The sequence below is a fragment of the Diceros bicornis genome, chromosome 4, assembly GCF_020826845.1.
Source record: "Diceros bicornis minor isolate mBicDic1 chromosome 4, mDicBic1.mat.cur, whole genome shotgun sequence".
NCBI lineage: Eukaryota > Metazoa > Chordata > Mammalia > Perissodactyla > Rhinocerotidae > Diceros > Diceros bicornis.
Genome location: NC_080743.1, coordinates 43,014,746 through 43,083,458, shown reverse-complemented (window position 1 = coordinate 43,083,458; position 68,713 = coordinate 43,014,746). Strand labels below are relative to the sequence as shown.

General features: G+C 41.3%; 1 protein-coding gene across 2 annotated transcripts; it reads right to left on the bottom strand.

The window, feature by feature from the left end:
- Positions 1-17,923: 17,923 nt before the first annotated feature.
- Positions 17,924-56,153, bottom strand: AHCYL1 (adenosylhomocysteinase like 1). Of its 2 annotated transcripts, XM_058538738.1 has the most exons (17): positions 55,774-55,944; positions 32,539-32,650; positions 30,133-30,276; positions 29,018-29,118; positions 28,493-28,595; positions 26,966-27,060; positions 26,279-26,385; positions 25,335-25,451; positions 24,989-25,052; positions 24,090-24,178; positions 23,650-23,720; positions 23,177-23,271; positions 22,991-23,089; positions 22,487-22,555; positions 21,950-22,028; positions 20,462-20,582; positions 17,924-19,945 (listed from the first exon to the last, which is right to left on the bottom strand). In XM_058538738.1, the coding sequence occupies exons 1-17, from the start codon at positions 55,891-55,893 to the stop codon at positions 19,939-19,941; spliced, it is 1,593 nt and encodes a 530-aa protein (XP_058394721.1). In that variant the 5' UTR covers positions 55,894-55,944; the 3' UTR covers positions 17,924-19,938. The 2 variants fall into 2 exon arrangements, with proteins under 2 accessions (XP_058394721.1, XP_058394722.1); XM_058538739.1 differs by lacking the exon at positions 17,924-19,945 and having other exon boundaries at positions 20,458-20,582; positions 55,774-56,153.
- Between the last annotated feature and the right edge of the window lie 12,560 nt (positions 56,154-68,713).

Here is a 68,713-nt window from a genome sequence, read left to right as displayed (position 1 = left end):
AATAGTGCCTTGCATCAGGGTGGAGTTTTGGGTTGATATGATATTTTTATATTGTGTAAATAGATTCAACAGGATTTGCTGAAAGGCTGGAATCCTATCAGCAGGATGGAGAGGAATAAAGGATGAGTCCTAGATTTTTGGCTTGAGCAAGTGGGTGGGTGGTTGTATTACTTATTAAAATAAAGAAGTCTGGGAGAAAAAAAACAGGTTGAGGGAGAAGATCAAGATTTCTGTTTGGGACATGTCATATTTGAGATGCCCGTTAGACATCTTAGAGGTGATGTGTAATAATTACGCGTTACTGTGCTGTGAGATCCTTAAAGGCATTTTATTATCTTTGTCTCTCCAGAACTACATCTTGGCTGCTCCACACTCCCAGCTCAATTCTAGGAAAGTCGCTGTGGTGCAACTTTTGCATGATTTCTACCAAGGTCCCACCTAGTAGGTGCTTTAAAAGTCTTTTTTTGTAAAATAATGAATAAATCCAAAACCACCATGTTGCTACTTCCTCCTACCTAGCTTCCTGTTCTTTGCCTCTATTCCTTCTCAAATCTAGTCATACACTTTGTAAATTAGCATTTCATCCAAACTAGGCTGGGCCAAGCTGATAGGAAAAACTAAGGAATTTGCAGGAAAAGGACCAGTGCTGAGAGGCTTCTTAGATAAAATCAGCAAATCCCACACGACCCAACACACAAATGATGTTTAGTTTTAGTGACCACAGTTTGGACAAGTTCTAAGACTGACCTACCATAAGCTCTATCATCTGGGAAAAAAAAATTTAGACCTTTAAACACTGTACACTGCTTCAGCTACATTCAGAACAAGAAAGGTTTGGGTTCAGCAATTCCACTTGTAGTAATAAATCCTAAGAAAATAATCAAAGATTTAGACAAAGATATATGTATGATGATGTTCCAGGCAGTGGTATTTTCAATAGTGTAAAGTTGCGACCAACCTAATCTGAGAAATAGCCAATAAGAAAATGGCTAACTAAATAATGGGGTATGCATAAGATTGAATATAGAGAAGCCATTAATATTTGTGTTTAATATTAAGAATTTTTAGTGACATGGCAAAATGCTTATGATATAATTGAATGTACAATTGGTTCTGTGTGTGTGTGTGTGTGTGTGTGTGTGTCTATGTCTATGTGTAGAAAAGAGACTGGAAGGAAATATACCAGAAACTTAGTAGGTTTTATTTCTGGATGTTGGAAACATAGGTTATTTTCATTTCCTTCTTTATACTTTTCTGTGTTCTTGGAATTTTTATAATCAATGTGCTATTTTTATTAAGGTATAATTTATACTCAATAAACTGCACATGTTCAAAGTATACAATTTGATGTATTTTGACATATGTAAACACCATAAAATCATGACCACAATCAAAATAATGAACATATCCATCACCCCCAAAAGTTGCCTGTGCCCCTTGGTAATCCTCCCTTCTACTCATTACTGTGCCCCTCTCTCATTTCTAGTTAACCACTGATAAGCTTTCTGACACTTAGATTAGTTTGCATATTCTCCAATTTTACATAAACAGAATCATACAATATGTATTCTTTTTTGTCTGAATTCTTTCACTCAACGCAGTTATTTTGAAATTCATCCATCTTGTTACATGATATTAATAGTTCATAAATAGCATCCCATTGTTTATCCAGTCACCTGTTAACAGACATGTGGGTTGCTTCCAGTTGTTCTGGCTTGTTCAAACTTAATATTGAGAGGTAACAAGCCCTTTTTATAAAAACTGTCTGAGCCTGTGTGGAAACCTTTCCTGAATGAAATGCAGTGTCTCCAAGCTGTGACTAGCTCAAGAATTCTAAATAGGAGAGCTACTTATTTTATTTATTTATTTTTTTGTGAGGAAGATCAGCCCTGAGCTAACATCTGCCAATCCTACTCTTTTTGCTGAGGAAGACTGGCCCTGAGCTGACATCCGTGCCCATATTCCTCCACTTTATGTGGGACGCCGCCACAGCATGGCCTGACAAGCAGTGCGTCAGTGCATGCCCGGGATCTGAACCCAGGCCGCCAGCAGTGGAGCACGCGCACTTAACAGCTATGCCACTGGGCCGGCCCAGGAGAGCTACTTAAATTGGCATCACTTTTGAGTCCCAAAGAGTCCTCCCTTTACTCTGGCAAAAACTCCTTGAACTATACTCCATTTGGCTTCTGGTAGGAAAAAGGATTCCAAATGTGAAGGAGCTGAAGCACAGCTGGAGAACTCACTCTTCTCCATTTGCTAAGAAACTTGCAGAAAAGCACAGCCCCATAGAGGGTAGAAGTTGCAGAAACGCCTTCATGCAGTTCTTTTCCTTCTTTCCTCATCTGTAAAATGAGGATAATCCCACCTGTCTTATGAGGCTATGGATCAAATGAGCTAATTTATGTGAAATCATTTTGAAAACTGTAAAGCATTGTTTTTTCAAAAAAGAGAATTATTATTACCAAGAGGTGAAGCCTAAGGTGAGAAGGCCCTTCCTTCACCATGAGCAGTCATGGTTCAAGAGACTGGAAGTGAAATGTTATATTTGAGACATTGTAGCATTGCAAGGGCTCCACCGAGAACAGGGTGGTTGTTCCAGCGGGCTCTGTTGAAGGAAATTGGCACATACTGTGTTCTTATAGGATGTCAGGTACTGGGCAAGATGTTTCACATCCATCCATACCTGAGTGCGTGCTGGCAGACAAAGTGAGCCTGTTTCTGGCATTTTCCATCTTAGCCCTGGTCAAGATATTGCTAGTCACTGAAATGCTCAATATTAAAGTTATGACTCCTGGAGCATCTATGGGCAGATCTTCCCCTCTAGTTGTAGTGCCATGTGGAGTTCTCTCCATTAATGACTATGAGAAGAGGAAAAGATTAATAATATTTTAGGTAGGTGGTTAATAGGGCAAATATCATTAATCCTATCTTCCAAAGGAATCAGTCAGCTTAACTCTGTCCCAGGTCGGATTACTTTATAACCTCCTAGCCTTCTTACATATAGATTGGATTAGTCAAAAGAGGACCCAAATATACATCCAGTGGCTGATTTGACATCTCACGTGGAAGTCTAATGGGCGTTTCAAACTTAATATGCTACAGACAGAACTCTGTATTCTCCCTTTCTTGCGCCAAAATCTGCTCTTCTCCTGCTTTTCCTTAGGATCTAAATAAATGGTATTACCGACTACCCATTTTTCTCAAGGCAAAACCTAGGACACATCCTTGATTCCTCTCTTCTTCACCCCTCACATCTAGTTCACCAGTGACTCTCTCACCAAAACATATTCTGGAGCTCCCTATTCATGACCATTGCCACTCTAGTCTTCCCCACTTCCTCTCCTGGTACCCTATAACCAGTTCTCCTTGCAGCCAGGGTGAGGTTTTAGAACCACATATCAACTCATGTCACTCACTTGCTCTCAATCTTCCATGGCTTCCCACCTCACTTAGATTTAAATCCTAACTCTTTACCCTAACATATGAGACCCACATGGGTCCAGCAGGGATCTGCCTTCTTCTCCCACCTCATCTCCTACCACTCTCCTCCTTTAGCTTCATGACCCTCCATTCTCTCTCTCTAGCATGCCAAGTCTGCTGCTACCTTAAGACCCTTGTTCTGGCTGATTTTTTGGGAGAGGGGAACTTGGAATATTCTTTTTATATAGTAATAATAACAAGAGCAAATATTTATATGTGCTTGCTGTATGGCAGACACTATGCTAAGGACTTAAACTCGTTTAATCCTCACAACAACCCTATGGGATGGATACTGGTATTTCTCCTATTTTGCAGATGAAGAAATCAAGATATAGAGAGGTAAAGTATTTTCCCAAGGTCACATAGTGTTTTAGGTCAGGTTCCCCAGAAAGCAGGCTCTGAGGCAGAGATTTGCATTTAGTAGGTGTGTTGGGGACTGTTACTGATAATAACACCTGTAAGGAGCTGAGAGAAACAGAATTGGGTGGAAGGAGAAGTTGAACTGTGACACAGTTGCAACAGAGGCAACAGAGGTCTCAGTGGATGCTTCCGGGAACCTTAGAGCTGAGATGATCTTTCAAAAGCTGTCCCATATTGAAGGCCAAGGGTCTAGGCCTTTATACTCCTGCATGGATGAATCCTTGGATAGCAGACTGTCCTTGGGGAAGGGGTGTATCTTTGGGCAGGGTAGCTCTCTTTACCAAAGGCAATAACTTGAGAAGGACTTAGCTGTGAACTACTAGCAGCCAGCACTCCTGGCAGCAGAAGAATGAGAGCCCCAGTCCTGCTGGAGGAACTTCAGCAGTGCATCACAGTATCCATGACACATCATGCATTAGTTTCTATTTCTGTGTAGCAAATTACCCTAACACTTAGAGGATTAAAACAGCAAACATTATTATCTTATAGTTTCTATTGGGCAAGAATCTGGGGATGGCTTAGCAGGATGCCTCTAGCTCAAGGTTGTTAAAGAAAAAGTTATTCTGACACTTGTTAAGGTGGTAAGGAAGACTTTATTCAAGACTGTTGTGATAGATGTCAAACTATCACAATAGATGAGAGAAACTGTGCTCAACTCCAAATACAGCAAAGACAGCTTGGGATTTGTAGCCAACAAATGGAATGAGGGTGTCAATGGATGAAAAATTACTAAGAGGAGACATCAAAGGTAGAGGGATTCTTGCTAAACTGATTTGACAGGATTTTTTTTTTTTTAAAGATTTTATTTATTTATTTTTCCCCCAAAGCCCCAGCAGATAGTTGTATGTCATAGCCGCACATCCCTCCACTTGCTGTATGTGGGACGCAGCCCCAGCATGGCCGGAGGAGCGGTGTGTTGGCGCGCACCCGGGATCCGAACCCGGGCCGCCGGCAGCGGAGCACGCACACTTAACCGCTAAGCCACGGGGCCGGCCCTGATTTGACAGGATTCTTGCTGAACATAGGAGAGGGTGATCAGACATCAAGGATGGGGATGAGAAATATGATCAGATATCAAAGGTGATCAGATATCAAGGGTGAGGTGATTCTTGCGAAACTAACTTAGCAAGATTCTTGATACAATTGGGCTATGCAGGCCCAGCAAGGATGCTGGCCAAGGTCAAGGCCTGGTCAAAGAAAAGGGCTCAGAGGAACCTGATTAAAGTTTGGTCAAGTAGAGAGTCTTTGTCAAGGTCTCTCATGAGGTTACAGTCAAGCTGTTGACCAGGGCTGTGGTCTTATCCAAAGGCTTGAATTGGAAAGGGGAGGAGATGATGGGCCTTATTCAAATGATATGTAAGTGGTAAAATTGTAGGGGTCGTAGGAGAGGATTCTGAAAAGATGGCAGAGTAGGAAGCACCAGGAATCTGTCTCTCCACTTAGACAACAATTGCACTGGCAGAATCTGCCTGATGTAACTGTTTTGGAACTCTGGAGTCTGTTGAAGGCTTTCAACTTCCAAGAGAAGACTTGGATGGTAAATTATGGTTAATTTTGGTCAATTTCAGCTCCTAGCACAGTAGCAGCTACCCATACCCAGCCCCAGCCCTACGGCAGACAGCTATGCACCTAGCATGGAGCACTTTACACATAGCTTGCCAGGGTGGGCAAAAAGGACACTGTTCTCCAAAATTGGGGATCTATGCTCTGGTTGCTGATTGCTGCTTCTGATCACAGAGGTGCAGACAAAGAGGCAGCTATTGCTGTTGCACTGCCCCCCACTATTGCAAGCCCCTTGCCCTCTGGCCGAAGTGACTTCCAGGGTTTTAAATGGCTGGGGCCCTTTTCTCCCCTCTCTCATTTTTTGCTTTTTCCCCTTTTGGGAGCCAGACATTAAAGACTAGGACAGGGCTGGCCCCATGGCTTAGCGGTTAAGTGCGCGTGCTCCACTGCTGGTGGCCCGGGTTCGGATCCCGGGTGCGCGCCGACACACCACTTCTCCGGCCATGCTGAGGCTGTGTCCCACGTACAGCAGCTAGAAGGATGTGCAGCTGTGACATACAACTATCTACTGGGGCTTTGGGGGAAAAATAAATAAATAAAATTATAAAAATAAAATAAAATAAAGACTAGGACATTAAAAAATAACTGCACATATAGGGAAAATTGGAATGTGACCATGTATGCCTAGAGAAAGGCTCAGAAAATATCTGAGAAGACATTAATTTTACACCTCGCTTTGATCCTTGGCACAGAGATAGCCTACAACAATCAAAAAACTAATAACAATCAACAAAAACAATAACAAAACCCAGCAAACCCTGGGGTAAGGGGCAGAATCTAATTCTGAGACTTACCACGTTATTAGATTCAAATGTCCAGTGTTCAACAAAAAATCACAAGGCATACAAAGAAATAGAAAAGTATGGCCCATTCAAAGGAAAAAAAATTAGTCAACAGAAACTGTTGCTGAAAAAGACTTAATGGCAGATATGCTAGACAAAGAAAACGACTATCTTAAAGATGCTGAAAGAATTAAAGGAAGATGTGGACAAAGTCAGGAAAATGATGTGAGAACAAAATGGAAATATCAATAAAGCTAAAAAGAAAAAAATTTTGGAGCTGAAAAGCACAATAACTAAAATGAAATATTAGAGGGATTTAAAGGCAGATTTTTAGCAGATAGAAGAAAGAATCAGTGAACTTACAGATAGGACAATGGGAATTATTGAAGCTGAGGAACAGAAAGAGAAAAGATTGAAAAAAGTGAACAGAGCCTAAAAGACCTGTGGGACACCATCAAGAGGACCAACATAAGCATTGTGGGAGTCCCAGAAGGAGAGAGAGAGAAAAGGGACAGGTGGAATATTTGAAGAACTAATGGCTGAAAACTTCCCAAATTTGATGGAAGACATGAATATAAACATTCAGGAAGCTCAAAGAACTCCAAATAAGATGAACTCAAAGAGACCCATGCTGATACATATTATAATCAAACTTTCAAAAGACAAGGACAAAGAGAGAATCTTCAAAGCAGCAAGAGAGAAGCACATCATCACATACAAGGGATCCTCAGTAAGATTATCAGCAGATTTCTCATCACACACTTTGGAGGCCAGAAGACAGTGGACTGATATATTCAAAGTACTAAAAGAAAAAACTGTCAACCAAAATCTTATATCTTGAATCTTATATATGAGGCAAAACTGTCCTTCAAAAGTGAGGAAGAAATTAAGACATTCCCAGATAAACAAAAGTTGAAGGAGTTTGTGACCACTAGACCTGCCCTTCGAGAAATGCTCAAGGGAGTCCTGAAAGGTGAAACGAAAGGACACTAGACAGTAACTTAAGGCTGTATGGAGAAATAGAGATCTCAATAAAGGTAAATACATGGGAAATTATAAAAGTTAGTATTATTGTAACAATAGCTTATAACCGTACTTTTTGTTTTCTGTATAATTTAAGAGACTAATACATTTAAAGAACAAAACAATTGTTAGCGTAAAAACTAGTATACTGTAACTTTGGTTTGTAACTTCACATTTTGATTTCTACATAATTTAGGAGACTAATGCATTTAAAAGAATTATTAGTTTATGTTTTGGGGAACACACTGTATAAAGGTGATATTTTGTGACATCAAAAACCAAAAGGAGTGAGGACAGTGCTGTAAAGGAGCAGAGTTTTTTCATGCTTTTGAAGGTATAAATTCAAATTAGAATGTTATAACTTTAGAATGTTAAATGTAATCCCGTAGTAACCACAAAGAAAATAGCTATACAATATATGTGAAAGGAATTTAAACAGGTCACTACAAAAAAATCAACTGAACACAAAAGAAGACAATAATGCAGGAAATGAGGGACAAAAAAGCTATAGGGCATATAGAAAACAAATAGCACAATGACAGAAGTTCTTCCTTATAAGTAATTATTTTATTTATTTATTTATTTATTTATTTATTTATTTGCTGAGTAAGATTCACCTAGAGCTAACATCTGTGCCAATCTTCCTCTATTTGTATGTGCGTTGCCACCACAGCATGGCCCCTGACGCATGGTGTAGGTCCACACCCAAGAACCGAACCTGGGCCACCGAAGCAGAGTGCTCTGAACTTAAGCACTAGGCCATGGGGCCAGCCCCCACAAGTAATTATTTTAAATGTAAATGGATTAAACTCTCCAATCAAAAGACAGAGATTGGCAGAATGGATAAAAACACATGACCCAGTTATATGTTGTCTATAAGACACTCACTTGAGATCCAAAGACATAAACAGGTTGAAAGTGAAAGGGTAGAAAAAGATATTCCATGCAAATAGAAACCAAAAGAGAGCAGTGGTGGCCATGCTAATATCAGACAGAATAGATTTTAAATCCAAAAAGTTTAGAAGAGACAAAGAAGGACATTATATATTAATTAAAGGTTCAGTACAGCCAGAAGCTGTAATAATCATAACCATTTATACACCTAATGAAGACCATCAAAATATACAAAACAGGGGCTGGCCCAGTGGCACAAGCAGTTAAGTGCATGCGCTCCGCTGCGGCGGCCTGGGGTTCGCCGGTTCGGATCCTGGGTGTGCACCAATGCACCGCTTGTCAGACCATGCTGTGGCGGCGTCCCACATAAAGTGGAGGAAGATGGGCATGGATGTTAGCCCAGGGCCAGTCTTCCTTGGCAAAAAGAGGAGGATTCGCAGATGTTAGCTCAGGGCCGATCTTCCTCACACGCACAAAATATATATATATATACACAAAACAAAAACTGAATTGAAGGAAAAAATAGGCAGTTCTACATACTCCACTCACAATAATGGATAGAACAACCAGATAGAAGATAAGTAAGGAAATTGAGGACTTAACACAATAAACTAGCTAGGTCTAACAGACATACAGAATACTCTACTCAACAACAAAAGCATACATACATTCTTCTTAAGTGCATGTGAGACATTTTCTGGGATGGATCATATGTTAGGCCACAAATTAAGCCTCAATAGATTTAAAAAGATAGATATCATACAAAGTGTCTTCTACAACCACAGTGGAATGAAGTTAGAAATTAATAACAAAAGTAAAACTGGAAAATTCACAAACTATAAAAATTAAACAAATACACTTTTAAACAACGAATACATCAAAGAAGAAATCACAAGGTTAAATTAGAAAATACTGAGAGATGAATGAAAACGAAAAGACAACATACTAAAACTTATGGGATGAAGTGAAAGCAATGCTAAGGGGAAAATTTATAGCTATAAGCACTTATATTAAAAAAGAAGAAAGATCTCAAATCGACAATCTAACTTTACAACTTAAGGAATTAGAAAAAGAAGAACAAATTAAATCCAAATCTAGCAGAAGAAAAGAAATAGTAAAGATTAGAGTAGAGATAAGTAAAATAGAGAATAGAAAAACAATAGAGAAAAATCAATGAAATAAAAATTCTTCAAAAAAATCAACAAAATTGACAAAATTTTAGGTAGAAGGACTAAGGAAAAAAGAGAGAAGACTCAAATTACTAAAAATCAGAAATGAAAGTGGGGACATTACTATGGATTCTACAGAAATAAAAGGATTATAAGAGAGTACTATGAACAACTGTACACCAAAAAATTGGATAACCTACATGAAATGGACAAATTTCTAGAAAAACAAAATCTACCAAGATTAAATCATAAAGAAATAAAAAATCTGAGTAGAACTATAACTAGTAAGGAGATTGAATTGGTAATCAAAGATCTCCCAACAACAACAAAAAGCCCTTGAGCTGATCGCTCTACTGGTGAATTCTACCAAACATTTAAAGAAGACCAAATACCAATCTTTCTTAAACTTTTTCAAAAAAATTGAAAAGGAGGGAACACTTTCTAACCCATTCTGTGAGTCCAGCATAACCCTGATACCAAAGCCAGATAAAGACACTACAAGAAAAGAAAACTACAGACCAATATCCCTTATGAACATCAATGAAAAATCCTCAAAATACTAGCAAACAGAATTCAGTAGCATATTAAAAGGATTATACACCACAACTAAGTGGGATTTATTCCTGGAATGCAAGGATGGTTCAACATAAAAAAATCTATCAATGTAATATGCCAAAAGAAAATGAAGGGGAAAAAAACTTCACATGATCATCTCAATTGATGCAGAAAAAGCATCCGTCAAAATTCAACACCATTTCACAATAAAAACACTCAACAAAATAGGAATAGAAGGAAATTACCTTCACATAAACAGCCATATATGAAAACTCACAGCAAACATCATACTTAGTGGTGAAAGACTGAAATCTTTTCCTTTAAGATCAGAAACAAGGCAAGGATGTCAACTTTCACCATTTCTATTCAAAATAGTACTAGAAGTTCTAGCCAGAGCAATTAGTTAGACAAGAAAAAGACATAAAAGATATCCAAATTGGAAAGGAAGAAGTAAAATCATATCTGTTCGCAGTTGATATGATCTTATAAGTGGAAAACCCTAAAGATTCCACAAAAAGCTGTTAGAACTAATGAATGAATTCAGCAAAGTAGTAGGATACAAAGTCAACGCACAAAATCAGCTGCATTTCTATACACGAACAACGAACAATTTGAAAAGGAAATTACAAAAACAATTCCATGTTCAACAGCATCAAAAAGAATAAAACACTTAGGAATTAACTTAACCAAGGAGGTGAAAAACTTGTACAAAGAAAACTACAAAACATTGCTGAAGGAAATTAAAGAAGACACAAATAAATAGAAACACATCCCATGTTCATGGATTGGAATGTTATAATATTGCTAAAATGTCAGTATTACCTACAGTAATTTACAGATTCAATGCAATCCCTATAAAAATCCCAATGACATTTTTTTGCATAAATAGAAAAACCCATCCTAAAATTCATATGGAATCTCAAGGGATCCTGAATAGCCAAACAATTTTGAAAAAAAAACAAAAACAAAGGACTCACACTTTCTAATTTCAAAACTTAACTACAAAGCTACAGTAATCAAAACAGTGTGGTATTGGCATAAAGACAGATATATAAACCAATGGAATAGAATAGACAGCCTAGAAATAAGCCCTCACATGTTTGATCAAATGATTTTTGACAAGGGTGCCAAGACCATTCAATGGGGAAAGGTCAGTCTTTTTCACAAATGGTGCTGAGAAAACTGGATATCCACATGCAAAAGTATGAAGTTGGACCCTTACCTGACACCATATATAAAAATGAACTCAAAGTGGATCAAGGACCTAAACATAAGACCTAAAACAATAAAACTCTTAGAAGAAAATATTGAACAAAAGCTTCATGACATTCGATTTGGCAATGATTTCTTGGCTATGACACCAAAGGCACAGGTAACAAAAGAAAAAACAGACAAATTGGACCTCATGGAAATTTAAAAACTATGTGCATCAAAAGACACTATCCACAGAGTAAAAAGGCAACCCAAAGAATGGGATAAAATTTTTGCAAATCATATATCTGATAAGAGATTAATATCCAGAATACATAAAAGAACTCCTAAAACTCAATAACAAAAAACAGGGGCCAGCCTAGTGGCGTAGCGGTTAAGTTGGCACGCTCCGCTTTGGCGGCTCAGGATTTGCAGGTTCGGATCCTGGGCACAGACCAACGCATTGCTTGTCAAGCCATGCTGTGGCGGCATCCCATATAAAGTAGAGGAAGGTGGGCATGGATGTTAGCCCAGGGCCAATCTTCCTCAGCAAAAAGAGGAGGATTGGCAACAGATGTTAGCTCAGGGCTAATCTTCCTCTCTCTCTCACATGCACACACACACACACACACACATACACACACACACACACCAAAAAAAACAACAACTGAATTCAAAAACAGCCAAAGGACTTGAACAGACATTTCTCCAAAGAAGATATACAAATGGTCAGTACGTATATGAAAAGATGCTCAACATCACTAACCATTGGGGAAATGCGAATCAAAACTACAATGAGATGCCACCTCACACCCATTAGGATGGCTACTATCAAAAACCCAGAAAACAAAAAGTGTTGGTGAGAATATAGAGAAATTGGAACCCTTGTGCACTGCTGGTGGGAATGTAAAATGGTACAGCCACTGTGGAAAACAGTATGCGAGTTTCTCAAAAGATTAAAAGTAGAATTACCATATGACCCAACAATTCCACTCTAGGTATATACCCAAAAGATTGAAAGCAGGGTCTCAAAGAGATATTTGTTCACCGATATTCTTAGCAGATTTATTAACAATAGCTAAAATGTGGAGGCAACCCAAGTGTCCATCGATGGATGAATGGATAAGCAAAATGTGGTATATATGTACAATGGAATAGTAGTCAGCCTTAAAAAAGAGAAGTTCTGCAATATGCTACATGGATGAATCTTGAGGGCATTATGCTAAGTGAAATAGGCCAATCACAAAAAGACAAATACATATGATTCCACTTATATGAGATACTTAGAGTAGTCAAATTCTTAGAGACAGGAAGTGTAATGGTGGTTGCCGGGGGCGGGGGGAGGAATGAGGAGTTATTGTTTAATAAGCATAGAGTTTCAGTTTTACAAGATGAAACGAGTTATGAGGATAGTTGGTGGCCATGGTTGTAAAACAATGTGAATGTATTTACCGCCACTAAACTGTATACTTAAAAATGGTTAAGATGGTAAATTTTATGTCATGCAGCAGGTTCCCTGGGTTGTCAGGGCTTGCATTCAGGAAGCATTAGGAAAGTCATGGCAGCTGCATGCCCATGCCAAGTTTCTTCTGCTGAAAGAATCTTTGCTGAGAAATGAGAACCCTGGGGAAACTGCCTGAAAGCCTCAAGGGAAACCTCAAGGTGACTTAGGAGAAGGGCTACAGGGAACCAGAAAAGACTGAGGGTCAGACCCTAGCTCTACCTATCAACTGCACTATGACTCTAGAGAGGTATTTGACTTCTTCATGGCCCTGAGAGTCTGTTTCAGTAGGTTTGGGATGGGATCTAGAAATCTGTATTTTTAATCAGCCCCACATGTGACTCTGATACTAGAACCCTGGTTTGGAGCTATTTCCTAGAAGCGATATTGCCTCGCATCAAGCATGGACCCTGAAGCCAGCCTGTCTGGGTTAATTCCAGCTCCACCAACTTAGGAATTGGGTACTCTTGGGCAAGTTACTTTACCTCACTGTCTCAATTTCCTCATCTGTAAGATGGGGATAATAGTAGTACATACCTCATGGGGTTATTGTGAGGATCAAGTATGCTAATTGCGTAAAGCATTTAGAATGGAGCCAGTTACACAGCAAACACTATGTAAGTCTTCCTCTTATTGTTCCAGAGCTACAAACCTTTATCCACAACTCCAAAATTCAAAATATTCTAAAAATCAATATTTTCCCTGAAGTTTGGCACAAATCAATTTGGCGGCAAAACCTGATCTGAACTGATGGAAGGCTATTAATAGCCCTCGTTTATCCCTTATTCTGTGAATATTAATAAACTTAATTGAAGAAATATTAACACATTTGATTATAGAATGCTGCTCCACACCCAATAGGTATTACCTAATGTACTGCATATTCGTGTATTTCCTAAAAATCTGAAATATTCTCAATTTCAAAACACAGAGTTCTCAGAGAAGGGATTATGGACCTGTATTTTATTATCCTTTGTTGGCCAGAGACCCTGTTTGACAAGCAGACAATGTGAGAAAACTCACCAGCTGGTGGCTGCAGTAGAGAACCATGCACAGGACAGCAGGATGAGAACAGGCCCCAGGACCAGACACAAGTACAGTTCTAGCCCACAGTTCAGAACAAATCTTTTTAGAGGACATTTTAAAATGTCTTCAAGGGCTGCTGCGTGGGCAGAGAAGACATCACTGCAGATAAAAAAATTAATATTCAATTTATTAAATTTAAAATATTGTTTTTTAAAGTTCAGCTTATAGATCTTACTGTATTTATAAATCTAGCAAATGTCAATCACTTTTTTTTTTTTTTTGAGGAAGATTCTTGATAAGTGGTGTGTAGGTCGGCGACCAGGATCTGGGCCTGCAAACCCCGGGCCACCGAAGCTGAGCGTGCGAACTTAACTGCTGCGCCACCAGGCCGTCCCCAAATGTTAATCACTTTTAAGGGGACTTTGAATATCCAATTTATAAACTTAAACTTCTTTAAACATTTCCAAATGCATTTATACATTTATTATATTCAATTTCCTTTTCGGAGTACTTCAATTTTCTGGCAACCCAAATGCAAACAAAATAAAAACAGAATACTATTATTAAAAGTTCCAATAGCATATAGTTTCCAATACTACATATATTTACATATGATTGCAGCTTATAACTTTATTTATTTATTTTTCCCCCAAAGCCCCAGTAGATAGTTGTATGTCATAGCTGCATGTCCTTCTAGTTGCTGTATGTGGGACGCGGCCTCAGCATAGCCAGGAGAAGCAGTGAGTCGGTACGCGCCCGGGATCCGAACCCAGGCTGCCAGCAGCGGAGCACGAGAACTTAACTGCTAAGCCTTGGGGCCGGCCCCTACATATGATTGCAGCTTAAAATTGATTACTAAGTCTAAATTGATCAATTACACATTCTAAATTGGAATCACAAATTACCTTCCCAAGTAATTTTTAAATTGCTTTATCAGTTTGCTGAGATTTCCTAATCACAGAGTGAATCCTGGCCGGGATGCAGGTGGGTTTAGCATCTGCTACCTAGACTAGAATATTGTTTGATATCCTTCACTTGTTTTTTTTTTTTTTTGGTGAGTAAGATCAGCCCTGAGCTAACATCTGCCAGTCTTCCTCTTTTTTTGCTGAGGAAGACTGGCCCCAGACTAACATCTGTGCCCATCTTCCTTCACTTCATGTGGGATGCTGTCACAGCATGGCTTGACAGCGGTGTGTCGGTGCGCGCCTGGGATCCGAACCCAGGGCCGCTGCAGCGGAGCGTGCCCACTTAACCGCTGCGCCACCGGGCCGGCCCCTCCTTTACTTTCTAATGCTTTCGTTCTCTCTGTTTCTGCTAATAGAATGCAAACCAAATGCCTTCCAACACATCTTTGCCTTTATACCTAACACAACCTTTATGCCTGGGGTCAGCAAACTTTCTGTCAAGGGCCAGATAGTAAATATTTTGGACTTTGTGGGTCATTTGGTTGCAACTACTCAACTCTGCCATTGTAGCATGAAAGTAGCCATAGACATTACATAAGTGAATGAGTGTGGCTGTGTATAAAACTTCACTTATGGACACTGAAATTAGAATTTCATATAATTTTCATGTCACAAAATATTAGTCATGATTTTTTTCTAACCATTTAAAAACATAAAAACCATTTTTAGCTTGTGAGCTGTACAAACACAGGCAGTGGACTAGATTCAGCTCATGGGAGGGCTATAGTTTGCTGACCCCTGCTCTAACACAGTTTCACAACCAGTTAGCAGGTAAGTACTGATATCAATTCTTGTTTTACATTCTTCCAAAATTCACAAATTTCTCTGGAATTTCCCACATCACAAGTTATTTGGCAGGTAAGGCTTTGTCCAGGGAGCACTCTGAGTGGTTACACCACACTGCACTTCCACTCTCCACCTTCCTGTTGAACCATCCAGGTCTGTGTATTACTTTTGTTGGGATTTGTCAGTGAAATATTTGTTTTGTGTAAGCATGTAAAATATTGTTTTTCTACTGATTTCCTTTGCTAAACCAGAATGCTTTATCTTTATTATCTGGTCTAAGATGTTCCTAAACAAATAGATTTTTCTAATTTTCTCAATTGATGAAGCTAAAGTCTGATTTTTTTTTTTTTTGGTCTTGGAACTCTCCTTTGTCTTTAACTTTGCAATAATCAAACTTACAAAAAGGTAGCAAGTACATTATAATCTTTTCCTGACCATTGAGAGTCATTGACCTGATGACCCATCACTAATATTTTAGTGTTTATTTCCTACAACCAAGAACATTTTATATAACCACAGTTCAGCCATTAACATGAGGACATTAACACTAATGTTACTACCACCCTGTCCTCAGACTCCTTCCCAGTTTCACCAGTTATCCCAATAATATTCTTTATAGCAAAATGATCCATTTCAGTTCACGTAGTTGTATTAGTCTCTTCAGTTCTTTGGTCTTCCTTTGACTTGGGCGACATTGGCACTTTTGAAGACGTTAGGCCAGTTATTTTATAATATGTCTTTCAGTGTGGAATTATCTGATGTTTCCTTACGGTTACATTCAGGTTTTGTATCTTTGGCAGAAATGTCACAAAAGGGATGCTGTGACCTTCTCAATGCCTCCTAGTGGTGGATTTAGATTTCTCCCATTATTGATGTTCATTTGTTCACTTGATTAAGGTGTCTGCCAGGCTTCTCCTCTTTAAAACTACTCTTTTCCGCATTGTACTTCAGAAACATTTTATGGAGAGGTACTTTGAAACTATGTACATATCCCATTCCTCATTAAACCATTCATTCATTCATATCACATTATATTCAGTTTCCTATTTCATTCAATGGTTTAAAGCCATTATTTTGATGCTCATATTATGTCAGATTTGCTCACTGTAAGTCCCTTAAAGCTGGCTTCTGTGTCCTTTTGACATGGCCCCATCACTTTTTTGAGTCCTTCCTTGCTTTCTGGCTCATCTTGTACTTTTCCTGCCCAACCATGGAATCAGACATTTCTCTGAAGAGTCTTGGCTCATTTAAGTGGAGAACATAATGCCTGAATCTGGATGCTAGGTGTGTGTAGTGCATTGGGGGAAGAGACTGCTGCTCCAAGGCTCTCTTAATAGACAGAGCTAGGGAATGTTTGTGTACACACACACACTATATTTATGTTGAAAATCATGTATTCACACCAATACCTCCTATGTAAACCCAACACCAGAGTTCACTCTAGTCTTTCCCCTTTCCAATTTGTAACACCTTCTCCCAAAAGGAGAAAGTTGGCTTCCATTATCCTTAATATTTTTGGTTATTTGATCAAGTCCCCTGTTCCTACCCAATCTGCCATTGCCATCCCTCCCCTTTGTGGATGCCCACCCCATCCCACTTAGGATGACTCCCTGCACTGGGTCACATCCCTGGCTCCCACCCACACACACCAGGCTGCAAATCCATGCGGATGCCTAGCTTGCTCTGCTCTACCTAATGGCGGAATTGTGGGTAAAGGAAAAAGGGGAATTCTGAGTCTTGTTGGAATTTTATGTAAACTCCACAAAAGAAGAGCTCTTCTGATTTTTACTAATGTATCCGAAGTATCTAAAACAAGACGTTGGCACACAGTAGGCAATAAAAAAACTCTGAAGAATTGATTTTATGAAACTATAAGGTCAACAGTTCATTTAAATTCTTCATATTCAAATATTTAACTTCAAGATATTTTTCCCACCATATAACAAACAACTTTTTATAAACTGGAAAGTTATCTAATAGATTCACGAGACAGTACAGTTTAAATCTCTAATGAGGCAATATGAAGTTTATCTTAAATTTGGATTTATGTGCATGGATAAAGCCTCACATAATTAAAAACACTCATTTTACCAGCCTGCATAGAAATCATCAACATTGCTTGGGACCAACTTAACAAAACAGAAAAGGTGTTGCTTTCTAACAAGATTATCAATAGATACATTGTTACATTAGAAAGCATGGAGACAACTTCCGAGATGGATACAGGTGTGTGGGAGGGGACTGAAGCTTACATAACTTTGTAGGCATTCTTTAAGAGAAAGAATTAGGTACAGGGTCTTAGAAATGGATATGCGAGTGAGGAGCCCTAAAGCTTAAGCAGCAAGTCTGCTTCTCAAAGGAAGTTAGAGCGAAAGTGTGTTGGCACAGAGCAGGCATTTGAAACTTAAGATATTACTGAAGAACTTTGCATCCACCCTGGTCCTCTACATATGAGTTCCTCAGCAAACCTCTATTAGATACTGCTAACTGACCCATGACTTGTCTGACCCTAGAAAACAGGTTCTAATGAAGTTTTGCTGTTCAACCAAGAATAACACAGACTTCCAGTAAGGTCTTATCACTTTTATTGACTTTAATGATTATTGCTCATCTGCAAGAATTAATATTGCATTCATTAAAAATCATTCAATACAAAATAAACTTGTTCCTCCCAAGTTGCTCTCCACATGCTCCCTCTGATGCCAGACATTTTTCCAGAGTGTCCTTTGTTACATGGCTTGACAGAGACGGAGCCCTTACCTATTATTCCTATGGACACAGTAATAGAGAGGGAGCAGGGGGCAGGCCAGCGGGCAGCAGGACCTGGGCCCCTTCCCTCCAGCAGAGCTGATGTGATGGATACCACTATTGGCCAGGTTACCTCCCCTAAAGGATGTGGTGTTCTGATTGGCTGGTTAAATGCCCTGGGAAAAAGGGCTTGAACCATTAACCTCTACAGAGAAGAAAGCATGGTCACACTGGCAAGGAGTGGAAAGGGACTGGGTGGGGAGAAACAAGAGAGGAAAGGGAAAAAAGTTTTGGCAAGACCACTGTCCCCTGCTACGAAGTTGCAGGGTGAAAGCTTTCCTTTCTTATATTCCTGTTTTTCATGTCTGTCTCTCTGATCAATGGCAATAGAGAAATGAAAATTTCTAGTACCTAGCACTAATGCCTGACCCAACTTTGAAGGATCACAAGCTAGAACAAGTTGAGGATTTAGAATCCTGGATAATTATATACTTAAAGCTCATCTGAGCATGCAGAAATGCTGGTAAGCAGGGTGCATGGCATGGGAACACATCTCTCTGACCTTTGAGAGAGCCTCTCTGGGGATTCTTTCAGAGCACGAGCCAGGACACACTGATTCCTTTCTCTACGCACAAACTGCCCTTTAAGATCTTAGTTCATAAACTTTTTGTGACATGTGTCAATCAAAAGTGGTACCACTTCTGTAAAACTAATGTTATATGAGGCCTAAAGTCCCAGGCAAATTATACGGAGCTAGATTTCCCTCACCCTGGCCCAATTTATCCTTCCTCCTCCCTTTAAATATTTTAGGTTGCAGAAGCACAGCTGACCAGAAATTTGCTCTTAAAGGATAAATCCTAAAGAGAGAGCTCAGTGCTTTATACTGAGTAATGGCTCAAGAAATTCGCCTTCAGCACAAGCTGTATGGGGCAGAGCTGATAGAATTTGTTCTGGCCCCAGTTCATTAATGCTATAAACTATGGGCTAGAAACAGAGGGATTTATCAGAGTTTGGAACCAGCATTTCTCTAGACCCAACGCTGCACTCTTAGCTCCAAAGGTTCAAAAGAGAAACTGATAACTAGCCACCCAAGCAGTTCCTCAGTGTTAACACTAAACAGTTTTCTTACACTTTTTTTTTGTACAACAGAAATAAATGCTATGGGACAAATTCAACTTAATAGTGTGCAGTCTTGTTAACAACTTGAAAAATGAGAAGGTCCGGTGGGAGTGGAGGAAGGGCTGTACTAAATCCAAGTGGGCCTACTGGATCTTAACAAGCAACACTCACTAGTCCACATCTCTGAACCAGACATGCCACCTTTACACAGGAAACAGGGCTTGGAACACATGGGGAAATCAACATGCACCACCTACATCTAACCTACCTGGCTAGTAGGTACCATCCCTGCTCCTCTGAAGAAGTGAAAGAGCACTGATTTCAACAGCTAAGAAATGGGCTCTTTTTAAGGCAATTTAGACATTGCAGATTGTTCCACATAGAAGGTACCTTAGCATTTCCTATTAATAAGGTACCCAATTAAGACTAAAGTCCCCAGAAACAGTAAAGAAAGAATCACCTTTCTGGGTTGGGAGAGTAAAATCCTTCTTTAGTGACTAGGGTGAGGAACCTTGAATCTCAGTTTCACCTAAAGAGCCATGAAGCAAGTTCCTGTGTGGTCTGCAGAACTTGGATAATGAGATGAAAAAACAAGAATGAAATTATAGGAAAAAAAAATCAACAGGAAAGGAATAAGAAGAAAATTAAAGTTATCTTAAAAAATCTCTTTTAGAGTTGTGTGGTTCATGTGGACTGGTCCTTGGTAATATGGTCCATTAGTATCTGTAAAGAAAGAGATTAACTCATTAGCACTTGTGTCTTCCACATGAGAGTTCCAAGAGAAGAATCAGAAACAGAGCACACTGCCCAGGGTCTCCCCACGGCCCAGGCTGGGATCCCTGCAGCCATTCTCCAGAGATCATTCTTCCCTGTGCTTCCACAGGGTTTGTGACAATGCCATCTCTGGCTTTATCTCCTGTTCCCTGATAATGTAAGTGGTTTTCAACCTTGAATATACATTAGAATAATCTGGGGAGCTTTTACAAAATAGCCTGGGCCCCATTCCAGATCAAGTGTATCAGAATATCTAGGGTGAGGCCCAAGCTCCAAAATTTTAGAAAACCCTTACTTCTTCACATCTACTACTAGACACATAATTTCTCTGTCTACTCTGTTAGTTTAGAGCTGAGTTCTTGCCCTTTTCAAAATCAGGTATAACACTTTATTTAAGAAAGCAGGTTAGCCTGCTTGGTTTAATACTGGAGAAAAGGGCTTTTCAGGTGCTTTCCCCCAAGTTACCTGTAATAATTGGGTTTGAATGGCCCATTTTTGTTGAGTCCCAGATATTTTGCTTGGTCATCTGTCAGCTCTGTCAGGTGGGCATCAAATGATGGCAGGTGCAAGCTGGCAACGTACTCATCTAGGAAGAACAAAGTGGCAGGGGACCATTTCAAACATGCCTCTCAGGGTATAACCTCCCCTTATTTTCATCTGAAGCTTTCTGAGAAAGAGGACAAGAGATGGAATAACTTTGAAAGAATCTACGACTCAAAATATTTGCTTAATAAAAACGAAGGCCGGCCCGGTGGTGTAGCAGTTAAGTTGGTGCGTTTCGCTTCAGCGGTCCTGGGATCGCAGGTTCGGACCCCGGGCGTGGACCGATGCACCGCTTATCAAGCCATGCTATGGCAGCATCCCATAAAGTAGAGGAAGATGACACGGATGTTAGCCCAGGGCCAACCTTCCTCGGCCAAAAAAGAGGAGGACTGGCAACGGATGTTAGCTCAGGGCTCATCTTCCTCAAAAAAAACAAAAACAAAAAAAGACAAAAACCCACCCCAAAGTTGCCTTTCTTGCAGGGTTTTTCTCTCAGTACATCCAGAGTGCATTAAGAAAGCCATTTACCAGGGTGACAAAATGGGGTGGATTTGTACCTCCCATCCTTCTCTGGCAAAGCTAGCTTCAGCTCAGTGGCCGACATGCCATGCACTACTTTCATCTTCCTTAACTGGATTATAGTCAAGTTAAGAATCAAAGTGGATGCCAGTAAGCTTAAAAGAGCCCTGCGTCATTAACATTTATTTAGGATAAGATCCATAAAGGCCTCAAATCTTAGGATCATGGATTGCTAAGGCAGCTGGCACAAATCCATTACTTTTCCACAGATAAGCTTCCTGGGCTTTACCTTTATGAATATGATTTTTTTTAAATAAGCCAATCTGAGGTAAGCTGTTGGAAGGGATGAGAACAGAAAGATTTTTATCTTTAAGCAGACAGGGATTTAGATGGGAGATGGGCACCACTATTCAGAAAGGTAAACTAGAGATGATGTATTATGTCACATGAATACAGCACAGTTGTCTCCTGGAATGACAAGAGGTTGTTTGCATATCTACGCAGAGGATGGACAATAAAACTTGTATTTGTTTCTGTTTCTCTCCTTTTGGTCCCAGGCTGTACTCAGTGGTAGTAGGAAGTTTACTGAACTTCATAAGGCTACTTAGAATAAGAACATCTACCCTAAACCATCGTGCTAAGAACTTTTATTTACCCATTAGCTGTAACTCTTACTACAATTCCACAATGTATGCAGTATTGTTCTTACTTTACTGATAAAGAAACTGGGGGTCATGGAGATTAGACCTTGTCCTGAGTCCAAAAACCACTAAGTGCTAGAACAGGGATTAGAACTCTGACTCTAAATCCAATGGTTTTCATAATATTCATTTTACCAAACCATGCAACACTCTGGGGAATCAACATAAGTTTCTACTGTTTTTCACTCACCCATTTTCTTAGGAAGCAAGTATACATCTTGTTTGTATCGTCCCTCAGGCGCATTATAGAGTTCTATCAGTGCCAAAGCCTAAGTCAGGAAAAGAGGGTCAGAAAACGCAGAAACACTTTGTGACAGGGACATAAAAATAAAACCAGATTTAACAAGTTCTGGGGTCTTGGGGTAAGTACTGTAGTGATCTACCATAGTGATAGCACCCAGGACTTGGCCTGTAATAAACGCCAGCATACGTCATAAGAGGATTTGTTGGTGTTTTTGTTTAGTTCCAGATAAAAGAACAGACTAAATACAACTAAGCTGGAACACTATATTCTCAACTAAAACAGCCAACTTAAAGGGACACAAATACTGACTCTGTGTGACTAATGACTCTTTTCTATATTTGAGAAAGCCTAAATCTTGACAACTTGTGATCTGAAAAAAGAACAGGCTGATAAGAACATAGCAGGGCGCACTCTCATGGGAATCTGATCTTGGCCCAGTTCCACTAATCTTAATGCAGGGTAAGCAGGCATTCTGTCACATACCTGTGTTGTAGCTGTGATGGACAGAACGAAGGTGGGAACTGTGGAGCAGCTCAGATTCAGCAGACGACCCTAAAAAAGTAAAAGAGAGCCCTGGGATGAGCTGTGTTATCCCTGTCTCAGATCCCAATGTCATATAAGTCAAGCAAATGCAGACATAAACTTTATACCCCTCTAGGCTCAGTTGGTAGAGGAAGAACTACAGTTCCAGACTAGGACTCTAGGTCTATTTTATTTTCTGCAAGTCTATTTTACTTTCTGCAAGTCCATCTGAGTCTGACAAGCTGAAGAATCAGCTGTAGTCAGGAAACAGTATGTTACTTAGTAAAAATTACATATTTTTTGAGTGACTCTATTTTGGGGACCAGACCATTTGAGAAATATCTCTCTATCCAAAGACAGAGTTCAGGTGAACATAGGCCCAGTATTTTTTCCTGTCTCCCCTCTCCCCCACGGATCTAACTACATTGCTGGTGCTGCACTGCCAGAGCCCTTCTGTGTGTGTACCTCTGCCAGGAGGACGACACGTTTGCCATCTGGCCAGATGACATGGTCCACCTGAGAACGTACTCGCTCCCATGTCAGCTCTGGAGTGCGGAGGCTGGTCTGAAAGGAAGAGAGCACAGCTGACTATGGCTATAAGGAAAAGAAGAGAAAAAAGGCCTAGCAATAAATGAACGAGAGAAGCCTTACCACATCAATTTCTGTGTTGGAGTGGCCCATATTGCATACAATACAACTGTTTTTCATACGGTCCAAGTGCTCCCGCGTCACTACATTCTTATTTCCTAAAAGTAAAGGAGAGTGGCTGAAGAAAGAGCTGCAGAGGAACAAAGGTACCAACTGGCTTTCACTTAGAACATGGAAGAGAGGAGGTCTGCTGGCATTAAAGAGCACGTATACATTGTGAGAAAAGAAGTGTGCATTGTATAACGGCTCTTTAGGCTCAGTTAATTGGTTTTAAGATTGAGTAGTATAAAAAGCCAGCAGAGAAAATCGCTCTTTGTTCTGGAAAACATGTTAAGGTTCTGATAGATTACTCTAGTTCTGAGACTTTTACACTGAGCACAGGTCTCACCTGCTTTATATGAAAGTCAGTCAGACCACTTTCAAGATTTAGCCCCAGAGTTAACACTCCTCCACGTATACAAAACATTGACACTTACCTGTGCAAGTTATTACGACATCAACTTGCCGGATGACTTCATTTAGCTTTACCACCCTGAACCCATCCATGCTGGAAGAAAAGGAAGGAACACTATGAGCAAAGCAAGGAAGCAGTGGGACAGAAGCTGGTCACAAAATGAGACAAGTAAATTCCCTTTTAAAGTCAGATCCAATGCTACCTCACAGGGATGATAAGTGGGTAAGCTGTGCTAAACTATACACACTGGCCTCTTCAGACTCCCCGAGACTCCATCCAGGAAGGGAAAATGCCAAGAAGCTCTAGGAGTGCCCTGAGATTACAATGAGGGAATAGAGCAATCCTAGCCTTTTCCTCCTTTGAGAGATTTCTGCAAGGAATGGTTAATACAATCAATCATGAATGCTCAGAAACATAAAGTACCTGGAGTAAATCTAACAGTATTACTAGGCCTGTGCTTACCAGGCCTGCAGAGCACAGATGGGGTCGATTTCTGTGATGTAGACAATTGCTCCGAGGGCCTTGAGAGCAGCACAGCAGCCCTTTCCCACCTGCAGAGCATAAGAAAGAAGAGAGGTTGTCAGGTCCATGAAGGCCTGGGTATTGGGACTGGCAGGCTCTTTGGGAGATGGGAATTAACCTCCCTGAAATCACCCCTCATTTAGAGAGCCCTTGCAGGGATGCTCCAACCCAAGCAGAGCAGAAATAGATCCAGATCATGCTGTGACCCTTGGTCAGAGGGGTGACTTAGCAGACAATCTCTATTTCATAGCAAGGGCTGGGGCTTGGGATAGCAAAAGAGATCAAGGAAATACAAGTGTTACCATTAGGGAAACAAGACCAAGGAAGAGCAGCTATAACCTCTCGTTTCTTATTCCAGAAAACCTGATAACTCTCATTTGAGATGCTTCTAACTCAAGGACAGGCTAGCAACTCAGGAAATTCTGTGGGTCATTGTTGATGACAATAAAATCTCTTTCACCTATTTTAGTTTAGAGATAATCAACTACATGCCACTTTGAAATCCACCCTTCACTCCATAGAGCAAGTCACTTGTGGAGCTAAAATGCTACATATTCACTTGAATTAAGTCTCATAGAAGGTTATTGTTATAATTGGGGGGAAATAATGCCAACATTCCATTCCATAAGACAAAGTGATGAAATGTGAAAACGCAGTTCATTCTGTATGTCTCTATTCATAAATCTGAATAATGGACTTTTGCTATTATTTTGAGATACATTATCTAAAAGCATATTTTAAATCCTGCATCAGTGACTCTACACTGATGGCACAGTCTCCTTTGCTCAACATTTCTAATAAGTCTATGAAAAGACAGACACTGAGGCCCAGCTATTTACCTCACCATAGCCACACACCACCACTTGTTTCCCACCAAACATCACATCTGTGGTCCTCTTCAGGCTGTGGAAACAGACAATGGCTCAACTCAAACATTATTAGCTCAAACACAGTTCCTCATTAGCTCAAACACAGTCCCTCTGCACAAAATTACAAGTGTGAGGCAATGCTCCACAAGAGCTCCAGCCGGACGTTGGCTGCGCTCTGTATGAAATGGACCCCTCTAACCAACTTTGAAAGCCAAAGGAAGACCAGGGCATAAGACTGGAGTGATATCAGACTAACATTGCAACCCAACCCAAATCCACCCGCTACATGTTTCAATACCCACACATTTCAACCTACCCATCCAAAATGGATTCTCGGCAGCAGTACAAGTTATCAAACTTCTGTTTGGTAACAGAATCATTGACATTCATGGCTGGAACACAGAGCTTCCCAGCTTTGGAGAGCTGATACAACCTAAAGGAAGAAGAAGCCACAAAAACAAATAAAAACAAAGTTAACTGGTAAAACATACTACATGGCAAAATCTGCCTAATGCTCTTCAAGCTCCATGCTGCCCTCCCCAGTCTTATTTATTGCCCAAGGATATTAATAAACAAGATTATTTCCTTGTCACCCCTCCTCATTTCTTTTCATTTTCTCTCCATCCCCTTGCCCCGGCCCCCACCCCCTTTTTTGGAAGGAAAAAAACTTTTTCAATTGAAGAAATTTACTTCTCTTCCATAAAAGGGGATGTATTTCCTTAGACCAGTACTTTCTCAATCTTTAAAAAACCCCTGCCTACTTCTGATAAACCAAGATCATCAATGATTCTGACATGGTTCCCTAATTGTGTGTGAGCACATACAATGTGCCCCCAACTGAGAAACACTCTTTCAGATATCTTTTAGGTATTCCAACAAGCCAAGAATATTTTGCCCCCAGTTTTACTTTTTGTAGTGTATATAATGTATAGTTTTACAATAGGATTCTTTTTCATATTTCAAATATAAAATTATAATACAATATTGAATACAGTTTTTAAACTCACTCCCTACCTCCCAACACTGGTTGAGAATCTCAGTGGAATAAGTGGGAGAGGAAAATGTGTGAACTAGAACCTGAAATAACTTCCTTTTAGGGTCTCCTTGATTTTTGAAAAGTAAAAACTCAAAAGTTTTATCTAATGAAGATAACTCCCCTTTAGTTACTGCAAGTCTGAAACACAGCACTAGAGCCTAACAGAGACCGGAAGAATTTGCTGAGGCAAGGACACAAGGGGCAGCTACTCCAGAATCTGTTACCTGTGAACACCAGTCACGCTCTCTTCCACAATGCCTCGGATCTTCTTAAACACGTTTGGATACTTCTTATAAACCCAGTGGGTTAAGTCTCCCCCATCATCCAGGATCTACAGAACAGCCAGAAGACTTCTATGGGCATTCAGGCTGCTAGAGCTGGGGGGAACTTTGAGCCCACTTTCTGTACTAGTAAGAGAGCCCTGTATTTTGGAAGAGCACTCCTCAGAGCTCCTTAGAGCAGGTTTAGACAGTGGAAACACAGTCAACTTTGTTGGTGTAAGATGGTTAAAAAGATTCCTAAGTTTGTTCTAGGCTATAGCGAAGAGTATTAGGCTAATCACACGCTCATTTTTATTCCAGCGTCTTGAAATATATAGCCCCTTTGAATGCAAAAGTAAAGCTGGGGCAGGAAGGAAAGAATTCAGAATCCTACTCCAAAGAGGTACCACATCATTTCTTTCTATACCATTCTGCTATGTTTGAGCCACACATGTTCAGTTAGTCTTACCCTTCCCCCACCTTTCTGTTCAGTATTCAGACCCATTCTGAATAGGTATCAAGCTAAACACTTTGCAACAAAGTTAAGTGCATAAGACCAAACATCCAAAACATATTTAGGGAACCATGCTTTGAGGGTGAAAATGGAAACAAATCTATTGTCAAAAGTGTAGGATGAATATGCATTATTACCATGTTGGCCTGCCACCCATCCATGTTCACACAACGGTCAATACACCACCAGAAGTCATCTTCTGACTCGCCCTTCCAAGCAAACACCGCAACTCCTGTAGAGATGGAAAGAAATCAGCTGATTCCTCCTTTGGGGAGTGTCCTATACTAATATCACTTTCTGAAATCCACATGAAGAGAAAAAGGCTACAGAAACAATGTTGGAAATGAAACAACTTAGGATGGGCAAAAGTCAAAACAGCACCTTTAGCTCAGAAATTGGTTATGAATTTAAGGGATTTTTGTTTTTGCAAGTATTTTGGAACCTTAAAATGTTATTCTCTTTGGCCAGTTTTATACTTGGAACTCTATCCTAAGCAGGTAAATAAAGTGGGAATCAAAACAAAGTTATTCACTGGAACATTCTTTATATTAGTCAATAACTTGGAACAACCTAAATGTTCAACATCAGGAAAATAGGGAAGTAAAATCACATGGCCATATCACTGAGTATTATAAATAATGCTGTCCAAGTCTTCAGTGACACGAAAAACGACTTCTGAAATGTTATATTTAGGTTATAAAATCGTATACATACTGAGATTTACTTCATCTCTGTAAAAAAGTGAACAGAAAAAAAGAAAAATATGTCAGATATTATCTCTGTGTAGCAGAATTATGTTTCTTTGGGAACCTCCTAAATTTTCTGCAACAAACACCAGAAAAGAGGAAACAAGAAAAACAGAAGTGTTATGAAGTTGCTTTCTGAGGATCCTCGGAAGATGGGAGATTCTTAAAGAAACTTCATGGTGATTTTCTTCTGAACTTTTTTTTTTTTTTTGGCGAGGAAGATTACCCCTGATCTGTTGCCAATATCTGTTGCCAATCCTTCTCTTTTTGCTGAGGAAGGCTGGCCCTGGGCTAACATCTGTGCCCATCTTCCTCTACTTTATATGTGGGACGCCTGCCACAGCATGGCTTGATAAGTGGTGAGTAGGTCTGCGCCTAGGATCTGAACCTGCGAGCCCCAGGCCGCTGAAGCGGAGTGTGTGAACTTAACCACTACACCACCGGGCTGGCCCCTCTTCTGAACATTTTAATGACAAAAATTGTTTTACGTTTAATTGAACTTACAAGTAGTCCATATATTCCAATGCAATATTGAATATCAAATTATCTAATGAACTATCTACATAGAAGGCACTTCTTGTGTTCTCTCAAAAGTGATGGGACTTTTGGTGAAAGGAGACCAGCTGAGTGCATATTTACATAGCTCATATAATTTAATATTCTTCCTTATTCATTTAACATTAGAATTGGGCACTTCCTCATGTAAGTAGATTCTTTTCAAAGATCATTTTTATGACTATATAATATTCCATCATGGATCCAGACCTTAATTTTTTATCCATTTTTTCTTGTTCATGTTTTTATTATCCTCCAAATTTTACAGCCTCTAGACATCCATGACACTATTAATTTTGATACATAAAAATTATGTTTAGATAATGATTTTGAGGCAAAGTTGGTGAAAAAAGCTGAACTTACCAGCCTCAGCCAGTGCTGCAGCCACTTCATTCTGAGTGGAGTAGATGTTGCAAGCAGACCAGCGGCACTGAGCCCCCAGGGCACAGAGCGTCTCAATTAACACCTATATAGATGTACAGGAAGACAGGGTGAGGAAGAGGAGGGCCAGACAGCAGTGGCACATAAGAGAAGAATAACCAGTAACTCTGCAACAACAAGTGTTACACTGGGGAGTTACAAAAGGGTATAATCCAGATAGGTAGCACATTGGTCTCTAACTTCACCCCAAAGATATGTTCCTAAGTCTTAATAACATTTTTATAACAATTGTATTTTCGCAAATCTAGATCTCTCTAAGTCAGGTTTGTTAAAAGTAGGTTATACTTATATAAACAAAGTAGAAAACCCCATTATTGTGTTACAGGAAGGTGCCACCTAATAGTATTTGGAGGTTGGATAGATAGGGAAGGAAAAGCAAGTAAAAAAAAAAAAGTTTCTTTTTTCCCCTCATCAGATAGTCCCTCTCTTCTCTCCCAACAAACTCACCGCTGTCTGGGCTGTGATGTGTGTACAGCCCACTATTTTAGCACCAGCCAAGGGCTTCTCCCCCTGAGCACGTTTCCTGAGTGAAATCAGAGCAGACATGTCTGTGAAAGAACAGAGGATTTGAGCTAGGTCTGCACTAGCAATATCAATTCCGGCCCCAGCAACATCCAGGGCTGGTCTGGATCTGTTGAGAGATGGTGAGATAAGGTAGAAAAACTCTAAGCATATTTCTGCGATGACTGGCAGCTTCAACAGCAAAACAACAGTGGGGAGTTATCATATATTCACTTGAGATTTCTGTCTTCCTCTACTGTTTCAGCCTTATATGCAGAGGACTGAATGGAGAATGATGTAAATTCTTAAAACTGATCAAAATGAAGGGTGCATCTCCTCATTCATCTGGGAGGAGAGAGAAGTAGTTATGGCATTGGCTAATGGACTCCTATAGATAATCATCAGGCCAGGAAGAAGACTTGAACCTCAGCAGAAGCCACTTGCTTCTGTTTTTCTATGCTGGCTAACCCTATTCTGTCAGTTTGTTTGGTTTCTGTACTCCTTCCTAGTATAGAACATGCCTTCAATGTGAAAGCAACAAGAGTAAAGAGATCTAACAAGAGTGGAGTGGGGTGGAGAAACCAAGATTTAACTGACTGTCAGTCACTTTTACTCTTGCTCCAGCAGAGGGTGCTCAGGACCAAAGAACAAACGAGACCCTCAGTCACCACATCCTTAGCTGAAAACCCTCCCACATTTGCTGCTTCTGGGAAATCTGGGTCTCCGCAATTGGTAGCTATGGTAAGATCCCAGAGAACTAAACACCATGTAGTAGTGATCCAGGACTTGCTGACTCTGCAAGTAGATCTTTGAATATGGTGTCATGGGGGAGGAAAACGGAAACTACTCTGTGTAATTACCACGTGCTGAGAAGAGGAAGCAGGGTGAACAAGAATCCTGAAGCTCAAGCTCCATACAGAGGGATCTGTTTATACAAAAGTCCAGGATACTGGATGTTCCCATGAGACTTTCAAGTTGGCTTTTAAGTCTTAAGTTGTCTGTGGATCTTGATGACCAGCAAGTGGGCTGTTTCTGGTCCCCGACCCACTCCCTTTCTTTACCTTGCTCTGCAATCTCAATCTCCCGGCGTCCAAATTCCGCCTGCTTGATGTTCTTCACACAGAAATTGCTGCTGCCCTTCGAGTTGGTTTGCTGTTTCTCTCGGGGGGAAACCTCATCATCAGAGCTATCTGTGTAGGATGCAGCTAGAGCCAGGAAAGAAAGAAACGAGGACAGGAAAACCTCAATGGCCCCAACTCCACAGAGTGCAGTTCCCAAGGGACTCTCATTTAAGTTAAGCGAACACTCTTAATTGGAGCCACGTTTTACGTCACTCTCAGTTCTGCTCCTCCAAGGTCTAATAGGTAGTATAAATGAAACTCTTGTGGATCTTTCAGTGCCGTGGCCATTTTACCCACCCTGATGATACTCTGCCATTAGTGCCTGTGATAAGGAGCTACTGATCCCAATTCCACGCCACCTCTAGTGAATCCCAGATAATAGAGGTACTTGGTCCCAACCCGGACTGGAACCAGACACAGCAAAAATGGAAGAATAATTTAGGTTACGTAAGGAATGCTATTCTATCGATCACTGGTCTCAAACTTCAGTATCTATCAGAATCATGTGGAAGGTCTGTTAAAACACAGATGGCTAGGCTCCAGCACCAGCAATTCCCATTCAGTAGGTCTCAGACGGGACTCAAGAATTAGCACTTTTAACAAGTTCCTAGGTGTTGTTCATGCTATTGTTCACTTTGAGAATCACTAATATGCATGAAAGTGGTAAGACAATCTTACAAAGGATTTTATACTAGGTTGTGCTCAAGGAATATAGAGATTGAAAGAAATGACACAAAAGGTGAGCAGCTCTGGTTCTACTGCCAGCCCTGAGATCACTCAAGACATTCAACTTTAAAAAGCAGTTTCTCATAAAAGCTAACAATGTCCTTTTACATAGGTATGCAGGAGGATATACAACAATCGCTCCTTACCTCTCAAATCACTTCTTTCCTCTCTGAATCGAGTATTTCCCTGATCACTATCTCTGCCAGTGCATCAAGTCTCTCTTACTGACTTCTACATACAACTAGCTAACTCAAATACTTCTGTCTAGCTAATACAAATACTACTAAAAGTATCTATCCTACTAGGACAATTTAAGTATATCAATGAGCTTTAAAAATGCTCTAATAGGTTCCCATAATACATGGCCATCAACATCTTTGAAAACTTCATCAAACTTTCTTCACTCACTCCACCTTTCTTCCTCTTATAACTCAATCTTTCACAATTAATTCTTTCTTAGCAATAATTAGCCTGCTTGTCAGCCACCACCTTTTGTATCTGTCACTCTAAGACACCTTTTCATCTACAATAGCCATTATATTTGCAACATGCCCACAGTGAATCTGCATATTCATTTATTTCAGTATTTAACCCTGTACACCATCATTTGCTCCTGTCTGCCTATCTTGTCTATATTGGGTTGTCAGTGGAGGGCAGAGAATAAGTTTTTAAAATTTGTTTACTTGTTTGTTTTATTACATTCTTGTACTTCAAGCCCAGTCCTTAATGTTAATAATACAATGCAAACAATATTCTGGCAAAAGATAATGAATGACTTTTGGTACAAATCTCTTTGCTGACATTAACAGCAATCTATGACCTTGGGCAAGCCTCAATCTTTTAACAATGTTTCCTCAGTTGAATATTGGGGGGGGGTGGTTTAGATGGCCCTGTGTTCAGTGTTGTGTTCCTCCAGTACCCAAATCCTAAGATTCTATATCCTTTTCCACATAAATTTTCTAATATCCCCTCTAAAGTTGCAAAGGGCACAATTCAAATCAGAAAAAAGACTACTTATATAGGGTTAAGATAAGAGAGAACTAAAAAGAAACAGAGCTGGAGCCACATTATAGTAGTTTGAATCTTTCCCACTCCAGAGGTTAACAGCAGAGGGTACTTCAATATAAAGGGTAACCTAGTAAATGAAAGGAGCCAAAATACTAATTTTTATTGTTACAATTCAAACAGTCTTGGAGACAAGAAAGGAAAACACAGGTGGCAGGTGTATCCTATACAAAAAAATAAGAAATTATGCTTCCAAAGTACACCTCTTTTTCAAGGCCAGTTTTGTCAGCCAGCATACCATTGATTTTCTCCCTTTGGAATGTGGGCAGATAAACATGGGAATGGGAACCAACCCAGTACTACCAGTCGGGCACTGGCCACAGACCACACACAGAGACAGTCAGGGAAAGCAAGTCTCCAGATAACAAAAGCTTCCCCAGCTACAAGCCTGACAGAGAACATTCGCACTAATTATCAGCTTTCAGCACAAAGATGAGCAATCCTGACATGAGGTATTTTCAGATTCTACGTAAGTGAAGAGCACTGGATAGAGAAGTAGCTTAAGGCTCTGGAACAGGGAAGAGAGATCAGAGAGGGCATGAAGTTCACACTTACCTGAACTGTAGCTGTCAGTGGAAGACTGAGAGATGGAGCGAGACAAAGATCTTCGGCCAGTCTTGGTGGGGAATTTGGTGAACTCTTGCATGTCATCAGCAAACTGGATCTGCTATAAGAGGAAGACAAAAAGTTAAAAACTTACAACTAGGATTCTACGAAATGTTCCATTTTTAAGGCCATACATTATCTTCCCTAAAAGCTAATGTTATCATGTGGCTCCTACTAAGCCAGCAACTCTTCCACCAGAAATGACAGTGGGGAAAGGCTACTCTCTGACTCCTCCCAAAATTCCAATTACTGTCTCTTCCCAATTGTTTCAGCAGGAATTTTTTTTGGGGGGTGGGGGTGGGGAGGGCATAAGCTCCAACTTCTTTTATCCTTCTCACATTCCATAAAGTTTTCTTTTCTCTTATAACCTTGACACATTAAACCCTTTACCCTTCCTCCCACCTCTATCAAAAAACAGGCATAATCTCATAGTGCTCCTGCTTGTTTTTTCTTTTCTTCAGAATATTCTCTTGTAGCACAGTCTTATCCTGAAGTTAACAACGGTCTTGTTTTCTGAAAGAATTAGGAAGAGATGCCTTGAAATGGTGATGGGCATTGGGGTGTCAACAGTCCGAGTCCAATGATATAGCTATACTTCACAAAGCCAATGTAGCATCCCCAGAACCTTCTATATCCAGTAAAATACCAGAATATACCAATGAAAAAGAAATTAAAAGACACATACACACCACAGTAAATTCCAACTAATTAGGACTAATTTGAAGGAAGAAAATAATGACTTGGTAAACTCTGTATCCTAACTCCCTTAGGGCTGGCCCCGTGGCTTAGCAGTTAAGTGCACGCGCTCCGCTACTGGCAGCCCGGGTTCGGATACTGGGCACGCACCGACGCACCGCTTGTCCAGCCATGCTGAGGCCGCATCCCACATACAGCAACTAGAAGGATGTGCAACTATGACATACAACTATCTACTGGGGCTTTGGGGAAAAAAAAGGAGGAAGATTGGCAATAGATGTTAGCTCAGAGCAGGTCTTCCTCAGCAAAAAGAGGAGGATTAGCATGGATGTTAGCTCAGGGCTGATCTTCCTCACTCACTCACTCACTCAATCAATCAATCAATAAAAACTTCCCTAAATGAAATAAACCAGAACTAGGTAATTATTCGAAGAATACTTGGAAAACTAGCTTTAACAAATAGCAAGTAGCTTACAATTAATATTATTTATAGATAAATTAATGGGTGTTCCTAAAGTGTATGAAAATACTTTCTTCTATTAAATGATTTAAACTTTCTTCCTCACCTCCTATTTAAACTCTGATAAATCTTTTCTTTAAAATATAAAATAAACTTCAGCCTCCCGAAAAACAGAATAGTTTCAGAATCTGAATTGAGACAATCTGACCAAATCTGAAAAAGTTCCCATGGAGAATCCATTAAGCTAAGTCTTTAGCAAATATCTCTGGAAATGTAAGCTATTACAGATTAAAATCTTCTCTCCATAATGTTAGCAACATGGTTATAGCCATTCTGAAGCCAGGAACAGTAAACCGCCCCATTAGCTACAGCTGCAAAACGTTCCCCTCCTCTGTCACATGTACCTTCCAGCTAGGGTAGCATCAGCTGGCAGAATAAATGTGCAGCCTAGGCACAGGCACCAATATGAACAAATCAGTTACTGAGTCAGTAGGACTCCGTAGGTAATGAAGCAATAATCAAGGGAATACAGATTTGCGTTTTCACACCAGGAATGAAAGCAGAGAATAGCCAGGCAGTAATAGCCACAGATACGGCAGGCCCGAGAGAAAAACCTGAAGGTACTTCTATTTAAAACTCACCTTGGCTCAACATTTAATTGGGCAAGTTTTTTTCTTCAGGCTACTCTGTGAAGTAAGGAGGACGTCGAGTCCACAGCCTGTTTTATTAAGTCTGAGGACAGATACTAAAGTCATGGAAGGGAAAGAGATACATATCCTGGCATCTAGACAAGGACCTTGCACATAGAAACCATTCAATAATTATCTATAGAATGAGTAAACCTTTTAAATTTCATTCTTTGGTAAGATCAAATCAATCAAATTTCAGAAAGAAATAATAATAGACTCAAGCTAAACAACATCTACTGCACCAGAAGTTGATTAACAAATATCTTCGTACATCTCAAGCAGCATTTTTAGCTTAGGTGTTAAAACTTTAAATAGCTTAAATGTCAAAAGCACAACTGCCTTTCAAAAAAAACTCACTGAGGTGGCCACAGGTCAGCATCTGTCCTTCTAGATAGGATTTCCCACTGCATGTTCACATGACTTCCGCAGTCAGCAAAGCTAGTTTTACTTAAGAGATTAATCCAGGACCAAGGTAATGACTTTCAATCCAATATGTAGTTATTTTGGTGGCAGAAAAAATACACAGTCAAGAGACCATGGACGCCTTTTAACACTCTCCAGAGGCAGCCCTTTCAGCCTCCTTGCTCCTGGCATGAGCAGCCTATTCGGAAGCTGCTCTTCTCTCACGGCTGTTATGATTCCCTCCCTTGTTCATCTTTTTTCAAAAGGTTCTGGGTATATTCCCAGACACCATCTAGCCAGGAGTGGGGAGTTGGGGGAGGGAACTGCAATAACATTTGCAGTTTTTTAAATAAAAAATAGAGAGACAGCTCTGGCAAGATAGAAATGTGTTTCTTCAGCACCTTAGAACTGAATTAACAGCTATAATTCCACCTTGTATTAATATAGTTCGTTAGTAGCCTAAAGCTTAGCAAAATCTTTCCCATCTAAAAATATTAGACTGTGATGCAAGTAGCTTACTAATCAGTGCAGTGCCCCATCTCTCAAATAATGAATACGATCTATATTTGAAGCGGGCAAAATGCTAACTGAAACCATGACACGGACGGGTGGCTGTCTATTCTCGTTGCTTATAAATAAGGTGGTCCAGCTACACAAAGATGCATAATAACCTTGTCTTCTCTCCCACCTCTCAACTACATGCTGAAGAGAACCTATAGCACGACTGCTGCTGTGGAATGCAGCTGCTCTGCCAGGTTCCACCAGGCCTGCTCCTGCCACTGGCTGTCTTCACAGCTAGTAAGTAGCTCTGTCTTCCCCTTGGTGAAGTACCTCCTGGAGTGTTGCTCACCTTCACATTGTAAATAAAACACTGTCACCAAAAGCAATTTTTGGATATGACAAGTTTTCTCTCTAGTAAAATCATATTTCAATAACAGCCTTCTAATTGAGTTGGACTCACTGCATTTAAGCCAAATATGATCACTTAGGTAAAAATAAAATCCAAAGACTTCTGCAAAGTTGTTCTGTTTACATTACTTCCTATTATCATGATTTCTTCCAATCACTATTAAGTGTTAACTAGTATACTTGAGTGTTCTCCAAATGTAGATCTGTAAGGAATGCTAGGTCTAAATATGACGTAGGATGGGGAAGTGGGGGAGGAAAAAGGCGATAAGGTAGTTGAAGTTCAAAAAGTATCTGAAAATCCTAAGTTCTATGTTAAAGATTTTTTTGTGTTTGGATACTCACCACCCCACAAACGGCTTTACCTACAACGTGCACATCAGTGCTTGAACTAACATCATTCTTGAACTAACATCACATCTGAGAAAGGCTAGGAGGTCAGATTGACCCATTTTCCAAATAGCACATCCAAACACAGAAGTCTACTTGCTGTGCCTTAAAAACATTGAGTTAACTATTTCGGAGGACCTCTTCAAATAGCTTAGTGGGTACAAAGCTTGACTCTCTTCCATGTGATACGGAGAATGATAAAAGAAAAGCTCTACTGAAGAAACAATTTGGGGTATGGTACATCCACCACCTAGTGGCAGTGTCTGGTGACAGAGTGACCTGAAAGAATTGCTGTACAGAACTTACCAAGAAAGAGGGATCACAGGCAATCCCAAATAGTTATAAGCCTCCAGAAAAGAAAAATTGTTGTATATGACTTGTTCAGTTGATCCTAATTGATATTTTTTACCATTGGAAGCTGAGAAGTTTACTTCCACAAACACATGGTCTATCTATCCAGATGTTAAATAGCTTAGCTACACTTCCTTCCCAGGTCCCACCCAATTTTGCCTTCTAGCTCCTGAATCAGAATTAAAAGCCACCAGAATTCCACTATGACACTGTGGCTAAGGGATGATGATGAGGATAATACTCATGGAGTGTTATATTCTTCTAGTCAACACATTTGGTATGCACCAAGTACCCAGTGCTATTCCAGGAAAGATCTATGAAAGGAAATATAGTCCCTTACAATCTGTAGATGTGTTTTGATTCACGGTGTAATAACAAATGGCTTTGTCATAGAATTTTACTGCTTCTCTAGGAACATGCCAGATACTGTAACCTTCACAACTTTATCTGGATATTGTTTAACTTAGGCATCCAAAAATCAGAGGTTAGGCTAGACATTTTATTAAACCTGTTATTTCACATGCCTATCTAACACCTTTTAATTTCCTCAGAAAGTTCTTCTAAGAGTGAAGAACTAGACTCAAAGGTAAACAGCAATTATTAGAAAAACAAATCATTAAGAAAGCATAGCTTAGAAGCGAGTAGAGGGATCAGTCAGGGTTATCTGAAGGGCCAGTAGCCCTCTTCTGGTACACTATTGATTTTCTGAGGACCTTCCTAAATTTACATCATCTGTCCCACTGTCTCCTCTAGCATATTGTGTGTGCAGATTTTTCTGTTTAGAAATTATGGTCAGCATATTTCTTAGCTAATACTCAGCAACTGAGCAAAAAAAGTGACTATCAGAATCTAGAAATTTTAATAAGGTCAATTGCTAAGCAGTGTGCTACAACACCTTCTAGGAGTCCTACATCTTTGCTAATTCTTCTTTCACACACCTTCTGGCTCATTTGTTCTTTCTTCTACAGATTCTACTCTCGCTCACTCTTTTTTCAGAGGAAAGTACGAGGGTATAGCTGTCAGCCTAAAAAGGTGCAAGACTTTTTCTTGATACTTACCACTGATCAGTCTGATTCCCATTTCAGATGAATCCAAAAAAACAGTTATCAATAAACACCAACTTCTTGGTACAAGAACTATGTAAGCCTGAACATCTTTCAGACTTTCAATTGGGTAAAAGAAATTTCCCAAAGAAGAAGGGCCTCCCCTCCCCAACACACTGCCCTCAGGCACACCACCAGAAAACAATTTATCTCCAGGGAATCGATCTCAGGTCACAGAGCTGAACCCACAGCCACCTTCAGCCACTTCTTCCATTCCCTCGTGCAGAACCAGTCTTCTGAGACTCAGGCAGGCTTTGGCTGCTCACTGCCCTCCTTCCTTGTCTCAAGTTTCTTAAGTTCTCAGTTTCCCCAGATGGGGCCTGAGTTTCTGCAGGGGGAGGGGGTGAGCAAGCTGACTAATCACAGCACACATTTCCCTCCCCCACTTCACCCATCTCTGTGTCTCAACAGTAACAGGATATAATACACACACACTGCTAGAATCCAATTCCACAGTCAGAAGAAATACTCCTTTTAAAATGGGACTTGATTTGATCTTTCATCAATGTTGGAGGGAGGAAGCGGTGAGGCAACGCCAGGGCCCACACTGCTGAGTCACTTAAATGGTGAGGAAGGAATGTAAAGCATAAAAAACTGCCCAAGAGTGGTTTTATCCTTATCAGCTACTCCCCCTGTCTTCATATGAGACAACACACTTCACTGGCTTTCTATTATCTCCTAAAGTGCTCTAGGGAAAATGAGCGATCTGGGCCTCCAACTGTCAACTAGAGGTAAAATTAAGAGGTTAAAAAATGGCAACACGTAGGACAGAGAAAGTCTTCCTAATCTTTTGAAAACCAGAATTTACAACAGAATGTACACATCCAGACTATGTTTCAATGCTTATTTAACTATCTACCTGTCCAACTGCCTGGTCTGTCCATACTTTCCTCATTCTCAATCTGCTACCAATATCATATGAAAACATGCCAGTCATTCTTCTTTTTCTCCTGACACTGATTATCATCAACTCTAGGTTAAAAAAAATTTTTCGTACGGGTGACTAAAGAAATCCAGGTTCCTGGAACATACCCATGACTTTAGTGATACACCAAAGTACCCCTCCCACTATTGCTGCACTTTCTATTTATTTTTCCAACTGTATTACGATTGTTTTCAACATATAAAAATTTTAAAAGAATAGTATAATGAACACCTGTATAACCTCCACCTAGATTGAATCTTTCTGTTTTCCATTTTAGGTTTCTTTCTCTGTATATATACATATGTGCACATGCATACTTTCAAATGGTCCTGGAAAAAAACCTGCAAATATGAAAATTCACCAACAAATTTTTCAGAATGCATCTTCTAAGAACAAGGATACTCTCCTGCAGAACCATAACATTATCCTACTTAAGAATATAAATCATAATTCTGTATCATCAAATATCCAGTCGGTATTCAAACTTGTCCAATTATCTCAATAATACCTTTCATAGTTGTAGACCCAACAGCCTCCCCAACTCTTCCAACCCAAAATAGAATCAAGGTTCACTAAACGCGTTTGGTTGCAGGTTCCTTTAGTCTCTGCTAATCTAGAACAGTGTTCCTGCTTCTCCCCTCCCCGACTTGTGATACTTTTTCCTTCAAGAGTCCAGGCCAGTTGCCTTATAGAATCTCCTATATTCTGAATTTTTCAGATTGTTTCCTTCCTGTGAACTGGAAGTTCAGTTTCGAGGTTTGACTAGAAAGAGGTTAAAATTTTGACAAGCATATTTCATAGATGATGATGTACACTTCACTTTGCATCATATTAGGTGGCACATAACGTCAGGTTGTTCCACTATTAGTGACACTAAACTGAACCCTTTGTTAAAGTGAGACCATCAGTCTTGGAAAAGTATATTTTCCCCTTTGCAAGTAAGGGTTAATTTGTGGCATACTTGTCAGCCTGCGAATATCCTGTTCCCGAGTGACTCTACCATCTGTTCCAACTCCTTGCCTGATCCAATTTGGGGAGAGGGAGTTTCTAGAATCATGACTTGTTTTCTATCATTTCTTCTACATACATTAGCTGGCATTCTTTTGTAAAGAAGTTTTTCTTCTTCCTCTTTCACTTTCTTTTTTACTTGTTATTCTATTTTTATTTATTCAATATGTTACACTCAATTGTACGATGAATGCACTGAACGCTCCAATTGTCCCAAATTGGGCCAGTGCGAGCCTCCTTCAAGCTGACTTTTGTCCTTTTGACATGATTCCATTTAAGCGTTTCCTTCCTTTGACATACCAGGTTAACCTTCTGCTTTCTCTGCTTCAGACCTGGAATCACCCATTTCTCCAAGGAGTCCTGATTTCTTTCAGTGGAGAATGGTATTCAGAAACTAATATCTGGGTAGAAGGTGTGCTAATTGCTATCAGAGATGTCAGTGTTTCTAGGTTCTTTCAGTGGAGAGAGAAACAAATCTTTTTGTTTTACTCTTGAGTTCACATTGATATTTCCATTTTTAAAAAATTTTTAATTTTTCTATTTGTATCTTTTCTCTTATGTTAACAACCTTGGTCTCTAATAGCAATAATATATGTACTTATTTGCTTTATTCTATAATATACATAAAATAATTTCAAAATTACAAGACTAATATTATTACTAACAATAATACTACACAGTGAACTGTCAACATTTCATTGAAGTTCTTTTTGTCCTTGCAATATATTTCACAAAGGATAGTTAGTCGAAGTACTGTTTTCTGGGTGATTGTATAATCAATTTGATATGTAGTTAGGTTCATTTGTTCCTGTTATAAACAATTTTAAGGTTTCCTTTTTTTCTCTTTTTTTTTTTTGGTGAGGAAGATTGGCCCTGAGCTAACATCTATTGCCAATCTTCCTCTTTTTTTTCCTTGAGGAAGATAGTCCCTGAGCTAACATCTGTGCCAATCTTCCTCTACTTTGTATATGGGATGCCGCCACAGCATGGCTTGATGAGCAGTGTGCAGGTCCGCACCCAGGATCTGAACCCATGACCCCCGGGCCACCGAAGCGGAGTGCGCGAACTCAACCAGTACGCCACTGGGTCAGCCCCTCTCTTTATTTCTTCCCATCTAAAACACATGTCTCAAAAGTTTAAAAGGTATATTCAGAGAAGACTCACTTCCATTCCTATCCCTCCAACTCTGCTCTCCCTCCCCATTTTCATTGGTTTCTGGTTTATGTTCATTTTTGAAGGTAGAAAAAAGCAAATGTATATTTATAGCATTTTCCTTCTCTTTCTTACTCAGAAGGTAGCATGGTAAAATATTCTGCACCCTGTTTTTTTCACTTGGAAATCATTTGGTATTGGTTCATAGAATATAAGAATCAACAATTCCTGAATGTTGGGAAAGACCAAGCCAGGTTACTATTGTTCACCTTATATGTTTGTAATAAAAAGTCCTTTGCCTTAATTCACAGTGCTCTCTAAAGTCAATCTTGATTTTAAATGAAGCTCACAAGAAATTAAACTGGCAAAACCTACTAGAAGTTATGCTGGGATGTTCTTTAAGATGAAAACTTGTCAACTGCTTACAAATACATAAACCTGTATTCTTCAAATGAATCTCTACAAGAAGAAAAGTTAACACCGAAAACAAGCGACCAACGCACAGCTATAGAAGGAAGATGGGGTCTCTGGCATTTTGTAAGGTGGCCACACAGACTGAATAAATGCCACCTGTATAATTTCTTAGCTTACCAAGAAGGAACAAGATTGGAGACATAAAAGAACAATTCTTCCTTCCTTGATCTGGAAGTCTATCTTAAGTTGAAAGCCAATTACATTTTACAAATTCAAACCCTTTTCATGTATTTGCTTGAGTGAGTGAATCCTACCTGTGAGTCAGCTCAGCATTCGGGAAGGCTGTATCTAACGAGATGTGAAAGACACGCAAGTCCTTGCCAATAGTATATGGCAGAAGAAATACAAGCAGCTCCCAATAAGTGGCAGCCGAGTCTCTGTGGGTCAGCTTTCTAAACTCTAGACTAACACTCCACAAAGTTTAATGAGACAGAAAGCGTATCAGTTTTTCAGTCATCATCCACTGCTTCCCATAAAGTATAGGCTCAAGGGAGGAAAAAGCCATCAAAACTCAACATTAAATAAAATAATCTGATTTTAAAGAGCTAATGTTAAATAGTAACTATGTAGTAATAGGTATTGTTTCCAACGTGAGTGGGTCAATGGGACCTTTCAGAATCCATTGGATCTTTTCAAGTTCAAAGGACAAGGTGAAATCTCTTTAAAGACCAGCAGCAATGGGCTTTAGTTTCCACAGCTCTTACAAAGAAAACACAAAATATTAAGCCTCTAGAAGGAGAGAGCAGAGACACAATGCATGGACAAGAATTATCAAAGATAATCAGTCATATCAAAGACGTAATTGTATTTCCCATTCTAGACAGGCAATATTAGTATCCTTCTTCACTTTCTAACTTGAGATGTCTATGTTCAATTTTAGATAAAAATCTCAGTATAAAATCATGACCTTAAATAGCCTGTAAGAAACAGGGTGGTTGAAAGGAATTGTTGGTTGCAACTTCTGTGGGGCTATTTAAAAATAAGAGCTACCTATTGCTCTGGGATGAATACAGTATAATCCCCCCGCCATTCTATCTACTTCCCACACCAGAATACAGAAGTTTGGGTTTTCCTGACCTGTGACTTCTGAACAGCTATTTTCTAATGAGTAAAGTGGACAGATGCACGAGGATAAAAATCTCAAATCAAATTTTGTATAAGAAAAATTACTTGGCAAATTTTATCAATAAATAACATTGTTAGAATATCACTGATCTAAATATTTTCAAATCATTTTTGTTTAAATCTTGGCATACAAAGAACAAGTAAAACTATCCGAAAGCATTAAATCAGGACTTTTACTTAAAACTGATTAGAAGTTTGAAATCTACTTATAACATCATGAAAATCAAGGCCCTGAATGCCTAGATTTCTATGACTTTCTAGTTTGAGCACTGTGTTTCAACATTAATGGCTTAAGGCTATGATTTCCTTATAGAGGATTCGTATTTTCAAAATATTTTGGAATCCTTTGAGTGCTAGATCTACTGTTCACAGATGAAAAAACAGAACGGGGGGGGGTGTTAAGTGACTTGCTCAAGGCAAATTTGCTACCAACACTGAGATTAAAAAAAAAAGAAAGAAAAATCCCTACAAGCCCAGTACTATTATCCCTCTTTTGAACTAGGCTGGGGGAAACAGCAGCTTTCCCCTGTATTTTCAAGGGGTCAGTTTACAGAACAGTCTACTACTGCACTGAAGCTTTCTGAGCTCACAATAACAGATGAACATTTGCAAGCTTTAGGAAAGGAAAAGAATTCTTTCTGTTCCAAAACTTAGATTGATTTTGGGAGAAGTGGAATGATGCAAAGAAATGTAATATTTTAAAGTTCCCAATGAATTGCCATTGAGAGGTACTGCTCCTTGGACTTGAAAAGGGTGAGGAGAGAAAAGCAGAGCCCAAGAGAAAGCTCCATTCTGGAGAGAAAGCTTCCATTCTGGAATATTTCACTGTTTTGGGGGGATGGAGTGGAGGAGGAGGAGAATGTATGGGCAATCTAATGCTGACCACTTTAGTAGGACGAAAGAAATGGCCCCAGAAGAAATTTAGAAATTCCACCTCTATTTATTTATACAAGGAGGTTTTCAATTTGGTATGGTTAAAACTGACCAATGATTTTTTTTTTGGTCATCTGAGAAACTTGCTGGCTATTTTCACAAGAAATGACATATTTTAAAACATGCAACAGAGAATATTTTAAATGTGCTTTTTAAGGGAGTTTATTTATCCTGTGCAGAATGGTGATGGGGGAACTTTTCTTTCACACACTTAGTACAATCAGAGAACATGCCCTTAAATTGAGAACATTCCATTAGGTTCCTTCCACATCTGCAGTGTGCCACTCAAACAGTACCCCCTCCAAGTCACCTTGCATCTTATAACATGTCTGAAAGATCTGGCAAAGTTGGCTTTTCCCAATACAAAACCAGTTATATTAAACTTGGGGACCCCAAGTAAAATTTTTTTTTAAAAAGATACATTTTGTCTTTGATACTTCCTCATTTTCTGGTACCACTTCTCTAAATGACTCCACTAGGACTAAAAAAAGTTCTTGTAAGGTTATTAATTTTATTGAAGTACAGTATTCTGGATTTAAGTAACATGATATGTGATTACTGAATCTTGGTTTCATATCTATGGTAGACATTTAAAGTACTCACTTAACAAATGAAGAAAAAATTCTGATTATATTGTTTTTAAGAGGAGCATTTTTTCAAAAATTGGGTAGCAGGTTTTAACTATATAGCTTCAGAAGCTGAACAGAACCTCAAAACAGATCTAAACAGTCCCAGGAAGTGAGGTCTGAAGTTCCTTTGATCATTTTAAAGGGTTTCTTTAAAAACAGAAAATAAAGATAATTGTGGTATGACTATATTCCCCTAGATTAGGTAGCTCTGGCTTTAATGCATCATTGAGCAAACAATGAGATGTCTTTATATTAACAGCAGAACAGTTTTTCCATATGTTGGAGAGTAGCTGCAACTGGAACCATCTAGAGGCTCCTGGCTCCTCTGGGGAGGACTGTGCGCTCTGTTCTATAATGGGCTCTGAGTTCATAGGAGTTTTGCCTGGAAGGCCTTGAACACGGCACTTATTCAGCAATCCCTCAGTGTGGGTCTGGAAAGTTCCCCTTAGACCTCAGGCAGAGAAACAATATCCCTGTAAAGGCCACCCTAAACAGGTCTTGGCCTGTGGTTATAATAAAGATCAGACTTCAGGAAGGTGAAGGTAGAATTGGCACAGGACTCTGTGCTCATTGTGCTCCAACCTCTAAATCTAGCCATATCTTTTCTACATAATTCTTTCTTCCAGTGCCTCAAACGAAATTTCATTCATGTTTCTGTAATACATGTTACACATTGTACTAACCCTGAGGCAAGGTTTGGCCATTCATTCAAGTCAAACACCAACTTTTCCAGGGACAGAGACATATTAATATCGGTATAAATAAAGCAAAGCCTTATCTGCCCTCCCTTCTTTTTTTAAATTTATTTTTTTTCCAGTTTTATTGAGAAATAATTGACATACATCACTGTATAAGTTTAAGGTGTTACAGCATGATGGTTTGATACACACATATTGTGAAATGATTACTATAATAGGTTCAGCTAACATCCATCTTCATGTAGAGGTACTATAAAAAGAAAAGAAAGAAGGAAAGCATAAAGGAAAAAAAATTTTCTCCTTGTGATGAGAATTCTTAGGATTGACTCTCTCAACAACTTTCTTACATATCATACAGCAGTGTTAGCTAGGGTCATCATGTTGTATGCCCTCCCCTTTTTATCCTGAGTTCTACTTGATAATAAAGCAATAGTGACAGACCCCTTCAGGACTAAAAAGGAATCTTTCTTTGTCTAGGTCTCAAATTCACTCACTTTGGTTTAAGGAGGAAGCTGCTCTCCTGGCCCGGATTACCAGCTTAGTCAACTGTCTTTCTGAGCTCTGCTCTCCTTTTTTCCTGTCATCTTTCTCCAATCTTTACTCTTTGGCTAGTTCCTCAGCACCTCAATCAACTCCTGAGATTTTTCTGTGTTTTGAAGACAGAATTTCACTAAAACGCCCTCTCATGATCTTTATAGTTTTAATATCACTCTTAGTCCAGGAATTCACAATATAAATTATCATGTTAAGGAAATCCTCATATTCTGACTCGATTTTTAATCCACTGAGTCCGAGAAGCTCAGCCAACCAGAAACCAGAGGTGGGAAAGCGGACAGAGTCAAAATCATTCTTAGCATTTCAAAGAGAATACAGACTCAAGAAATGCTGTTGATTTAGCGGAGACCTAGCCATTCCTTACACTTACTTTTTCTAGAGACACCCTCATGTTCTTTGCAAACTGCCTTGGCTATACACATGAAGAAACTACAACCCAGTCTGGCTAGCCAACAACAGTCCCAAACACCCCACTCATGGCCCGGCTTTATCCCAGTACCACCCTCTCAATACTAAGCAAACATTCTAGGTTGTTAGCCTGGGGTCCATGGATGGGCTTCAGGCTGCCAACTGCCCCTTATATGCAAATTGATGCATATTTGTACATTTTTCTGGAAGATGAACACAGCTTTGATAGGGCTCCAAACCTCAAATGGTTAAGAACTACTACACTAGACTTACATGATCAAAATTATAACCTCTCAAGAATGTAAGCTTCACAGGATATGGATCTTTGTCTTGTTCACTGATGTATCCCAAGTGCCTAGCACAGGTCCTGGGACACAGTAGGTGCTCAACTCTGAGCTGATAGGGCTACATGATTTTTGGTCATAGCATACTCTGAATACTTTGGCAAAGAAGAGTAAGTATAGGTTAATTTCAGGACACAAGATTTTTCCTCACAGCCAAAGTCAGCCAAGACAGGTGACTGCTGCATTACCATCCCAATATCAGATTTCATAACAATTTTGACCAGCCTTGCTAGATAATCTAAAAGAGTAGTTCTAAATTTGGGATATTTCTAGTTCAAGCTGTTTCAAAACGCATATACTATCCCAATTCTCTGCCTTCCCCTTACCCTCAATCCCTCCCCATTCTGATTAAGCAGGATCTGAAAAAGCAAACACAAGCACAAAGAGTTTACCAGGTTCTTGATAAAGAGACTCAAGGAACACAGGGAACAAATGGGTTAGATATGTCTTGTTCAGACATAAAACAAAGAAGGCAAAGGAAGTAGGAAAATCTGCCGTTAATACCAACACCATCTGTCAGGTACAGACAATCCACCAGGTGGATCCACAAGGGTTTAGGAGAACATGACAAAGAGCTGTCTGAGGAAGGAAGATGATATTTTTACAATGGTTTGGTCCAAATTCAGTAAAAACTGGCAAGGCGCTCTCATTCCAAACATGCCCAGCGCTCAGCTAATCCCCTCCCTGTGGAGTCAGAAAAGAATGTGCAGAATTCTGAACCCTCTACTCCCCAAATAGGAGGGGTTCCTTCTGAATCCAAGGGTTGAAACTAATCTCATCAACTCTCCACTCCTAATTACAAACTAGGTAGAGAAATCAGGTGCCTCTCAACATGGGTACTCTCCTTCTACTCTTTATGATTTGTAAACATCCTTTACCCCACCCTCACTAAAAGCCAAGCCTTTGCCAACCTCAATTCATTCTCAACTGGCAAATAAGAACAGAAACCAGCCCCAGAGTAATGTTTCCCTCTGAGAAATCCCGGGGAAGGGGTGCAATGGGGTCAGTTCCTCCAGCATGCGTTTCCCTTGGACTTACAATACAGTTTATTACACACAGAGAACACCATGTTCCCAACCAGCTTGGTCTCTTTTCTGTTACAAACCTGAAGTAAACAGATTCTACAGCAGCTACAAGTCTGTTACCAAGGCCACTGTATTGATCAATATAATTAACATTCACAATTCATCTAATCCAGCATGACAAGCCAGCTGGGCTACTCTCCATAAGAGCTGAACATTGGGAATCTTCACGTCTTGCTTGCTAAGAAGTCTGGTGCCCTGAAGCTGGGTGCTAAAAACTCAACTGAATTAGAAGTTGGATACCACTGGCCACCCACAGGAAATTGAGTTAGCTACCAGAACAAGTGAACACATCTGCCATGTCTACGAAGCATCTATTCCTACTTCGAAAGCTGTAAAATTCTGAAAGTCTCCCTTTCCCCTGAATCCTGCCTAGGTCACATACTTAAGGGAAACAACACACACAGAATCCTCACTGCCAACGAGAGCCTGAGTTCCTGGTTAGGACAGGCACTGGCCCAGTTCCCAGAGGACTGTAACACTAAAGAAGGTGTATTTCAAAGACGAGGGCATATATAGCTTTTGAACATTGAGCTCAGCCTTTGGTTCAGAAAGGGCAGCCAGGGTTGCAGAATGACAAGAATGAGAAGTTTTCTCAGCACTGCTGGGCAGAGCTGTTGTTTATTACTTTCAGGACTCCAACACACATTCTAAAATGAAACTGTTCAACTCATCGCTGGCCCCCAAATCTCAAACACCCTAAGAGTAAGCCTCTCTTCCTTAAATCAAGAGTATGTGTAAACCAGAATAGCAGTTTCAACTTTGGGCAGTGTCCCTACTGCTGAGGGTTTAACACTCAGTGGGAAATTCAAGTTACCTTTCCCATTATGTCTAAGAATATCCCTAAGCTTCTAGCCTACTGCCTTGTGGTTCTCATATTACTGGGCTAAGAAGCTAGAGGCCACGTATCCTCAACAGTCTCCTCCCTTACTTCCTATTTCTGGCATTATAAAGGGATCTAGTAATCTGCTGGAAATTCTCATCAATTTCTCAGCAGCAGTTCTTGGTACTCCATTATCACCCACGTGAGAGGGATCTAAGTTAGAAAAACAACCCTGGCCAAAAGAAGGGGAAAGAGAGCCAAAGCCACCAAGTGTATCCAACTCACCTCCTCCTAGGGATAATCATCTCACACTATTTTACTCAATAAACAATTACTGACAGTATTATGTGTCAGGCACTATATACTATACATGTGTGAGACATGGTCCTTGCCCTCAATATATCTGGTCTAGAGAAATCAAGTGAAGAGTAAGATTCAGATATCAAGTCAGTCCTGAAAACAGTTTGAGAAGTACTATACTGAAATCAAACCTATTTCTGAGAGACACAGGGAAGCAAATTATTTAGTTTTGATACTCAGTCTAGTAATGTGAGCTCCCTACTCTAAATACTCCTATGGAATCAGCTCTGGAGCTCTAGGGGCAGCCACAGTTCATATGAAGTGCAGTGGGGTTGAGGCAGTACAAAACCCCCCAAGTTGCTGAAATGCTGGTTTCAGTGTGCCTAAGTTCCTGAGTTGAACCCTCAAGGCAAGGATAATGAGTCTCTTGGGAAGCTGAGGAGTATCCCGAAGAGGGGGTGACAAAGAACACCAACAACCTCAGCTTTGTTCCAAGGACAAACGGCAAGCTGGAAATCTCAGTAGTTTCTAGATCTGTAAAGGAAAGAGATACTATGGCTTAGAGGCCTGCCCTTCTAAATCAGGTTTTTTTAACCCAGGATCCATGGATAAGTTTCAAGCAGTACCAAAAATCCTCTGAAAGTGTATGCAAGCTCCTGAATTTTCCGGAGGAAAGAACCATGATTTTTGTAAGATTCTTAATGGGATCTGTGACTCAAAAGATTAAAAACCACTGTTCTAGAGTCTCTAATCCAGCGAATATCTCAAGAGCATTCCCTCAAACTGGTAAAAGAGAAATCTATTTAAGTTCTCTGCCTTCCACAAAGATTTGTCTATTTATTGACCTCTCTTTTGAAATCAGAAATAGAGATGGGGATGTACACTCTGAAAATTCAAGGCAAAGAGCTCTTTTCTACATCTCCAAAATAAAGCTACCCATCAGGAGAGCCCAAACAGGTTTTCCTTAAAGCCTCTGAGGAAGGAGACAGGGTGGGGGTGGTCAAAGAGCAGAGCAAAATCTCAGTCCTATTAACTTTCTGGATAGGTCCCTTTTTTGATTTCAGGATCCTAAGATCATAATAGGAACAGGTAATAGCCCAAAAACTTCGACTGGAGGTCAAGCCAGTCCTGGGGGAAAGGGATAAAGTAATTCCCATTATGCCCATGGAAACTGTGCCCAAGGTTCACTTCAATACAATTAATAAGTACTAGCAGAGTTGGAGCCATTCGTTAAAAACAGAACTCTCCAAATCCTGACACTACTCAAAACACAGTGATATGAACAGCTTCATTCAGGGGGAAACATGGTTACATTCATCCTCTCCAGGCCTTTCACACCTCCATTCTGCCACTCACCAATTCACCGTCTAGCTCACAGAGCTGGGCACCACTGCGGTTCAGCACATAAGTATTTTCCTTGGCACCTTGAGCATACAGGCTCCATGGGATCCCACTGATGCCACTGTATACACATAGGTTCAGGTGAGAAGAGAAAAATATACAAACAACAGGGCTTGCTCTAGCTGGGCAGTTCTTCAGATTGTAAAGAACTAATAACCCTGAGGTAGGCTCAAGATGAACAGCATGGAACAGTGAGCAGCCCCAAACCATTCCTGTCTAAGCCTCATTCTAGCACACAACTGCGAATAGGGTGTCCATTTTAAAAGAAGTGAACTGGTTTGGGCTGGTAAAGGAGAACATTTTAAGCCCATTAAGCCCTACAGGTTAAGTACAGAGGCACCTTAGCTGAGGCACTGGGCTTTCACGGCAAGAAAGCAGGAGCATGCTTGGACGGTCCTAGGTTTGTGGTTCTGTCAAAGTCCTTTCCCAATCTCTACTCTAGTATTCCAAATACTACCTTTACCAGTAGTTCATTAAACTTTTTTACTTTGTGTCCTGTTTGGGTAGTAAATGATTAAGCCCCATTGTATATTGCTAAGCAGTATCCATCATTACATACATTCTGAGATTAAGGCACTGGACTGAATCCTTTAGAAAAACTGAACAGAGATAGGAACAAAAATGAAACTAGTCTGAGTGTCAATAAAGGCATGAGTGTTCCACCCTAGTTCTGTAATTGCTGTGGAGCAAAGGCCACACATTTCTGCAGGAGAAAATCAGTTATAGGAGCAGGCTGTTGAGAGCAGAGAGCAAGTACCTGGGGGAGGGAGTTGGAGTACATAGGGATGCAATCTGAAGGTGACTATATAAAAACAAAGTCACAGCTCAGACGAGTCTTTGGAGTTGTTTTATGTAATTCAAGGATTCTAGTTTGGGAAGACTCCCAAACTATTGCAGTTTGAGGAAATAAACTCCTGGTCTCAGCTAGCCCAGTGTCTGACAAATGCCCATATTCTATGGCGGGATTGTGTGATACGGGGGATGGGGTGGGAGAGCGGTCAGGTAGAGCATATCCCATTTCCATCACAAGCTCTAAGCTCTCCCATTGTCTACGTACTTCCTGGAAATCAACAAATATTTTAGTGTTCAACAGGTGTAAGCTCTACATAAAATAACATTTTTTTGCCAGGGAAAATTTTCTTCCTGTTCAAAAGACATTCCAAAAGAAACATCTTTGTTTTGGCTCTAATAAGATTCCAAAATTCCATATAAACTAGGGTACTTTTCAGAGTGTAAGGAAGCACTCACTGAACAGCAGGCTGGGGTAACAGGTATAAGCCAGAACTGGACCAGGCAAACCAGGATACATGGTCACTCTAGTTATAAAGGAGAAAATATACTAATTAGTATTTACTAAATGCTAATCCCCTCAACAATTCTGTAGTACTATCATCATTTCTCATTTTACCGATAAGAAAATGGAGGCCCAGAAAGGGTAAGTCACTCATCCAAAGTCACACGGCTATTAGATGGTAGAGACTGAAGGTAAACCTGACTCCAAAAATCAGGTGCTTAACTTACATTGTACTACTACTCACAGTTTTAGGAAGAAAAAGTAGAAGTTAAAGAGGTCTTACATAACAGCCAAGCAACAGTGGGATAGCAAAAGAACCACCTGGATGAGTCAAAGGGAAATACGGAATCAGAAGAGAAAGGGTGAGCACAACTCTATGTGAATTTTTAACTGTTTACCATATGCAAGACACTGATAGTGCTGACAAGAATAGGAAGGAAAATTTGTGGCAGGAATCTGTCTTTAACTTTGGATTCTTGGATTTCAGGTTGGAAAAAACTCTGGTCTCAGCAAATGTGTTGTTCATACATGATGGGGATGCTTCTGAGCCACCTCAGTATGCCGGGTTCTAAATTATCATACCCAGCATAATAATGGTGGCTCTTCTTTGTAAAATTTTAATATTCCAATTTCCAAACTTGAGAAGCTGTTAGGTATAAATGATTCTCCTTTACTGGTTGGTTCCTTTAAGTAACAGCCCCGAGAGGGCATTAAAGTGCTGTTTACAAATCATAACTACTTGAGATGGTAGAGTAAACTTATTAGGAGTCACAGGCAACTAAAGATCTAACAATTCTATGTATTAAAATATTCTTTATAAACACCTTTACAAGAATATTATATTGGGTAACACACTGGATTCAAATGATACCCTCCTGATAAAACAAAAGGTATGCATTTGTTATCTTGCCAGCAAGGGATCCAGACAATGAACAGATTTCTCTCTGTTACAAGTTAAAAGTCTAAAGGAATTTAGAACAAAGTAATATGGAAACTAGTATCTAAACAGAATCAAATATGAAAAAGAGAACTAATCAATATCTGTGGAGAAATCTAAACAAGATAGGATCTTACGGCCCTGACTCCTGTTCAAAGACTGCCACTAAAAGAGTAGTGCTCCAAAGCGAATTGAGAGATACTAGTGATGTGGAGAAGATAAGAAATATCAATCTACCAAATCTCTTCTCAGTGAATCCAAGAAGTAATGGTGTAATGCTAGAAAACTGCACCAAGAATTAGCCATAACATAACCCTGATGAGAAGAGAACCATCCTGGATTCCACCCAATAGGTTAACATCTACGGAGTACTCACTGGGGCTCTACTTAGTATTCTTCCTAAGTCTCAGCTGACCCTTTTAACGAATCAGTGCAATATACGCTTTATTCCAATAAAGAATATCCTACAAGCGAAAGTAGTTTCTTTTGTGTTTTTTCTCCTTTCCCCTCTTGGGCTGGTGGTAAACGTCTGACTACATAGAGCCTAGGTCCAATGCCTAATGTGTAACTCCAGAGAGTCCCTCCAGATGTTCAGAAGTGCAGAGAATAGCAAATTTTCCCACAGGCCTTCCAGAGAAACATGTCTATCTTGGGAAGCTTGAACAACAAGCTGGAGATTTGGGTTTACTCTATGAAAAAAAAATCAACTTGACACAACGTCAATTTCCAAAGGCCCAAGGACAGCTATCACATCTCCAACACAAAGTAGCAGAAAAAGAAGGATAAATACCCAGTGATCATGGGAAACTATCTGACTTATTTAGGTGGACTGATAACTGCCAACATTAAACATGGATCCTCTTTAGTTGTAGTACAATGTATACTACCCTTCCAACTCAAGGACTCCTTTTCTCACCCAAATGTTCCTGGCAATACCACCTGAAACCACCAGTGACAGCCGTGAACAAGCATTACCACGAGAATCACACTATAGCTATTCATATTGTCCCATGAAAATTTCCCTTAGAATTTAGTGTCGGCACAAGTTGTCTCCCTGAGGAATTGGTATGTATTATTTCCTATGTCTGTTAATGAGACTATAACTGTGATTCCCTTTATCCTCTGGCTCCCAGGAAGCTTAGAGTTGCATATGATGACCAGCCTCATCAATTATCTTAGCCCTCAGAGTTAACAATACTTTTTTCCTTCTTTCTACAGTTTTGACTTCCTATCCACATTGTATGTGTCCTGTGTTATAAGCCATCTCAAATGCTCATTAAAAAGAGAGAGTTTAAGTATACTAATAGACTTCTTTTTAAAAACCACTTTTGCTATCTTAGCTCCCAATATGCCAGGCGCCTATTCCAAACAAAAAGCACTTACTTGGCAGATGAGGAAACTGAGGCATAGAAGCTCACTTGCTTAAGGTGGTACCCATTTAGATGGCTTCTTGACAACCAGATCAAGCCTTGAATCAAACCAACAAATCCTATTACCTACATAGCACTGTGGTAGACCCTGGGGTATACAAAACTGAATAAGTTATGGTTATAGTTGAAGATTCCCAACATCTCTGCTTCTAATTGATGGACATCACGCTTCCCCAAACATAGTGAATAAAATTTCACCAGTTACAATGGAATCTGATCTAAGGACTATCCAAGTCACCCTGACTGGCACCAGAAATGTCCTCATTCCCTGAAGGGCATTAGGGCTTGGAATGATCCAAGGATTACTTGGTCTAGAACCACACTGGAATCCTCACAGGTGAAGGACGGCACCATTTAAAGAGGCCTTTTTCTCACACCATTCAGTACAGGCCAAGCTACATTTTTCCTCTTACTTTTTTCATGCTTTCTCACAGTATCAGTACATGGCAGAGGTACAAAAGTGACTTGAAACACAATGTCCAATTCAGCTGAAGTTCTGAAAAAACAGATCACCTAGGAATTGCTACGTGACCTTGACTAGTCCTCAACCAACTCATTAACTAAATAAATGCCTTTTATCATCACCAGGGAAAGGGTAATTAGTCATCATAAAGCAGTTTAATACAAAGTGCTGCGTAAATGCTAAACAATAAAGCTCAGAAGGAGCAGATTAATAAGAAACCCGGCGGTACATTTACCAGCAAATGGAAACTTACAACAGGGTCTTCCCACATTCCTGGCAAAAACTGCTTCTTTCAGCTAATGGGATATGAGTCTCTAAAATCATTCCCACTTGGCCTGACAATCGTACACATTAGCAATATTCCTCCTGGGAAGAAAAGAGGAAAAGGGATACTTATTCCTGGTAGGCAGTCATACAGACAAATTACTAGTTAGCCAGGTGGGCAATTAATATTTGACTACCTACTGTATGCCAGGTACAGAGTTAGGCAGAGTGGATACAATGGTGAACACGAGTCCCTGCCTTTACTGAGTTTACAATCTACAATACAAACTTTGTCTTACTAATAGTGGCACTTCCAAGAATAAAGCCTTACTAAAATAGAGGCAAGTAAGAATAAAAACACCTAATTCTTGAAGCAACTAGACAAAAGAGGACAGGCTAATGGGGAGAGGATGAGTTCAGGGGATTAGGGTACCAGGGCTTTCCCATTCTTCCCCCTAACTCATCACAGGTACTACCCTTAAGCCTTCTGCTTATAAAGGCTGAGACTGTATCTCCAAATAATGCAGGTTACAAAGGGTTACTGCCCCAACAAAGCAGTCAGCTGAACTGATAGCACTAAAAATAAGGTTAATCAGACTTCTTAGAACCAAGGGATCTTCTATAACCTTTTTTTAGGCATTCTATTGGTAAGAGCTTAATTTTGTGGCAAAACAGAGCTAAAGCACACGATGGTGACCTGTCTTTTCAATTCTGCACTTGATTTCTGGAGTAGTAGATTAATTTTCAAAAAAAAAAAGTCATCTCTCCCACTTATGACAGCATAACGAGCTCAGGTGCAGGAGCCTCCAAGACTGTAACTACTCCTGCAAACCCTGCTTTGTTCAGCTTATAGAAGCACTGCCTCCCATCAAACACTGCAGGCAGAGAGAGACAGCCTTGAAACACTCTGTCTTTATATAGGAGGGAAATATTTATCCAGGTTCTCACTGGTTTCAGAAAGGTCACGTCTCTGCAAAGGTTCTCTGGTCTATTGTTAACTGGATGCCAGGTATGTCACAAGTCAAGATGTGGTTGGCAACAAATGCTCAGAAAGCACTACAAATCCCAATTCCACCACTCTGAGAACTAGTTAGACTAAAACCTCCAAAGGCTGCCATTTATTTTTCCACAAGAGAATTAGAAGGGCGTCCTTTGAGCTCAACCCCCAGCACAACAGACTAAACTTGTTCTGCCTCAGTAAGTGCAGTAAAGAATGAGCAATCGTTCCTTACCACCCACCCCTCCAACCCACCCAAGCTCCTTTCTCAGGGGATGCCTAAGTGATCTATGCACATGACTACGATCAACCTGTATCCATGACAATGTCTGCTGTCACCAACCTCCAAAGGTTAATTTCTCACATATGTCGAAGCAACTGGACGACCGTAAAAGGTGAAAATCAGTTTTCTTTTGAATCGCATGTTGTCCTCATTGCTTTCACCTGCATAAAAGACCCAGCTCCACGCATTTTTTCCCTCCTGCTCCAAGCTAGCACGCAGTTGTTGGATAAACCGGCCACCGCTTCCAAAGATTTGCCCGAAGCAGCTCTACCCGATTTACACACTCGCCCGAGGGGAGATTTTCTGAACACCTCCATCCCATGGGGCTGGTCACAGAGATCCACTGAATTGGTTCACCCCCTCCCACTCCCGTCTTGGAGACCTTTCATCCAGGAAAAGTCAGCCGCAAATTTAAGGCCCAGCCCTGCCGGGTTTCGAAAAGATCCCGAGGGCCGAGGGACAAAGGAAAGTGAGGTCAGGGGCGGCCTTTACAGCTCGGGATAGGTCTGGGGCCGCTCACCCGCCCCTCACACCACCTCGGCCGTCCCGGGGCACCTCGAACCTTGCCCCGAAGTCCCGAACTAGCTGGAGCCCCGGGCTCGCTCGCGCCCCTTCCGCGAGGCCCCAGCCTGCGCCTCCGCCGCCACTCAGAGCCCCCGCACCTTCTTGGGCGCCTTGGTGACGGTGGCCATGAAGGAGTACTTCTCGGCGTCCTCGATCTCCTTGGCCTGCTTCAGCTCCTCCCCGACCCCGGGCAGCGGCATCGCGTCAGGCATCGACATCCCCCGGCCGGCCGGGCCCGCGGCTGACCCGCCGCCCCCGCCTCTTTCCCTCTCGGGCGCCCGCTCGCCCGCCCGCGCGGCTCCCTCCGACACGCGCTCGCCCACCCTCCCGCCGGGCCCCGCGCCGAGCTGCGTCCGGGGCTGAGGAGTTGTGACCCGTGCCGCGTTCGCACCGCAGTCCAAGACAGCCAAACAGCAACGGCGGCGACGAGAGCACCAGAAGCAGCAGCGCGGAGCTCTGACCGGTCCGCGCCACCACCTCCGCCGCACGCAAACACGCACGCAAAGTAAGGGTAGAGGAAGGTGACGCCACGTCAAGTACTGGCAGCTCCGGGGAAGAGGAAGAGGCGGGGAGAAACGGCGCTCTGTCATGACGTCACCACGCTGGACTGGGCCGCCGAAGCCACCCCTTCTTCCTCCCAGCTCGCTGGTGCTGAAGCTCCCAGCGTGAGCCTGACCCTTTGCGCCGCCAGGTGGCGCCATCAGCCCTGTGAGAGGCGCGTGGTTCATGCAAGGGTGCCGCGTAATTCGGGGGGGGGGCGTTTGGGACTGCGGGCTTTCGGGCAAGATCTCGGAAGAGCGTGAGGGGGATGCTTGGGAGCAAAGACCAGAGTCCCACACGACACATCCTACAGCCAGTCCTAGGTGACATTCGGGGCCCAAGACAGCCCACTCACTGCCCCCACCCCAGGCCCTTTGGACCAGAAGCCCCTTCCCAAGGGGCAGTGTTTGCCTCTTTGACTTAAGGGTGGGCAGAACAGATTCCAAGCTGTGTGGTTTCTGCGCGACCCTTTGTGACCTCCTTCACCACCGTCTCCGCTGGGCCTTGCCTGTTTACAAGACCTTCAGGCCGCAGAGCTGATGTTGTCGGCCATGAGCATAGGGATAATGGGTCAGAGGGTGGAGAGCATGAGGGGCGGGGGTGGAGGAGCCTGAATGGCTTTCCTGCTCCATGCACCCCGCCCCTTAAGCACGAGACTCTGCCAGCTCCCAGTGCGGCAACCAGGGCGTTCATGGACCATGTACATGCTGTTACTGGGCCGTACTACGTACTGTTCTTGTGCTAGACCCTGGATAGTAAAGATGAGTGTGATACGTTTTATGTTTTGCAAGGCTTTGTCCACCCGAAGACTCAAACCGTATTTGCAACCTAATGTCAGCTGAGGTAGCTTGTCCTTTGAGATTCGAACGACGTTGGCTCCAACTCCCATTTCCTGTGGAAAGTCCAATGCCCTCCCCAGGATTTCTGTGAATTACTGGGGGGACTTAGATTTTCATGGTTACCTCTGGCTCTAATTTTCTGCCTCATCTGAAGTTTTGTTCGCTATTCTGGTTTTGTAGCTGTTTCTTTAGTTCCTGCTGTCAATTCAAATATGGAACATAGCCCCTTCTCCTTTTAACCCCCACCCCTATTCCAAAACAACCACAAAAATAATGCCGTAACATGTAGCAGAACTTTTAATGAAGGTTTGTGGGCCACAGGGGAGAGATTACATCACACAGCAAACAATTTAAAGTCATATTTCTAAAATGTTCTGAAAAGTTATTTTGGCTATCTTGTCACCCAGGATTTCTCACTGGCCGCACCACCCCACAAAGATCCCTAGCCCATTGCCATCTAATCTAGCTTCCTCTTCTTATTCCCTTCCCATCCCTCCACCTCATCCTCCCCTCCTTGAGTAACTCTGGGAAGCCAGATTTTTCTCTACGGTGCTGACTATTCAAGTCTTCCCACTGCCCTTTTCCTAAATTTCTCCCCAGGCCACCTTTTCATATCCAGAAACCTACCAGGTCTCTGACAGGGTCAACTCTTTCAAGAAAGAAGTTGTAGTTTGAAGTGATATTTTCCCCACTGGTTTATGTTCAAAGTTGGGAAGTATGTGAAATACTTGCCTGTGGGGCTCCAGAAGTCTTAGACAGAGAAGCCCATGTTCCAGCCCCATGAGGCCATCTGTTTGATGCAGGCTGTGGAAGTGCCTGGTAGGATGCACACTTCTGCAGATCCTGGTCTTTAACTGTCAGGATTCTCTCATCTGCCCACTCTTTCAAGCCCCTCAACTTCCCTCTCAGGGGTATTCCTGTAGCATAAGGGACAGAGAGATGGGGAACCAGAATGCTGGATTCATCTGTAAGGGTGCCAGACTGGCACCTTTCTCCTCATCTCCCAGCCGGGGCCCAGAGCTATACCTGCCCACCCAGGACTCTTTGGACATATGGCCTGAGGTAGCTTTCATCCTATGGGTTTGCCTGAACTATTGTCAGAGTCCAGGGATCAGAGCTGCCTGCTCAGAGAACAGAGGCAGAACGAGTTGGAACAGAGGTGAAAACTCCACATTCCTTGAATAGGAAAACATGTGACTTAGGATAGCCTATTTAAAAATAAGGAAGCAGGGTGTGTTTGTCTTTTGGATTTGATTTTTAAAACTTCCATTGTCTGAGAGCTTTGTCTCTCAGGACATGCTGTGCATGTTAGTATTCAGATTATGAGATTCCTGGAGACTGAAGTTCAGCCTCTCTTTTACTCCTGAACCAAAGTAACAGGTTTTCCCTATCACCACGTTCACAGGATTGGCTGTTGCTGTTGGGGGTGGTGAAGACAGGGCCAGGCCTAGAGGAAGCAGTACCTTCACAGTTTGAGCCAAGAAGGAGACCAGAAGGTGTGACTCCACTTACGTGAGTGCCTGGCCCAAGGTGGGTTTGGGGAGGCTGACCTAGGGGAGTCGGGGTGCTTAGACTGGAAGGATGGAGGGGCAGCGCTCCCTGCCCTGGTGGAAAGGCAGCAGGCCTACGTGGTTCATGTCAGGCCACAGCCAAGGGCATTCCTGGAAACCAGCTTGCTGCAGAGGACATGAGTGGCTGCCCTTGCTCCCATTGTGTGTGACTGGAGATCAAAGAGCTCACTCAGCCAGAAAGTGTGATGACATAACATCAGTGAGAACCATTGCACGCTGCCCCCACCACTCCTAGATGGCTGCACATGGACCAGCTAAGGTGTTGCCTCTCATGGATGCCAAGAAATGACCTGTCTTCAGCCCACCCACCCACCTACCAGACGCAGTGCCTCTGAGCTTAGTCAGGTGGATGAGTCGGGGCTCACTCCCCTGAACAGCACAATCCACACACAGATGAGAGAAGCCACCAGGGGCCAGTGTTTGAGAAGAGCGGGGACCCAAGGACAGGTGCACCTATTGTGTGTGGTCAGGGGAAGTCTCCGAAGGGCTTAGAGACCAGAGGGGACCCTGCTCTAGAAAGGGTACCACACATGGGCTTGATCTTATTAATCAAATCCACCCTAAAATTTACCCTCCAAATTCAGTCATTTTTTTTTTTATTCATAAAATATACATTGAATGCTGAAGAAGGAGCAGTGTTGGATGTTGGGACAACAGAGAGGAATGAAGTACTGATGTCTACGTGGGGACAGATGGTGGAGGGTAAGGTGGGTGGGATGGTGGATGGGGATGAGCAGGAAAGGCTTCATAGAGGAAGATGCTGCTCTACCTGACTCTTGACAGTTAAGCAGCTGGACGAGGTAAGGAAGGGATTCCAGGCTGAAGGCATAGCCTGGCAGGGCAATGAGAGAACTTGGCATGTTATGGGAACTGTAAACATTTCAGTGTGAGTGGGACACAGGGTACAAAGTAGAGCAGAGTGAGAGCTGAAGCTGGAGCCAGATGTGGCTGGATGGTGGTGACATGTACCGAGATGGGGAACACGGGAGGAGAGGCAGGTCTGGGTGGAGGGGCTGCTGAGATAAGGAGTCAGCTTAAGACATGTTGAGGTTGATATGTCTGTGGAGTGTGCTGCCCTATGTCCAGGGGAGCCTAAGTTGGAGCCTTTCACACCATCTGCTCCCTGCCAGTCTGGTACCCCCAGCACCCTGCAGCAAGGCTGTGCTCTCCTGTAGGCCAGGCCCCACTTTAGTCCTCCGAAATGAATGGTGCAGAAAAATTGCAGGAGATCTTGGGTGACAATAGAAGTATGGAAACAGGTGAACAGCTCAGTGGCTCTGTGTCCAGCAGACCCCCTCCCATTATCTTTCTGTCCCAGAACCGCCATGTTGCACAACTCTGGAAGGCACCATTGACATTGTAATTGATGTGAAATGTGCCCTTGGAGCACGAGTCCAGATTGCTGGTCTGCCCTGCTGTCCCTGAGGGACTCCCCAAGGGGAAGGCTCCCAGCTGCACCTCTGCGCCTCTGGTGCTGGCTCCCCAGGCATGCCTGGCTCCTGCTTCCCACTGAGCTCCTTCATTCCCCCACTTCCAGCCTCCTTCCCTCCCCTGTATTCAATTCCAGCCCTTTTGAGAAGATAGGCCGTCCCCCAGGGCCTAGAAAGACTCCTCCTCCTTCTCTGCCTCCTCCTGTGCTTATTATGATCCTATTTATTATGCATTTTACTGTTTATTATTGTTTTGAACATAATCTTTATAGGAAAGAAAAACCCGTGAAGATAAAAATCTCTTTAAGTTCACTTCAGGTTCTTATCAATTTGCAGAAACTCACTTTTACATACCTGTGATCAGTAGGTATATGTCATTTTGTGTTCCAGTTTGATCAAATCATAGTGTTTTGAAAGCACGTGTACCACATGTGGACATTGTTTACGTACTTGTCCTTGTCACTGTTTCCCAAGGGTTCCATCCTATTGCCATAGGAGTTTGCTTACCCATTTTCCTATTGTTGGGCATGAGTTGTTTCCAACTTAATGCAGTATAAACAGAGTGTGTCGGGGTAGGAGTCAGAGTGGGAATGGCTTTCAAGCAAAACAGACAAGGGTGGGTCACAGCACTAGGTCCTGCCAGAGAGAAGGAGCAAAAATGTTAGCAGTGGGGCCAATTGTCCTGGCTGTAAGCAGGGCCAGGGGGACGGCACCTTTCTGCTGTAAGGGGGTGTGAGGTCCACTGCCCGGAACTCGTGATGGCTGACTCATGGGGAGGCTGTGTGGTGTGGAGGGAAGCCGGGCATCTGGGCAGACGGAGATGTGTGGCCTCAAGTCTTGACTCTGCTACCAACTTGGCTGCTGGAACCCTGGGTCTTTCTGGGCTTCTGTTCCCTCATGCAAAACAGGGTGATAGCTCTTCAGCTGGGGCTTGTGATGATCCAATCCAACAAAATAATAAATAAAAAAGAGCTTTGAACAAGTTACAAGTATTGTGCAAATGTGAGTTACTAAGATGTGGATCCCGGCTGAAAATCTGGAGGGGAAGGGAGTTATTGTGGAGAATGTGAAATTCTCTCTGTGCCCTGCTTCCCAGAAAAACAAGAGGGAGCAGAAACCTGCTTGCCACCGGAAAAGATTGTCATTGCTTGTACTGAGTGCTTGTTTACGTGGGGATTGTACTTCCTGAACAAGGAGGACTGGAGCTGCCCCAGCAGGAGCAACTGCCATTTCCCTGGCCCGAGCTGGCCTCAGGATCTGGCTACTGTGTGTCCAGTGGCCCCTCAAAACTTCCTCAAATGCTTTTTTCTGAGTTGGACCAGAGATCCTGATGGATCTTTTTTCAGTTTCCAAAGCTGCAGCCTGTGAAAGTTAAGGCTGAGAAGGCATCTAGTAATTGTAAACAGTATTCAAGGAATCTGTTCTGATGATTCTTTGTGCTACTTTGTGTACTTTTCTGCGTGTGTGTGTGTGTGTGTGTGTGTGTGTATCTGTGTGTGTGTGTCTGTGTGTGTGTGTGGTGAGGAGTTTACCAAAAAAGCAGACTCTAGAAATTGTGAAACTCGCCTTGGACTTCAACCTCAGCCCAGGTCTCTGCTTGCCAGTTATTTATTGAGCACGGGCTTTGTGTGAGGAGCAGTGCTAGGCGCCAGGGAGCCTGCAGTCAACAAGACGGACACAGTTCCTGTCCACATGGAGCTTAGTGTCAATAGCTGGGCTTTACCACAAAATCTGGGCCCCCCAATACCTTCTCATAGAGGGGCCCTCCTCCTTGCTCTCTCCATGTGCCCTATCCTGCAAAGTCCTCCTTAGAAGTACCTGGCATATTCTCCCTGCCCCTGAGACTATGCCAGACCCAGAGTGCGAAAGAGGACAGCAGTCCATCTCCAGAGTTCAGATGGATTTACCCACTCTTGGAGCTGCCCTAAGTCTTTTAGAAGTTTCTGGAATACTATCTCCCTGGCAGGATATCTTGTCCCAAGACAATGGAGAGTGGGCTGGTGAGGTGGAGGTGCCAGTTTGCCAGGATCAGGCACTGCATTGCCTCTCTGTGCCTGCTTCCTGCCCCTAGGACAGGAAACAGTCCTGGAACTGGAAGAGACAAGAGGTTGGCCAGGCTGATTAGATACCCCATTGGGGGCTAGCAGAACATTTGCCTTGGCTGGAAGTCACTGGAGCTGGATAGAGTGGGGCAGGCAGAAGCTGCAACTTCCCAAATCTCAGGTGGCCAGGGTCTTGCCCCCTTTGCCCCAAAGGCTCTGCCCTGTGGCTGGTCTATTGGAGCTGGAAGAGAGAGAGTGGTCAGCTGTTGGTTGTGTGGAGGCTGCTGCTGGGTGGGAGCCTGCCTTCCTCACCCTCTCTGGTGTACAGGGCGGGCCCTATTGCATCACTCTTGGAGCCTCTGCTCCTGGCTTTGCAGCCAGCTGGGCCCCTGGAGGAGCGACTCTCCCTGTTTTTCAACAAACCATTAACCATTTCACCCTCCTAGTCCTCCCTATAGCTGACCTCGATTCCTAAGGCTGCCCCTCAGGCCTGCCTGTCCTGATCTTGAAAACCTCCCTTCTGCTCCAGGATGCACAGGGGTTCTGCCTGGGCAGCGTTTTGAGGGTCGAAGGCTCCACCTTACCCAATGCAAGCCTCGCCTCTTTTCCAGGAAAAGAGTTAATCTCCCTCATCCCCACCCTCAGCATTTGTCCCATTCTGCAGCAGTGAGGAAAGATTCCTCAGCCTCTAGCATGAGCTCATGTCACTTCCACACTCCAAACAGAGCCCAGACAAGGGGTCAACACAAGATTTTAGACCAAGAGCAAGAGTGGGGCCCAAGCCAGAGACCAGGAGCTTGGATGCTGGCCTCCCCCATAGCCCCTTCAGCCATTTCCTGCAGACCCACTCGGGTCTTTGCCCTTTTTAGAGGGACTCAGAGAAGGAATGGGTGGAGTGAGGGTCCTAAGGGTCCCAAGGGTCTAATGGAGAAGAGTCCCTAGTACACAGTATTTTGTGCTCCTGGACGGGCTTGGCGAGGAGGCATGGGGGTGGGGAGAGGAGGGGAGCAGAGAGGCCCTTCCAGTCAGTGAAGCCCAGGCCGCCTTCCCACTCAGGACTTTGATGTCCCAGCCCCAGCATTCCCCTCATCACCCCACCCATCCTGGGGCCTGAAATAGCCTGCAACTTCACCCAAGCCTAGGCCCACGTCCCAATTTTAGTTCCACAGACATTTGCTGCACCATAACTTGTAGAATCCTGGACTGGGTCCTGTGGGGGATGCAGAATGAATGAAGCCCAGCCCCTGCCTTTGGGGAGCTTGCAAAATGTACCCTGATGACTGTAAAGTCAAAGCCATAAGATGCCTGTGGAAGAAGAAAGAAAGATGGCTTCCTATGGAAGGAAAGGGGCAGCCTTGTGGAAGAGAGTCATTTTTGTTGAATCTTAAAGGATGAGTAGGATTTCAATAGGCAGAAATGAGGGGCACTCATTCTAGGAGAAGAACAAGAGCAAAACAATGGAGATGTGAAACTTAGAGTATTCGGAATACGGCCTGCAATCTGGTCTGACTGCAGCACATGGGAGAATATTGAGCTGCTTACGGTTTCCATGGATATGTCACTTAATTTACCAGTGAGTTTTTCCAGACTTCCTATAGGCCAAGGGCTCCCAAGGGGCAAAGACCTGTTGGTTCATAGAACTTTACAGACTAGAAAATGGAGGCACAGAGAGGTGAAGAAACTTGCTCAGAGTTATAAAGCACATTAGTGATAGAGCAAGGACTAGAACCAGGTTCCCCCACCCTTATCTATTTGGCCCAGTGCAGGTCCCTTAATCCAAGAAGCTTAATCCACGGAGCTGACTGACCCAGCAGACCTTGCTTCCCCTTAGGGGGCCAAGAAGACATTTGAAATGAACAGCCAGTGATCACGGATGAACACAAAGATTTAGCCACATGAATGTTCCTTATGGTGTCGCATATAAGTGAGGAGTGAGTAGCTCCATGACACTTGATGGGAAAGAAATGCTAATGTTCTTTATTTTTCCAAGTTTATTTAAATCTGGTCCCAAGCCCCATCCACAGTTGGCTAGAAATTTAATATCATTATTAGGGCTTCTTCCCTTGGATCATTGGATTTTACAAAACAAAACAAAACAAAAATCCCCCAGCAAGCAAACAAACAGCTTGATCTTGTAGAACTGCAGCAGCTGTTCTTATTCAGTAGACATGGCCACAGTTGCGGCTGCTCTGTGTGCTACGTGTTGAATGCTGGGCCTTCGTGTCTGTGGGTACTGCTTCCCCACGCAGGCTGGTGAGCTGCCCACTCTCAGTGGCCTAGCCCAGCAACTGGCCACTTCACGGTCTTTCTTCCAGCCTCCTCCTCACAGCCATCTCCGTACCAGGTTTTGCCATCCTGGGAGGTGGGAGGATGTGTGTGTTCTAGTTGGATCTCAACTTCTGCCATCTGTGGACGCTCATGATCTCCCACCCTCTTTTCAGGCGCTGGAAGTCACTGCCCCACAGGTAAGGCTGCTCCCACTCCCAATTGCAAAACCAGCTCTAATCCTCCTTGACTTCCGGGACTGGAAGCCCTGGTGGCCGTCCTGGGAGGATGTGGGAAAAAATACTTCACATTCTTTCCTGAAGAGTCCACAGCCAAGAAAACCAGCTATGGCTGATTTCTCAATCAGGTTATTCTGTCACATAAAATGTTCAGTTAATCATCCCAATCCACTTCCAATGGCAAAAGAGAGTTCAGCAGTAGGCGACCAAAAATATGTAAAGGCAGTACTGTGCAATCAGGCAGAAGGAGGCCACCCAGAGTCGCCTCATTAGAATAAAAGACACTCCTATCACCCAGGAAATTACAAGGGCTTCAGGAGCCCTGTGTCAGGAACCAGGAGCAGAGACCAATATATGTTTTTTATTATCTCACAAGTGTGAACCAATTTTTTGATAAACATAAAATTATATATTTATACAAAGAAAAAAGAAATGAAAAGGTGAACACCAAAATGTTTGTTTCCTCTCTGTGGTGAGATTACAGGTCATTTTTATTTTTATTTTCTCGTTTGTGCTTGTTTTCATTTTCTAAAAATTCTACAATGAGTGCGTGTTACCTTTTTTGGGTGAGTAATTTGAAGAAAAATTTAATTTTAAATGATAAAAATAATGCATACTCATAAAAAAAATCTAAGCAAACAGATGTATGTGCAACAGAAGAGAAAATCCTCTCTCAGTACATACTCCCACACTGCCGGCTTAGCATGAGGAACCTCACCCCACGTCATATTTTTTTGTATTTTCATACATGGATTTTTTTTTTATTGCACAAATAAGACTATCCGTGTTATTCTGCAACCCCTCTTGTGACCGTTACCTGGTAAAATCAAGATAACAATGATACCTACCTTATTGGGGGTTTTGTCACAATAAATGAGTTCATATTTGTAAAGGGCTTAGAGCAATACCTGGCATATAAAAAGCACTAAAGCACTATATACATAAAAAAAGACAAAATTGTCCCATTTGCAGCGACGTGGATGGACCTTGAGGTTATGATATTAAGTGACTTAAGCCAGACAGAGAAAGACAAATACTGCGTGATTTCACTCATGTGGAAGATAACAAATACATGGACAAAGAAAACAGATTAGTGGTTGCCAGAGGGGAAGGGGGTTGGGGGGTGGGTGAAAGGGGTAAAGGGGCACATGTGTACAGTGACAGACAAAAATTAGACAATTAGGCTACTGATAGTGAGCATGATGAAGTCGATTCAGAAATTGATAAATAATAATGTACACTCGAAATCACATGATGTTATAAACCATTATGATCTCAATAAAATTACTGGGAAAAAAAGCACTACATGAATTTTAACTATTTTAATGTATCTATTATGTAATTTTCTACTCCATTTCATAGACAGCCCTCCACAATTGGACTATATAAATTTAATACTTAGGAAAAAATTAAAAATTATCTTTTTGAAAATGAAACAAAACAAATGAATAGCTGACTTCTTATCTATTCCTCCCATCACTTGGAGAGGGGCTGCCTGGTGGAAAGTTCCACTGTTGTCTACTTTCACATTGGTGACCCAGGCTGGCCTTTACCTGAATGACCATGGCCCCAAGATGGGCAATCTATTCAGCCAAATGCCATTCTTACCTAGAGGCCTGGGGTTATCTGAACTATTTGCACCTTTCTGGAGGAGAAGGAAGCAGAAATGCCCTAAGTCCCCTGGAAATCTACATAGTTATGAACTGCACAGAGGCCTTGGCTCACCTGGCTGGTAGATTTTGTTCCATTATACGTGTGGCTGTAAAACAGAAGAAGAAAAAAAAGAGATCAGGTTGATAGTGCAGCTGTAGGAAAATGTAAACATTTGTTGTATCAATTACTGAAAATGTGTCAGCAGGGAAGACTAGTTTTAGTAATTGGCAATAAGATAGTGAGATTACAAAAGTTAGTTATCACTGCAGCCAACATGACTACCATCTGTATTTTGGATTCAGGAGCAAAACATGAAAGAAATTCTATCCAATTCACAACCTAGCAAATGTCACTGGCTCAGAATCCAGGAGGTGTCTTCTATAGGATGTTTGCAGAATCCTTGTCATTTCTTAAGTTCTATCCTTTTTAAAGGATTGGTCCATTAATAGGATATAATTATACCCAAACCAGAAAAAGACATCACAAGAAAAGAAAATTAAAAACAAATATCTCTCATGAACATTGACTCAAAAATCCTCAACAGAATATTAGAAAATCAAATTCAACAATATAATGAAAAAGAATAATACACCATGCCCAAGTGGAGTTTATCCAGGGAATGTGGGGCTTATTTATTATTTGAAAATTAATTGATGTAATTCCTATATTTATCATTTAAAGAAAAAACAACAGGATTATAGAAATTGTTGCATAAAAAGCATTTGACAAAATTCAACATCCATTTATGAATTAAAAAAAAGTAAAAGCATATGGATTGTAAAGGAAGAAATAAAACTATTCTTAGTCACAGAGAACCCCAAAGAATTCACATATACACAAAAAAAATCATCTAGAACTAATAAGTGAGTTTTGCAAGATTGCAGGATCTAAGGTCGATACAGAAAAATCAATCATATTTCTATATACTAGCAATAAAAATTGGAAACCAAAATTCAAAAAACCAACACTATTTACAATAGGTAAAAAAATCAAATATTTAGATATAAATCTAAAACATACACAGGTTCTATATGCTTAAAAATACTGATGAAAGAAATCAAAGAGGACCTAGATAAATGGAGAGACATACCATATTCAGGGACTGGAAGACTCAGTAAGTATAGATTTGATTCTCTCCAACTTGATAAATATATTTAACTAATTCCAATCAAAACCTCAGCAGATTTTTGGTAGATATAGACAAGCTGATTCTAAAATTTATACAGAAAAGCAAAGGAACTAGAATAGTAAAAGAATTTGAAAAAGAAGAACAAAGTTAGACAAAAAAGGATTTATATCAAGAATATATAAAGAACTCTCAAAACTTGACAGTAAGAAAGCAAATAATCCAATGAAAAAATGAGCAAAAGCCTTAAATATTTTACTAAAGAGGATAACCAAAGCAAATAAGCACATGAAAGGATGTTTGACATCGTTAGCCATTAGGAAAAGTCATATTAAAACCTCAGTGAGCTAACATGACACATGTTAGAATGGTTAAAATAAAAATACCGATAATACTAAGTGCTAAAGAGGATGCTGTGATACATTGGAACATCGTTCCGATACATTGCTGGTGGGAATGCAAAATGGTACAGCCACACTGGAAAACAACTGGACAAATTTCTTAAAAAACGAAACATAAGTGACCATATGACCCAGCAATTGCACTCATAGGTAGTTATCCTAGAGAAATGAAAGTTTATGTTCACACAAAAACCTGTACAGTATTTATAGCAGCTCTATTCATAATTGCCCAAACTGAAACAATTCAAATGTCCTTGAATAAGTAAACAGATTAAAAAAAAAAACTGGTTCATACATACAATGGATTAAAAAGGAACAAACTGTTGCTACATGAAACAACTTTGATGACCTTAAAGGCATTATGCTGAGTGAAAGAAGCTATTCCCACTCTCTTTTGATTAGTGTTAACATGGTATATCTTTCTCCATCCCTTTACTTTTAATCATATTTATATTTATATATAATCTAGATTATATTTAAAGGGGGTTTCTTGTAGACAACATATAATTGGGTCTTGTTTTTTGATCCACTCTGACAATCTCTGTCTTTTTATTGGCATAGTAGATCATTGACATTTAAAGTGATTATTGATATAGTTGGATTAATAGTATCTACCATATTTGTTACTATTTTCTATTTGTTACCCTTGTTTTTGGTTCCTATTTTTGTCTTCTACTCTTTTTCTGGCTTTTGTAGTTTTAACTGAGTATTTTTTATGATTCCATTTTCTCTCCTTTCTTAGCATATTAATTATACTTCTTTTTTTACTTTTTTTTACTGATTGCCCTAGAGTTTGCAATATACATTTACAACTAATCCAAGTCCACTTTCAAATAACACTACACCACTGGAGAATAGTGTATCTTAATAAAAACAAAATATTCCTAGTTCTTCTCTCCAAGTAAACTGTTATCTTTTAGATCAATTAAGAA

What these genes read in the sequence shown, in the direction of transcription:
- AHCYL1 (XM_058538738.1), bottom strand. Translation starts at nt 55,893, where the DNA reads ATGTCGATGCCTGACGCGATGCCGCTGCCCGGGGTCGGGGAGGAGCTG. An exon ending in TGCAGCACTGGCTGAGGCTG is followed by an intron (nt 27,061 to 28,492) that starts GTAAGTTCAGCT and finishes CCATCTCTACAG; the next exon opens with GAGTTGCGGTGTTTGCTTGG. An exon ending in CCAACACAGAAATTGATGTG is followed by an intron (nt 23,090 to 23,176) that starts GTAAGGCTTCTC and finishes TCTTCCTTTCAG; the next exon opens with ACCAGCCTCCGCACTCCAGA.